The 70426-nt window shown below is 39.6% G+C and overlaps 7 protein-coding genes and 1 long non-coding RNA gene across 9 annotated transcripts; 6 read left to right on the top strand and 2 right to left on the bottom strand.

The window, feature by feature from the left end:
* Window positions 1-1068: 1068 nt before the first annotated feature.
* On the top strand, window positions 1069-2166 carry LOC130724985 (uncharacterized). Its single transcript, XM_057576248.1, has one exon. The coding sequence runs from the start codon at window positions 1069-1071 to the stop codon at window positions 2164-2166; it is 1098 nt and encodes a 365-aa protein (XP_057432231.1).
* Window positions 2167-18764: 16598 nt separating this feature from the next.
* LOC130726600 (protein DETOXIFICATION 42-like) lies at window positions 18765-21354 on the top strand. The gene is made up of 10 exons (XM_057577903.1): window positions 18765-18906; window positions 18986-19107; window positions 19251-19460; window positions 19585-19769; window positions 19854-19989; window positions 20180-20276; window positions 20446-20546; window positions 20723-20886; window positions 21053-21124; window positions 21205-21354. Exons 1-10 carry the CDS (start codon window positions 18830-18832, stop codon window positions 21343-21345), a joined length of 1305 nt encoding a protein of 434 aa, XP_057433886.1. The 5' UTR covers window positions 18765-18829; the 3' UTR covers window positions 21346-21354.
* Window positions 21355-21570: 216 nt separating this feature from the next.
* Window positions 21571-26329, bottom strand: LOC130726601 (uncharacterized). Of its 2 annotated transcripts, none has more exons than XM_057577905.1 (6): window positions 26092-26268; window positions 25880-25993; window positions 25054-25158; window positions 24026-24127; window positions 23656-23925; window positions 21571-21710 (listed from the first exon to the last, which is right to left on the bottom strand). In XM_057577905.1, the coding sequence occupies exons 4-6, from the start codon at window positions 24089-24091 to the stop codon at window positions 21702-21704; spliced, it is 345 nt and encodes a 114-aa protein (XP_057433888.1). In that variant the 5' UTR covers window positions 24092-24127; window positions 25054-25158; window positions 25880-25993; window positions 26092-26268; the 3' UTR covers window positions 21571-21701. The 2 variants fall into 2 exon arrangements, with proteins under 2 accessions (XP_057433888.1, XP_057433887.1); XM_057577904.1 differs by lacking the exon at window positions 21571-21710 and adding an exon at window positions 22902-23113 and having other exon boundaries at window positions 26092-26329.
* Window positions 26330-28113: 1784 nt separating this feature from the next.
* Window positions 28114-28696, top strand: LOC130722750 (uncharacterized). The gene is made up of 3 exons (XR_009014092.1): window positions 28114-28235; window positions 28349-28392; window positions 28480-28696. It is a non-coding gene; the product is annotated as an uncharacterized LOC130722750 (long non-coding RNA).
* Window positions 28697-29972: 1276 nt separating this feature from the next.
* Window positions 29973-32786, top strand: LOC130726479 (uncharacterized). Its single transcript, XM_057577758.1, has 4 exons — window positions 29973-30139; window positions 30652-30954; window positions 31106-31148; window positions 32428-32786. Exons 2-4 carry the CDS (start codon window positions 30679-30681, stop codon window positions 32574-32576), a joined length of 468 nt encoding a protein of 155 aa, XP_057433741.1. The 5' UTR covers window positions 29973-30139; window positions 30652-30678; the 3' UTR covers window positions 32577-32786.
* A 1032-nt stretch (window positions 32787-33818) lies between these two features.
* LOC130725098 (uncharacterized) lies at window positions 33819-36521 on the bottom strand. Its single transcript, XM_057576352.1, has 2 exons — window positions 35664-36521; window positions 33819-34546 (listed from the first exon to the last, which is right to left on the bottom strand). Exons 1-2 carry the CDS (start codon window positions 36506-36508, stop codon window positions 33910-33912), a joined length of 1482 nt encoding a protein of 493 aa, XP_057432335.1. The 5' UTR covers window positions 36509-36521; the 3' UTR covers window positions 33819-33909.
* Window positions 36522-40333: 3812 nt separating this feature from the next.
* Window positions 40334-41404, top strand: LOC130724984 (ATP-dependent DNA helicase RRM3-like). Its single transcript, XM_057576247.1, has 2 exons — window positions 40334-40912; window positions 41084-41404. Exons 1-2 carry the CDS (start codon window positions 40334-40336, stop codon window positions 41402-41404), a joined length of 900 nt encoding a protein of 299 aa, XP_057432230.1.
* A 24697-nt stretch (window positions 41405-66101) lies between these two features.
* Window positions 66102-67613, top strand: LOC130724983 (expansin-like B1). Its single transcript, XM_057576246.1, has 4 exons — window positions 66102-66237; window positions 66576-66685; window positions 66988-67305; window positions 67425-67613. Exons 1-4 carry the CDS (start codon window positions 66102-66104, stop codon window positions 67611-67613), a joined length of 753 nt encoding a protein of 250 aa, XP_057432229.1.
* The last annotated feature ends 2813 nt before the right edge of the window (window positions 67614-70426 follow it).

Here is a 70426-nt window from a genome sequence, read left to right as displayed (position 1 = left end):
AGGTCCGGGTTCTAGGCGGTGGTTCTGGGTTCCTCAGTCTTTTCCTGCTCCTGTTGGCGTAGGCGTTCTGACGCTTGCACGACCTCCCCCTCGCCGTAGGCGATATCGCTGCTCTTCTCCGTAGCGAGTGTCGTCGGCAAGTCTTTGGCTTGCCTGATCTGTGATTGCCTGCTGAGGCCAGATCTGGGAGCGTGGTGGCCTTGTTTGCGGCGGCGTCCTCCTCCTTCCCCCTTGGTGACATTGCCACTGTTGTGTTCAAATCAGAGGTCGTTTTGCTGCGTTCTGGTTTTGGTTCGGTTCGGAGCCTCGCCTTTGGCGCCTCCGTCGCTAGTGCGCCGTGTAATCATGTCGTCGTTGGTGAGCCTTGTTACTTGCCTTGATCTGTGCTAGCCTGTTGAGGCCAGATACGAGTCTGTGGTGGCGGTGTAGTGCGCGGCGGCGCCCCTGTTTCGCTAGGAGTTCCACCCTGTTTTTCAGTTTACTGCTCGTGACTCCTCAAATCTGTCGATTTCGGTGTCCTTTCTCAGATTTGAACCTTTCAGAGTGCTTATTTATGTTCTATCCTTCACCGTTTTGCAACTTTTGATGCCGGCGGCAGTTGAGGAGCTTCTTCTGTCCTGCTTTTGAGGTGTTGCGCGGTTGAGTTTTTCTGAAGTCTCGATGCATACTAGGTTGGTGGTCATGATGCAGCTTGAGCCATCGGTGGTGTTTTGATCTCTTGGGCTTAGTTATGAGGTGCTTATGGTCGATAGTTCGTGCGTTGTTGCTTTTCTAGTGCCGAGATGCGGCTCCGTTTTTGTTGGGTTGTGTGACTTTTGTCACAATTTGGGTCCCCGACGGATGTCCGTCTCGTAGGTTTTTGATCTGAGTTTGTTCTCATGATCATTTGGTTGCAGTTTTAATTTTTGCTCTGTTATCTGTAGCACTAGATGACTATTTGTACTATCGACATTATATATATATATATATATATCTTTTGTTTTCAAAAAAAAAAAACTACTAAATCAGAGTTCAGACAAAAGTCTCACAGAAAAATAAATTTAGAATCAGAAGACTAGAAAAAAAAACATGGAGTGTGAGTCACCGGCTTTATCTCCTGTGGGAGGAGGCAGCTCGAAGCCGCCGGATGGAAGCACCCAACAACCACACACAACCTTCAAAGATAAGCTCATGGGAGGGTCGCCTGGCCCTCAGCCCCAGCAGTTCGAGGACTTGATTGAGAAGGGAAAGATGAAAGTGGTCTATGCTAACGATAATCCTTTACTGCCAAAGATAGTGGTGGATCGTGAGGTAATAGAGAACATGGTTTCCCCATGGAAGAATGCCCTGGTCATCTCCCTGTTGGGAAAAAAACTAGGGTACAGATTGATGAAAAACAAGCTTATGAGCTTATGGAGGCTCTCGGGAGAATGTGATCTCATTGATGTAGACAATGGCTTCTACATAGTCAAGTTTGATAGGGAGGTGGACAGAGATAAGGTCATTGGAGGCGGCCCATGGATGATCTTCGATCATTACTTGGCAGTATCTACTTGGAGCCCGGAGTTTATTTCGCCGGCAGCCCGAGTCAAGAAGACTTTGGCTTGGATTCGCATTCCAGGCCTAAATGTGGCATTTTTTAATGAGAGCTATCTGCTGTCAGCTGCTCGTGTTATTGGTAAACCAGTTAAGCTGGACAGAAGTACCCTCCGAGCAGAAAGAGGAAGATTCGCTAGAATCTGTGTGGAATTGGATCTGAATAAACCAGTTATTGGGAAGATTTGCTTGGAAGAATTTTGGTACAATATAGAATATGAAGGCCTCCATGTGATATGTACCAAGTGTGGGTGTTATGGTCACAGAACCAGAGAATGCAGTGGCATGGTGATACCCGTAGAGAAACCAACTCCAGCAGCCTCCGCTAGCGTGCAGACGGCGGTAGGAAATGTCGACGGCGGGGCCATGGAGATTCAGCATGAGAGCGACCCGTTACCCCAGGAAGCGGTTTCAGATTCAGGAGTTAAGGGTGGGGTCAGCATTGATGACGTGATTGAAGTGGAGAGGCAATCACTAAATGCTAATGATGAATCAGGCGTTGAGGCCCTTGGGGAATGGATGACAGTTGTGAAAAGAAAAAAAAAAGAAAAAGTCAACAAGCCAGAAATCCAAGGAGACAGTGGAGAATAATCCCGGAAAGAAAGGGAATAACGGTAAAGTTAGTACTAATGATGGGGCAACGAAAGTTAAGGCTCCCCAGGAGAATCTTTGTGGATATAAAGGTCGTGATCATGAGCAGGTGAAAACCAATCATGAGGGGCAGAGAACAAAGGAGGGAATTAAGGGAGCAGCCGTTGCAACTTTTAATGCAGGAGTTTTCAAATTTTCAGCGCCAAGGGGGCCCACCACTTCAATGCCCATGTAGACTAAAAAAAGGCGACTTCGAGGGGAAGAAATTGATCCTGGGTCCCAGGGAATAATTGCTGACAACGGACAGACTTCAAGGGAAGTTAATGAGGACAATAACACACCCATAGAAGCAGGCATGATGTGTGATGCACCCATCATGAACCAGGAGGTAATAGAGACAGGTGGGTCCGGAGGATCTCAGGCGGAAGCTTCTAACCTGGTCAATGTCTAGAGCCGTTCTGGAGTGTCACGGGGAATTCCCCTCATACTCAATCATAGTTTTAATGATTGGCTTTTCTGATTTTAAAATTCTGTCTTGGAATATTAGAGGTGCTCTTCATGAGCATGGGAAGTTAGCCATCAAGGACTTTGTTCGACACAAGAAACCTGATGTGGTTATTCTTCTGGAAACCAAATGTCCATTCTCTAGAGCTAGTAGATTTTGGGCATCACTTGACTTTTCTCCCCTCTTCATTGAAGAAGCTAGAGGATTCAGTGGTGGGATATGGGTTCTAACTCACAAAGGATCCAATGTGAACTTCCGAGTTCTTGACACTCATCAACAAGTGGTAACCTTTGAGATGTGGAAATCAAACTTTTCTTGGGTGTGCAGCGCTGTCTATGCTTCTCCAATCCCAGTCCAACGTGAGCGGTTGTGGGAACAACTTCTTCATTTAAGGAACAGAGTCCACCTGCCTTGGCTCCTCCTGGGGGACTTCAACGAGATCCTATTGCCCTCTGAAGTTAGAGGAGGAGATTTTCACCCAAACCGCGCAGGGCGTTTCTCCTCTATCCTGGATCGCTGTAACCTGGTAGATCTAGGAACAGTTGACCGCACTTTCACTTGGTTCAGGAAGGTGAACAACAGATTAGTGATGTCCAAAAGACTGGACAGAGCAGTTGGTGATGTGGATTGGAGGGTGGAATTTCCAGATGCTTTTGTGGAGGCTCTTAACAGAGTACACTCAGATCATTGTCCCCTTCTTCTCCACTGTGGAATCACGCATGAAGTCCGTCAAGATCTTCCCTTCAGATTCCTTGCAGCTTGGGCGGAGCATGAGCAGTTTGAGGCTCTTGTGGTGAATTCGTGGAGGGCTAGGGAGGAGAGCATCCAAAGAAAATTGGAAAGAGTGAGAGATGCGTCGCTGGTGTTCAACAAAGAGGTCTTTGGGAATATCTTCAGGAGAAAGAGACACTTGGAAGGCCGCCTGCGTGGTATTCAGAGGGAGCTGGACGTTAGGGTCACATCTGACATGGTGATGCTTGAAGCGGATCTCCAACGTGAATATCGTCTTGTTTTAAAACAAGAGGAACTGCTTTGGTATCAGAAGGCTAGAGAGAATAGAGTGCGGTTGGGAGATCGGAATACAACATATTTCCATACCCAATCGATTATCCGTCGCAAGCGTAATTTTATCCATCATCTGAAATTGGAGAATGGAGAATGGTGTTGTAACACCCCGATTTCGGTGGCGTCACTTTAGTAACCAAAAGAAAATACTTTAAGCGGAAAAACGTGAATTATTTTTTTTTTTGATAATGTAAGTAAAGACAGAAAGAGATGAAACTCTAAAACGAAGATAACAGAACTAATATACAATATGATTACAGCCCCCACTGTAAGTTGTAAACCACGTCACGAGTAAACCTCCAGTGACGGAAAGTAAAAGAGAGTAACGCCCGTAGGCAAAAGTACAAACCAAGGTAAAAATACTGTGTCCGCAACACTAAACCTCAAAATCTGAGAACAAGTTGGCCCAGCGGGGTCGACCACCCCTGAACCGTAGTCCTCCTGATCAAGCTTCTTCAACCTAGTTTCCCCTGAAGGGTGAACCATCGTGAACCGGTCCGCCATACTCAACTGACAATGGCGTAGTCCGCCCAAACACACACAGAAGACGCGAGGGTCAACTCCAAAGAATTATATAAATAATAAAACCAGATATATAGGGTAATAATTATTTAGCCTCTCAGGCTTATACGTTTAGGGATAACATCCTAGGGTTGCATATATCACAATGAATATAAAGATCATAATAACAATTAGCATGCCTCAAGTAGGATAAACAGGTACCAATCACACTCAGCAACTAAGTCAGCATGTATGTTGCATGAAATGCAATGCTGGGTAACAAAATGCATTCCGGAAGAAGGATGGACACCATCGAGTCAGCCCTAACACCGGCCAAAGTGGGACCATTCCGCTCGGGCGCCTCTTACACCACACAAAAGTAGTCAGATCAGCAGTGAACCCGTAGGTCTGCCATTCCGTCTGCTACTAAGGACCACCGTAGTGTCCTAAATATGGAAATCCGGGTCTTATGACCATTTTGGAATCCACCGAGGTCCGGTAATCCGCCGTGTATTAACCTCAAAATGAGTGCATGAATGCAAGTGATTAGCCAAACAACGTCTCCGACCTCACTCGACACGTCGTCACGTGTTCTAGCTAACTTATTGTCTCTAAAAAGCCTACCCTAAGGCAAACGTCGATTCTGCGACAAAATGAATTAATCAAAAGAAGAAGAATGTACTTTGGAACTCATGGTTCCCGGCTAAACTTTAGATAGTCAATCAATAAACTGCTCATCGAGCGAAAAGGTACCGAGTACTTGGAAACTTATAGTTCCCGGCTAAACTTTAGATAGCCAAACATTAAACTGCTCATCGAGCGAAAAAGTATAAGCATACTCGGAAACTTGTAAGTTTCCTCAAGACTTGGACTCGACGACACTTCTCATATTTCCCAACTAATATTCAGGCTCTAAGCTCTTATCTAAGGGTATCATTATTGTTCAAAGAATTTAGAAATTGATTAATGTCTTATGAGTTTTCCGTGATAAAATAGTTTTCATTTTAATCTTATAATACTTCCTAAGAGTTTTTAGAGATCCCATAATCTCAAATAATTCCCTGAGAAGGTCTCGATCCATTAAAACATAACAAGGTCCGAACTTCGTTCGTCCTTTAAAACTCTCTCAAAATCTCATAAAAATTTGGCATGACCTGCCCGTAATCCTCACTCCTCAGAATCTCAGGTACAAGTGGAATAGCATAAATAAAACAGCTCAGTCAAAAGCATAAACAGCATATTCCAACACATCCTAAGTTAACCATGTAGCACATAGCATGTGAATCATTTAGCACACAATATCATGGCATCAATTACTCAACAAGGTCGGCCGAAGCCTCAGAGAACAAATCAGACATTTAGCAATTAAGTGCATAACACATAAATCAAGTCGAACTTGTCGACACCTAAAGCATTATCTAGTAATTCAGAGAGTAGCCCTCACCTGTTGGTTTATCCCGAAAAACTACTTTTTGCAGTGATCGTCGGATGAGAAAACTTCCTTCTGAAGAAAGATTAGGAATGATGAGAGAAGTAGGAGAACGCGGGTGGAATCTTCATTTGAGTTTCCGGATAGAAAAAGTCTTCATCGTCTGTCGATCTTAGGTTTTTCGAACTATCAGGGATTCCGTTTCGGCAAACTTCCGAGAATTGGAATTTGACGTTCGTACTTTCCAGGATTTCGCATCGAAATGGTTGTTTAAGGACGGAAAAGAGAAGTTCTAACATTTCTCTGAGGATTTTTTGGAATTAGTTTCCATCGAGTCCTAAAGCGTAAATTAACTATTCACTAATACCTTCGACCTAGGATTAAGCGTATGTTAGTCGTGCTATAACTCTTTCGGTTTTTCGATAAATTCTTGGACTTTTCCTGAACCTTTTTCCTTCCCAAATTTATCTTAATCAAATAACTCTTTTATTTTATTCACTTATCCAAAGCGTTAAAACTTGGGCCTTACATTACTACCCCCCAAAAAGAAAGTTTCGACCTCGAAACTTAAGGGTCAGTAAAAAGTTCTGGATACTGTTCCTTGATCTTTTCCTTCAGCTCCCACGTTGCATCACCGGTGTCCTTGTTCCAAATAACCTTCACTAACTCGATCTCTTTTCCCCTCAACTGCTTTATCCTTGTGTCACCAATGCTGATTGGCGGTGTCTCGAAAGACAAGTTATCCTTCAACTCAATGTCATCCAACTCGATGACGTGCGTCGGATCAGCAATATACTTCCGCAGTTGTGTCGCATGGAATACATCGTGAATGTTTGATAGAAAAGGCGGTAGTGCGATCTGATAAACTACCGGTCCTACACGACGAGTAATCTGATAAGGTCCAATGAACTTTGGCGTAAGCTTTCTTGATTTGATTGCTCGACCAACTCCTGTAGTCTGAGTAACTCGCAGAAACACATGATCTCCCTCTTCAAATTCCAGGGTTCTGCGCCTTTGATCTGCATAGCTCTTCTGTCTACCCTGAGAAGCCTTCATCTTCTCTCTGATCTGTTTAATCTTCTCAGTCATCTGTTGCAGAAGTTCCGGTCCTACTAACAAATTCTCTCCATCTTGATACCAACATAAAGGTGTTCTACACTTGCGGCCATACAAAGCCTCATACGGTGCCATACCTATGGTCGTATGAAAACTGTTGTTATATGTGAATTCAATCAGTGGCAATAGGGTGTCCCAACTGCCCTTATTGTCTAACACGCAAGCTCGTAGCAAATCCTCCAATGATTGGATAGTTCTCTCAGTTTGCCCATTAGTCTGTGGATGATAAGCAGAACTTAATCTCAGCCTCGTTCCCAAAGCCTCATGAAGAGCTCCCCACAGATGTGAAGTAAACTTCGGGTCTCTATCGGAAACGATACTTGTTGGCACTCCATGAAGTCGCACAATCTCAGCTATATAAATCTCTGATAGCTTATCCACGTTGTACGTAGTTCTCACAGGTATGAAATGAGCCGACTTAGTCAATCGATCCACGACTACCCAAATCGAATCATATCCCTTTTGAGTTCTTGGCAACGCTACGACAAAATCGATCGATATGCTATCCCATTTCCATTGAGGTACATCCAAGCTCTGTAGCATACCTGAAGATTTCTGATGTTCCACCTTCGCCTTCTGACAGATTAAACATGCAGCTACATATCCTGCCACTTGTCTCTTCATCCCTGGCCACCAAAAATTCACCTTCAAGTCCTGATACATCTTTTTCCTTCCAGGGTGAATGCTCAACTTGCTTTTGTGACCTTCGTCCATAATCAACCTCCTTAAGTCAGGGTTGTTAGGTACGCACACTCTATCCTTGCATCGCAGGATATTGTCACTCCCTACCTTGAATTCCGGGTCCTTACCCTGAATTACTAAATTCTTATTTTCCGAGTAAAAATTCATCTTGTAACTGTTGGTCTCGGATTTATTCCATCAATCCATTGGTGATCTTGATCGTCCCAAACTTCAGTTCTCCCTCAGATGCTCTCACATCTAAGCTCAAATCTCAAAATTGTTCCAGCAGTTGCAGCTCCTTAACCATCATTGATGAGATATGCATCTTCCTGCTCAATGCATCAGTAACGACATTAGCCTTTCCAGGATGGTATTGTAAGGTAAAATCGTAATCCTTGAGAAATTCCATCCAGCGTCGTTGTCTCATGTTCAACTCCTTCTGGTCAAACAAGTACTTTAAGCTCTATGTCGTCCTGCTCGACCACTCGTGTCGGTTCTATGTTGGAAATAACATTGGTTGACGCTACGTGCAATTGCACAACCTTAACCACTTGATCCTTTACTTTTGTTCGTCCAAAAATTCTGCTTAAACTCAGTACACCTCTGGCATTCCAGAGTGAATGTTCAACCTGTCCTCGTGATCTCCACTCATGATTCAAAACTTAACTCGATCGCTCTATAGCTCATAGACGAACTATTCCCTTGGAATCTACTAGTCCATTAACGTCGATTCCAACTTCGTAACTATCCTCATTCGCACCATGAAATCAATCTTCTACTTAGTCACCACTCAAAGTAAAACTCGACGTGAGTCTTAATACCTTGTGCATCGCTAGACCCAGTCCCCTTTTAACCTCCATTCATCAGCACTTATAAGCTAATCATCATCTTAATATCTTACAATCCATCGTTGTCATCTCCCCTTTTTCGAGACTTCCCTTACTCGAACCATAAAACCAACCTTCACTTATTCACAACCCACTTTACAATCACCTAAAATCCTTAACACTTCCCCCAAATCCGAACTTATTCCCTAGAAGATCAAACCATAGCTGTACCTCAGGAAACTTAACTAGTCATTTTATCATCCGATCCCTCAACATTCGGAGGTTTAACTACAATCATTAATGCCAACACCACTAAATCTCTGATTCGAACATGATTTTCACCTCCCAAGGTCAATCTTAACCCTTAAATCCTCACTTAACTTAGTGAAATTCACTTGCTAACCCCAGCATGCAATATCGGAATCCATAACAAAGTTCCATTCACTCTTAGACTCTAAGAAATTTGTCCACCTATAACAACCTCAAGTATTTATCTTAATACTAACTCTTTATTTCCGTAACTAGATCGTCCTCCCATCAATCCGATACTTAGTCTCTCGATCAAAACCCAACAAACCTTGAGTCCTACGCACTTAAGACAAGAATTCATAGACTTAAAACCTAAACTTTCACCACGTTTGGACCTCAAATGTCCTTTAATTCTTCAATACTTCTTAAATGAATATCCATTTCTTAAACTATAACTCCTCCCCAAAGGAGATCAACTACTTAACAAGAACTTTACTTCCCAACTCAACTAATCCTCGATCCAATCAAATTAATCTTACCAATCCATCTATCAAAGTCCATTGCCAGTTCTGATTCCGAATATCACCCCCTCAATATTAAGTTGATCAGGCCTAATACATCGAAGGTGAAGATTTAGAAAAACCCACTGGAACAGTCGATGAGTTCCTAACATCCAGTAGTCACAGAGATCTTGATATTAAATCCTCAATGATGCCGCTACGGAACTACACACTCTCGACACCATACATATACTATCCATACGGAATCTCTCTGAGATTCATCCTTCAGCTTCTAGCTTCTTGTTAAACGCATCGGTGCAAGACTACTTTCTAGGCTTAACGTGTTATTCTGAACCTCGTGTAACTTCTATAGTTTAAACACGAGCAACGGTCAAATAAAGTATTATTAGGCATAATAACTATAAAGTCAAAGCTCGACACTAAGGGCAAGTTAGGTGTGTTGCACGTTCTACGAGAGTAATGAAGCGTATTATACTAGAATGAGAAAGAATAGTTAGAAGGTTACCATCGTTTGTGCGCTCTCCTCTGACTAGTCCGTCAGCTCCCTCGCCGCACGAGACATAGACTCCTCCCCGTGCAGCAGGATGTCTTCCTCTTACCGTAGGCACAGATGGCTCAACCCTGGTTACATTGCAATCCTTGGCTTGATGCCCCGGGCGATTGCAGTTGAAACATAGAGGTCTCCCGTCTGGACACTTGTTAGAGTGGTGCCCCACCTTCTTGCACCTGTAACACGTTACTTGCTTCCTCGCCCCTTTAGATATGGCAGGAAGTTTACCCTTCATCTTGTTGTCAGACGGTCCCGCTTGGAACGTCCTACAGTTCACGGCCAAATGTCCACGTTGTTTGCACTTGAAGCATTGTGGTCCAGTCACTGAGCACTGAAAGGCGTAGTGTCCAAGCTTTCCACAACGGAAACATGACACAGCCTCCTGGCCAATAGTTGTGGTCGTCGACTTGCGTGATCCTGGAATAGGGTCTCTTCCCTCAGGATGCTGGTATGGCTTCCACCGTCGGTACTCCTGTGGATCTGACCTCACTGGTCCTCCAGCTCCAGCTCGATCCAATCCACTATGCTGGTACTTGGACGCCTCGATTAGCGGTTGAGGTCGTTCACGTGCAGCCTCCTCAGCGCGTCTGTAAGCGTCCTCAGCAGCCTGATTCATCATTGCCTCAATCATGGTAGCTATTGCCTTTGCCATCCTGTCAGGGCTTACCATCCTATGCTTAGTCAAACAAACAGTTAGTACTCATCATCGGATAGCATCTAACATACTATACAATATGATCAAGCAATAACTTCAATCAATTCTAAGCGAGAAATCGCTTGGCAGACAATCAATTTTTACTCTTTGCAGAGTCACACAACCTAGCACAGAAGACCTATTCCCCAAAGACTCCCGAAAGACTCGACTAAGCTCTGATACCACAATGTAACACCCCGATTTCGGTGGCGTCACTTTAGTAACCAAAAGAAAATACTTTAAGCGGAAAAACGTGAATTATTTTTTTTTTTGATAATGTAAGTAAAGACAGAAAGAGATGAAACTCTAAAACGAAGATAACAGAACTAATATACAATATGATTACAGCCCCCACTGTAAGTTGTAAACCACGTCACGAGTAAACCTCCAGTGACGGAAAGTAAAAGAGAGTAACGCCCGTAGGCAAAAGTACAAACCAAGGTAAAAATACTGTGTCCGCAACACTAAACCTCAAAATCTGAGAACAAGTTGGCCCAGCGGGGTCGACCACCCCTGAACCGTAGTCCTCCTGATCAAGCTTCTTCAACCTAGTTTCCCCTGAAGGGTGAACCATCGTGAACCGGTCCGCCATACTCAACTGACAATGGCGTAGTCCGCCCAAACACACACAGAAGACGCGAGGGTCAACTCCAAAGAATTATATAAATAATAAAACCAGATATATAGGGTAATAATTATTTAGCCTCTCAGGCTTATACGTTTAGGGATAACATCCTAGGGTTGCATATATCACAATGAATATAAAGATCATAATAACAATTAGCATGCCTCAAGTAGGATAAACAGGTACCAATCACACTCAGCAACTAAGTCAGCATGTATGTTGCATGAAATGCAATGCTGGGTAACAAAATGCATTCCGGAAGAAGGATGGACACCATCGAGTCAGCCCTAACACCGGCCAAAGTGGGACCATTCCGCTCGGGCGCCTCTTACACCACACAAAAGTAGTCAGATCAGCAGTGAACCCGTAGGTCTGCCATTCCGTCTGCTACTAAGGACCACCGTAGTGTCCTAAATATGGAAATCCGGGTCTTATGACCATTTTGGAATCCACCGAGGTCCGGTAATCCGCCGTGTATTAACCTCAAAATGAGTGCATGAATGCAAGTGATTAGCCAAACAACGTCTCCGACCTCACTCGACACGTCGTCACGTGTTCTAGCTAACTTATTGTCTCTAAAAAGCCTACCCTAAGGCAAACGTCGATTCTGCGACAAAATGAATTAATCAAAAGAAGAAGAATGTACTTTGGAACTCATGGTTCCCGGCTAAACTTTAGATAGCCAATCAATAAACTGCTCATCGAGCGAAAAGGTACCGAGTACTTGGAAACTTATAGTTCCCGGCTAAACTTTAGATAGCCAAACATTAAACTGCTCATCGAGCGAAAAAGTATAAGCATACTCGGAAACTTGTAAGTTTCCTCAAGACTTGGACTCGACGACACTTCTCATATTTCCCAACTAATATTCAGGCTCTAAGCTCTTATCTAAGGGTATCATTATTGTTCAAAGAATTTAGAAATTGATTAATGTCTTATGAGTTTTCCGTGATAAAATAGTTTTCATTTTAATCTTATAATACTTCCTAAGAGTTTTTAGAGATCCCATAATCTCAAATAATTCCCTGAGAAGGTCTCGATCCATTAAAACATAACAAGGTCCGAACTTCGTTCGTCCTTTAAAACTCTCTCAAAATCTCATAAAAATTTGGCATGACCTGCCCGTAATCCTCACTCCTCAGAATCTCAGGTACAAGTGGAATAGCATAAATAAAACAGCTCAGTCAAAAGCATAAACAGCATATTCCAACACATCCTAAGTTAACCATGTAGCACATAGCATGTGAATCATTTAGCACACAATATCATGGCATCAATTACTCAACAAGGTCGGCCGAAGCCTCAGAGAACAAATCAGACATTTAGCAATTAAGTGCATAACACATAAATCAAGTCGAACTTGTCGACACCTAAAGCATTATCTAGTAATTCAGAGAGTAGCCCTCACCTGTTGGTTTATCCCGAAAAACTACTTTTTGCAGTGATCGTCGGATGAGAAAACTTCCTTCTGAAGAAAGATTAGGAATGATGAGAGAAGTAGGAGAACGCGGGTGGAATCTTCATTTGAGTTTCCGGATAGAAAAAGTCTTCATCGTCTGTCGATCTTAGGTTTTTCGAACTATCAGGGATTCCGTTTCGGCAAACTTCCGAGAATTGGAATTTGACGTTCGTACTTTCCAGGATTTCGCATCGAAATGGTTGTTTAAGGACGGAAAAGAGAAGTTCTAACATTTCTCTGAGGATTTTTTGGAATTAGTTTCCATCGAGTCCTAAAGCGTAAATTAACTATTCACTAATACCTTCGACCTAGGATTAAGCGTATGTTAGTCGTGCTATAACTCTTTCGGTTTTTCGATAAATTCTTGGACTTTTCCTGAACCTTTTTCCTTCCCAAATTTATCTTAATCAAATAACTCTTTTATTTTATTCACTTATCCAAAGCGTTAAAACTTGGGCCTTACAGGTGTGCCGACGTGGAGATCTTAAAAGAAGAGGTGCAGCGGTTCTTCACTACCTTATTCACAGCTAATGTGTCTCACGGGATGGCGAACCTCACTCATAGCCGCTTCCCTTGCCATTCCGAGGCGGCAAAAACAACTTTAGTTCAACCAGTTTTGAAGGAGGAGGTCAGGGCAGCGTTAATGGGCATGAAGTCTTACACGTCTCCAGGCCCAGATGGCTTTCAACCTCTCTTTTACAAGAAGTATTGGAACCTGGTGGGAGATTCTTTGTGGAAGCTTGTTAGTGATGCGTTCCAAGAAGGTGTGGTCCCGGAGGAAATCATGAGATTCTGGTGGTACTCATCCCTAAAGTGGACCACCCTTCCTCAGTGAAAGAGCTGCGCCCAATCAGCTTGTGTAACGTCACCTACAAAATGATCACGAAAGTGCTTGTTAACAGGCTGAGGCCTTTCCTTCATAAATTAATAGGCCCAATGCAGAATAGTTTCATTCCAGGGAGGGGCACCATGGATAATGCATTCCTAGCTCAGGAGATTATTCATCACATGGCGAAATCAACAGCAAAGAGGGGGTCAGTGGCTTTCAAAATTGACCTTGAAAAGGCTTATGATAGTGTATCCTGGACATTCTTGGAAGAAACCCTAGTGTTCTATGGGTTCCCAACTACAATTATTACTCTCATCATGTGTTGTGTAACGTCTTCGCATATTTCCATTCTTTGGAATGGATCCCGTCTTCCAAAGTTTAAACCAGGAAGAGGCTTGAGACAAGGAGATCCTCTCTCTCCATATCTCTTCGTTCTATGCATGGAGAGATTATCTGTTGCTATTCAGAGTTCAGTGGATGCTGGAGTTTGGAAACCAATTAGATTATCTAGAGCTGGTCCTCCTATCTCTCACCTTTTCTTTGCAGACGACGTTCTACTCTTCTGCCAAGCATCAGCAAACCAGGTTACGGTGCTTGCTTCAATCATGAAAACCTTTTGTGATAGCTCAGGCCTCAAGATTAATTTGGCCAAGTCCAAAGCTATTACTTCAAAAGGGGTGACAGCAGATATCAAAGAGGATATGGCCCATATTGCCCCCATTCCATTCGTGGATGACTTGGGTCGATATCTGGGTTTCCCCCTCAGAGGTGGGAGAATTCAGAGGCAAAGCTTTGATTTTCTCATCGACAACATTCAAAGGAAACTTGGTACGTGGAGAAGGAGCATGCTGAACCTGGCTGGTAGAGTGTGCCTTGCCAAGTCAGTTATTTCTTCCATCCCTATCTACTCCATGCAGGTCTTGAACCTCCCAGATAGCGTCACCAACAACATCAATAAATCTATTCGATCCTTCATTTGGAACAGCAACGAGGAGAAGAGAGGGTGGCATCTCGTAGGGTGGGATAAAATTATCAGGCCAAAAGATCAGGGAGGCCTAGCTGTTCGTGATATGAAGTGGGCTAATACAGCCATGTTGGGTAAAGCTATTTGGAGTATACTCCATAGCCCTAACAAGCTGTGGGTACAGGTTTTGAAGCACAAATATTTAGCTACAAACTCTATTTTGCAGGTTCAGGCAAAACCAACAGATTCACCAGTTTGGAGAGGTTTGATTAAGGCTCGTGACAAATTGAAGGAAGGCTTCCAGTTCCGGCTGGGGAATGGAGCAACATCTGTTTGGTATGCAGATTGGAGTGGTAGAGGGCGATTGGCGGAAAGCATCCCTTACGTTGATGTCCATGACGTGAACAAGAACCTGGAAGACATAATTGTAGCAGGAACTTGGGATTTAGGGAATTTGTACACAGAGATTCCCCAAGCATGGGCCCAACAGTTACAAAACATTGAACCCAATCTTAACCAAGCCCGATCAGATGCTTGGATATGGGCCAATAGTGATACGGGTTGTTATACTGTAAAGAGTGCTTATGAGTGGCTCCAAAAGGAGAATCAGATGGCCATAACTGCTGGGAACTGGAGGTGGATTTGGCGACTTAAAATCCCTGAACGGGTTAGGATCTTTGTTTGGCTCGTTATGAAGAAATCGATCAAAGTGAACCAATACCGTTTCCGCTGCAACATTGCGCAATCGCCGACTTGTGAGCGATGTTCTGGGGCAGAGGAAGACATCTTGCACTGCTTAAGAGACTGTCCCCATTCGCGTGAATTATGGATGCGGGCAGGGGCTCTGCGATGGCCAGGCTTTGGGTCAAATGATAGCAGCTTGTGGGTGCAACACCAAGCTCAGGGGGACAATGGCCTGAAGTTCATAGCGTGCTTGTGGGGAATTTGGAAATGGAGAAATAATATGTTGTTTGAGAACCCCCACTGGACGGTGCAAGAAGCGTGGCGGAGGTTGTATCATGAGCATGATGAGTTCGTTCGATTCGGGGAGAAAGGTAGGGACTTAGACGACGTCATATGGATGAGCAACCGTTGGGAGAAACCGCAATCTGGTTCAATTAATCTGTGTGTTGATGGGAGCTTTATTCCTGAGTCGGGTGCTATGGGTGCTGGAGGTGTAGTTCGTGATGATCAAGGCCATTGGATTTTTGGGTTCCATGCTTTCTGGGAAGATGGAAACGCTCTCCAGTCTGAGGCACATGCCCTGCAACTGGGATTAAAGCTGGTTTGGGACCGTGGATTCCGTCATGTAGTGTGCAATGTTGATTGTAGAAACCTACTGCAAGCTCTAGAGGATGAGGAAAGTAGGCGGTTTCTACCTATTCTAGAGGATATTCGCTCTCTCATTAATAGAGATTGGAGTATCACACTTCAAGCTATAAACAGGGAGTGTAACAAGCCAGCTGATTGGTTAGCTAAGAAGGGGGCTGCAACACCAGGCTCTCAACCTCTCATAGTGGAAAATCCGCCTCTGGAATTAGAGATCCTCGTCATGCGGGATCGTTTGGCAGTGCCTTAGCTGTTTTATTTTGTTGTTTATTTTCCGATGTAACAAAAAAAAACAAAAGTCTCACAAGTGGTGCAGCTAATTAATAGCCCAGGCCCCATAGTTAGTATAAGTTTTCTATATTTATTTAATTTAATTTTAGAAACATTACAGTCCAGTCCTCTCCGCACTATTCTCAGCACCAATCAGTTCAATGAAAGCAACTGACCCATCAAAGAAAGAAAGCTAACACAAAAAAAAATGTCATTGCATGGGAACAAAAACTCGAAAGTTCCAAAGTGTACCTATTTCTGAATAAGGTTCATTCATAAAACAACAATTCATGAATCAAAGTCACCAGATTCTACCCAGAACGGGTCAGATGAATAGCTTCACACTGGACATTGATCCATTTCGAATCCCATTATTTCTCCCTTCATCACCACATATCCTGATAGAATTGAAAATTCATAGTCAAGTGTTTGGTCCAACAACAGCCATTATAGCCGCGAGGTCGTGGTCGAGGATCGATAAGACAGGTTGAAGGTAGATCACCATGCATTATCCACCATAATTTTGATTCGTCTTGGATTTTTACTAAGTGTCCAAACAACATGCTATCTATTATTTTCTTCAAATTTGATTTAGGTAACCAAAAATATAATTAATTATAGACAAAATTTCAGACATGCACTTCATGGAATTTTTTATTACCTTACTTTTTTTTACTGGTCTTCAAATTTAGTGATTAGACAAATATGATCTTATTGTTAACTTTAATCTCCTCCTTTAAACCAAAAACCATATATAATGTAAAGTTTAAATAAGGATCAAAATTATGAAATCACTAAATTAAAGGAACAAAGTTGCAAGAAATTAAATAGAGGACCAAAATCACTAAATCAATAAAATGAAAGGAAAAATTGAAGAAAATGAAATGAAGGAACACTAATTACAAAATCACTAAGCTATAGAGATAAACAAATACCAATAAGGTGTTGGTTAAAGACAACACAAATTCAAACCACAAGAATGTAATTTGTTTATTAAATGTTAAGAGCTTATTATGCACATTAGTAGGTCCATTTTGCAGTATCAGGTCCTATGATTACCTAATCTTCTGGTAGCCTTTATATTTGAATCAAATCAAACGGGTTAGATCAATGATTAGGAAATTAGACCGGTCATTAAATCAGTCGAGACACTAGTTCAAGTTTCAAAGGTGGAACGGAACCCCTAAATTTACATGGAAAAGTTCGGGAAAATTCTTTAACTTTCCCTTGAATTTTCCTCCCTCCATGGCGGAATGTGCTAGACACGTGGCGGTTGCTGGCAAGCACGCAGTGCCACTTCGAAACTCTTGAGACCTATCATTGCAGAACTGGACCGGTCAAGGCACTGGTTCAAAGTTTAGTGGTTGGACCGTGGTCGGACCGGGGTCCAACCGGTGATAATTAAATGATATTTCCAAAAATTGTACACAATCTTCTTTTAACTTTTAATATGCAAGAAAGTTTAATTTAATTTTCAATATATAAATTTTATCATTTAATTTTAGGATCATGTTAATAAAGCAATACTAACTATAATATTAACACACTAAGCATATTTCAAAAATATGAACATTAAAAATATAACAAGCACGGTATATTTTTTAAATTATGGATTTTTTTGAATATTACTTTATTTAGGACAATAATTTATAGATGAAATGTAATAACTTTGTACAAATTTTTAAAAGTTAAAAAAGGGCCTCCTTGTGTACATGTCCAGTCCGTTAGTGGAATTTCAAAATAAAGTACCCAAACCCTACAACCCTAACTTTCTTTCCCTTTTCTCTCTGACTATGAGCGCCGCATACCCCCATGGCTGTCCCAAATCATGCTCTTTCTCCCTCTTCTTGCATTTGTCATGAGTGGTGCTATTTCTCCCTCAACTTCCAGTATGCTCATCTCTAATTTCTCCTCTTTTGACCGGTTCCGCCGGTTTTCAACCGGTTATTCTATGCTCCGGTTACAAGCACAAACCGAACCGTAAAGGACACCGGTTCCCGGTTTAACCGGTCTGACCGTCCGGTCCGGTCCGGTTCTGCAAACAATGCTTGAGACGTTGATGGTGATGTTGCTGGCCACATGTTGCAACAACAAACATGCATATGTATGTATGTACCATTGAAGAAGAAGAAGAAGAAGAAGCGCAATAACAGTACCTTGTCTGTTTTTGAGTGGAAGATGGGTCCCACACACATTCTGCTTGTGGACTGCTTTTTCGTCACTACTACTATTATTGTTTCTGTAATTGTAGTTTTCTTCTTCTTCCCCTACAGTACCATTCTTGCACGCAAGTTTCGTGGCACGAGTTAGGGAAGGGACCTGACTCACTTTTCCCCGAGTTAGGTAGCTTGATTTTAAAGGTACAATTGAAGCCTCATCACGGTGTTTCTTCAAGTAGCAATTTTTTTTGTCTTATTAGTACTAATACTCATTCAATCTATATTCTATTCAAAGCTAAAATGCCCCCTCTTTCGTTCGTGTTTGTATTTCTGTTGAACTCGAGTTTTCGTGACATTCTCTGATTGATTCACGTGGCAAAATCTAGCTTCTCTGAAATCACGTTTGCTTGCTCGCAAATAGAGAACCAAACAGAAACAGAGTTTCCAAGGTTGGGAAAAGTCTCATGTCTCCTGTTAAATGTTGTTTTCCGAGAATTTAAGTCACATTTATGTTTTTTTTAGTGATCAATGTAGGAACGTCAGTTTATATTCTATGCAATAAGTGGCCGTGGGGAAATATGTAAACGCGTCTCATTCATTATTCAGCTTGTTCATCACTGTTTAGTTGATAAATATTCCTTGATTATATATTCGATTATGATCAGAATTGATTCACTACTTGATATTTTGCTCAAATAATGTTATGGAGAATATATGGCTTTAAATTATGATATCTTAGATTAATATTCAAGCAAGCTAGGTATTGGAGCTTGTTCTGCATCTCTTCATTTTGGTATTACTAGCTAGCCTAGTAACTCATTTACAGCATCTCTGTAGTCATTTGGTTCAGTTGGTTTCTCAATTAACAAAGTTAGTTTGCCTTCCCAGATATGGCAGAGAAAGAGAGTCTGTTTTCATCAGGTGATTGGAGGAGAGTATCAACTTGCACTTTCTTTAAGGATGCCAGGTATGATATAATTCATCAATTTATTTATGCTGTTGTTCTGATTTACCCATTGTGACTCTTGATTTTCTTGTCACTGCAGGCTAGTTTTTAAATCAGATAGTCTTGGTCGCGAAATATTGTCCATTGCATTGCCTGCAGCAATGGCTTTGACAGCTGACCCTATTGCTTCACTAGTTGACACCGCTTTCATTGGCCAAATAGGTATCTTATGTTATTACTTATTAGTTTATTATCTTTGAGCTAGAACCATAGGGAAATGAAATGTTGATCCAACTTGAAAATTCGAGAGGGGAAAATAAATTTCTTATTATGCATCTAGTGTTGAATATTGTTGGTCCATACAGGTCTAGTGGAGCTTGCTGCTGTAGGAGTTTCCATAGCTCTCTTTAATCAAGTATCAAGGATTGCGATATTCCCACTCGTCAGTGTGACAACCTCTTTTGTGGCTGAGGAAGATGCCCTCGGTGGAGCACGCTTCCAGGAGGAGGAGAGTAGAGAATTGGAAGCGGGTCTGAAAATGGATAATGATGCCATAAAGTTATTACAAAAAAAGGGTATCATTTCTCCCACTTCTCTTGTTGGTTTGGATTCACTTAAGTTTTCTTGGTAGGGTCTTATTTCCCCATAGGAAAGCCAATAAAAACTTATCTAGACTCTTGTTTTCTCGGTCCATTTCAGATGAAAGTTTTCACAATTCAGATTCGGCCGGCGAAAACTTCAATATTGTTAAGGAGGAACGTACGAAGCGGCATATCCCTTCAGCTTCATCAGCATTATTTTTTGGTGGTATCCTAGGCATCATCGAAGCAGTATTACTTATATCTGCAGCAAAACCATTATTGAACTTCATGGGAGTAACTTCTGTAAGTACTTTTGTTGGCTGGTAGCACTTCGGCCTTTATTTAGAACCTTATGCTATTGTCAAATAACATAGATTGTTTATACAGGACTCTCCTATGCTACACCCTGCACAGCGGTATCTAACATTGCGGTCCCTTGGCGCTCCTGCAGTTCTTCTCTCGTTGGCAATGCAGGGAGTCTTTAGAGGATTTAAAGACACTACAACTCCTTTATATGCAACAGGTGGCCTTGACAAACTTAAATTGCTATTGATCTAGTGTCACAATGGTCCTGTTTGGATGTGTGGTCTTTGGAGCTTATCTACTAAAAAGCACTGAATAAGCTCAAATAAGTACTCTTTGATCTGCATCCAAACATGCTCTATATCTTGTTATCATCTGATTCTAATTACTATTTGTTTGATGTAATCTAGTTGCAGGAGATGTGACCAACATAGCACTGGATCCTCTATTCATGTTTGTGTTCCGAATGGGTGTCAGTGGCGCAGCCGTTGCCCATGTCATATCTCAGTATGTTTATTATTTCATTGTGAATTAAATGTTCTGATTATACTCTTGTTTAAGTACTGATCAGTCTGCCAATTACTGTATCTAGAATTATCTTGTCCTTTGTCTCTTCTTTCCCTGTTGCATCTTTTGACCTAATCTTCTTTTATTTTCAAATTGGTTGTAAATGTAGGTACCTAATTTCAGTTATACTCTTGTGGAAGTTGATGGAACAAGTTGATCTTATACCTCCAAGCATCAAACATTTGCAATTTGACCGATTTGTTAAAAATGGTACCGGTCTACTGTTCCTATAAAAATTTATTTATGCTTCTCTTTTCTCCTATTTCTTTCGAATTGATGCTTTTATAGTTTTATTGATTGTTTCCCTTGGATATAGGTTAACTAATATTTTAGCATTGACACTTGACACTATTATTGTTCTTTCCTGTTTAATTCTTGTCATTCAGGTTTTCTATTATTAATGAGAGTCATTGCTGTTACATTCTGCGTGACACTGGCCGCATCCCTAGCTGCACGCCAGGGAGCAACATCGATGGCTGCATTTCAAGTTTGTCTGCAGATTTGGTTGACAGTGTCTCTTCTTGCCGATGGTCTGGCTGTTGCTGGGCAGGTAAGATATGATTACACACTTACACTGTTGTCCATTAAACACCTTGTTGTGTTGATTCATGATGGTTTCATATCAAAACACTGGATAATTGTCAATTGTCTCTCTAAAGCACAATCTGGTTCTATGAGTTCATATGACTTGCAAAATAACACAATCTTGGTTTCAGGCTATTCTTGCTGGAGCATTTGCTAATAATGACTATGAAAAGGCCACGGCAACTGCATCCCGAGTATTACAGGTGCTTTAGAATGTTAAAAGAAATCGTGTGTCCTCTTTCAAGACATTAAATTGTGAATGTGACAGATAATGATAATGCAGATGGGTGTGGTTCTAGGATTAGCACTTGCTTTCATTCTTGGAACAGGATTGCACTTTGGAGCTAAACTATTTACAAAAGATGTTGATGTCCTCCACCTCATTAGAGTTGGGGTCCCGGTAATTTATTCATGTTCAAATTGAAAGTGATATTGGTAATCTATTCAGATGAGCCCAGAGAAATCGGACAAAGTTACAGGAATGATTGTTACAAAGTTGGCAACAAAGGCCATAACAGATCCATGGCCATTACAATAAAACAACAATTATAAGGCCTAAATTCTCGACTTGAAGGCTTCAAGCTGAACCCCAGCAGCAGCAATCCTAGAATCCAAGCTTTAGAGAGAGAGAGAGAGATCAAGAGGAGTATTAAGGCTAGAAGAGGAAGCACCAAGAAGCGTAGGTTCAAAGATTTGGAATCAATCACATCTCCATCTCCAGAGAATCCACGCGGCCATGCAATCGATGATGAGGGTCCTTCTGTGCGGCGGACTCGAATGTCACAGAAGCTGCATTCAGTAATCAACATATCTTCAAGGTTGGTATTAGTTTTGTTTTAAAATAGTTTACTTGTTAGGTTAGGCAAAATCCCTAAATTTTTCTAATTTTTCACACTTGCACTTGTTGGGAACAACTCTGAAGCATTCATGACAGCAAACAAAAAAGGGATGTTCATGCTGACCATGAGCTTCAAATCAATACTGGAAAAGAAACCCCAAATGATAAGGTATGATTTAACTCACATATTTAATTTTATACTATTTCAAAACCCCAAAAATTTCTAATTTCATGCAAGTCGTTCATTTTTTTGATTACATGGTGGGTGGGTTTTATGATGATATAATACATGGTGGGCGGGATTTATCCTGCATCTCGTGACATGGTAGTGTTAAATTTGGTGTTGTAATATCATTTGTTTAGTATATGCTTAGTAGTTGATTTTTTTGCCTCATGATAATTGAAGTCTGAAGACTAAGACAGTAAATTATATTTTGGGCTTGTAATAGAAGGGTATGTGTTTGTGTATGAATTGCCTCTACAATTAATTATTCAAAGTAATTCCATTTTACTGTCTTGATACATGGACTGAAATGGGAACCGTGATTTTTCCTACACTGTGTGATAGCTGTTCCATAAGATGCTATAATATTGATGTTGGTGCGTTGAATTTTGACTCATGATAATTTTAGTGTTATATATACATGCTTGTCAAGTATTTTTTCTTTCCTATTGGCTCTTACTTATGGGCTACTTGAATGAGTTTGAAGTACATTTTGATTCTGATTTCATAAAAGTGTTAATGGTTCACTAAAAAAAAAAGGCTTTTTGCGGCGCTTTTGGAATCATTTTGCGGCGGTTAAAACCGCCGCAGAATGTATAATGAGGCGTTTCCTTAAGCGCCGCAGTTACGAGCGTCGCTTAACCGCCGCAGAATATAGCGGCGGTTAAAAGCGCCGCAGAATCTGTAATTTCTTCCACCTCTATTTTGCGGCGGTTTCTAACCGCCGCAAAATTCTACAGTGATTTTTAAAATATTTTTTTTTATTACATTAAATTGCGGAAATAGTTTTTCAATTTTTTTAAAAAGTCAAATTATATATTCAATCAATATATAATCTTTATAATATGATCTCATTAAATAAAATGAAGCTTATAATCTTTATAAAATGACCTCTTTAAATAAAATGAAGCTTATAATCTTTATAAAATGATCTCTTTAAATAAAACAGCATGCACACTTGCTAACATCATATTTAGCTTACAAACACCTTGGAAATATGTCAAATGTACTAGCACTTTCATCCACCCAAATGTATTCAAATGATTCATAAAAAGAAACTTACAGAATAGAAGTAAGGATTGCATCATCCAAGAAAACCATAGGTTGAGGGACTACTTTGGGATGTGCAAACTGAAAATGTATGGAGTCAAGCAATATCTGGTTCAAACCTATTATAGAAAAATCTTTTGCTCAACATCCATGAGATAAGATCTTAATTATTATCCATCATCATATATATTCTTTATTGCTCAAATCGGTGCAATTTAAACCTATCTCTTTTCTAAAGCTTCCCCAAGTCAGGTGACAGCTCAGCTATTATGGTTTTGTTCTAGCAGAATTAGTTATCTATTAGAAGGTAGTTAGGGGGCAGTTGAAGATAACTGAATTGAGGCCAGACTATATGTGCATAAAACCAGCTCACAGTTAATCAAAGTCAAGAATCCATATTCAGAGACTTTCAGAGAACATATTTTAGTCTCTTTCTCTGCACTCCTCTACTTTCCGACATTTTCTTTCAGTTTCTTTCATTTGCTAAGAAGCTTCAAATCATCACATGTTGATACAAAAGTGCAGGGATACAAAGATAAGAGTGAAAGATAAGTAGAAAACAGAGAAGAGCAGAGGAAACATTGAAACAAGATGAACACACTTGAAATCTAAAGCTTCAATACCTGGTTAGGTGGCCCTTGACCTCCAAACTGTTGAATGAAAGAATTCATTCGTTCCTCTAAAGCTTGAAATTTTGATTGCATGGCATTCCATTCAGCCAATGTGATGCCAGCAAATTGCGAGCTACTAGAGCTGCTACCAGATTCCAACACTTGAGATGGACAAACACCAAAGCCCATGCCTCTCACGTATCCTGGGCGATCTTTCCCAAAAACTTTAACATAGGCAGCCTCTTCAGAACAATTCTTTTCAAGTTCCTTCTCCAATAAATCCTACACAAAAAATTAAACATGTTCATGCCATCAAACACACAAAGCATATTCGATCGTTATAAAATTTTCAAAGGAAATAGAAACTTGTAACTATACTCACACTCTTTTGTTTTGCTTCTTCATTTACAAAAGAGCCATCACTTTTCTTGTGTGAAATGGAGTACATTTCCGCTCTACTATAGGATCGGCCAGTTTCGATTTCCTAACAAAGAAAAACATTACATAGTATCCACTAAATTATAAAATTATTAGAGGTCATTTTTGCTGTAAAATAAGTGATTTCATTGAGCAAAGGCAAAATAACCACACAATGAAATATTTGGTCATAGCATGTGTCTTCATCCAATTACTCAAAAGTCTCAAATGGAGGTTGAATTTCTACTTCATAGGTTACATATCTGAATTACAATGAGAAACTTGTATGAATATCTCAATTCCTTTGATAAATAGTGTCTGAGCTATAAAATATGCCACATACAAATTATACAATTTTCAGCTAAGAAGTTTAGATGAATAATGAGCTTCTATTAGCTTTCAAACCAAACTAATTTTGAAGTCAAGCATACATAATTTCTAATTTAGATTTATTTTGATGCGTGTTCCATGATAAGAACAACCCAAACATGGCACTAGTACATGTCTTGCAAGTTAAACTAGGTACCAATGTTGTGTGTGCTTTTACTTGTGGCTTATACAGTACTATGTATAACAATACCAACGTTTCTTCTATGTACATGACAGTAAAATCTGCAGTTGCAAAACAGGCTTATAGACAATTGAAAAGTCTAATCACAAATTCCATCAAAACATTCTATACCATGAATCTAGAAATAGAGAATATACTACTCCAGTAATATAAGCTCCAATTTCCCAACATTTAGGCACCAAAGGCACAACCACCCTTATACTTCTTAATTTCAGTAATCACAAGCAATTACCCGACAGAGAATATACTACTCCAGTACACTCCCACATACAGTGATTGGGCTCATAAATCATAACAGGCAGGATATGTAATACAGAAATTACATTCAGTAATATCAGCAAGGATAAAAAAAAAATTCAAACCTCATGTGAAATAATTAAATATCATTATATCAAAGATAAACAAGCAATGTGAAGTCAAACCTTGGAAATGGTTAGTGCTGGACTCCACTGTTCTTTAAGAATGTCAAGGCATATACTGCCATTACTGTTGATCTTTGGGTGAAATACCTTGGTCCTAAATGCCACCTGCAGTTGTTAAGCAGATTAATTTTGTTAGTTCTAAACTCAGTCTCAAAAGAAGTTCAATATAGTACCAACAAGTAATTTGACAGGATAAAGCTAAAAAATCCTATTGAAATTTGGATGCATTGCATATCAAATGACAACTTGGAATAAGACTGGATTAGGAAAAATTGCCAATCAAAGGATCAAACAGTTTCAAAAAGTCTCAAGCTATAAAATGAAAATCAGTAAGACAACACACCAGCTTTGTCAATTTTAGCAGCAAGAGCTCCTCCAATTATTCAAAGAATCAACAACAGGGTTACATCACACATTTCATAAAACGAAAACTTTTGAAAGGCACTGTGACCAATTTTTCCTGCATTGAACTATACCAAAATCTCAGGTGCAAAACTAATTGGGTGTGATAAACAAATTTTTCTAGCATTGACCTATTTGAGCAATTAGATCAGTACATGAACTAATCATTCCACAACCAGAAACACATAATTTGAACCATTTATCACAAGTCAACTGATATCACTACATAGGTATAGCATTGGCTGAAAAAGAAAGTGGAACTATATGTGCCAATGAGTCAGTTCAGGTAGAAGGATACAGAAGCTTCAGAGCTGCGATGTAATCAAACCTAGAAACGTGCATATTTCAAAATCAAAATCAAACTTAAACCACTAATCATCTTCAATTTGAACGAATGGAAGAAATCGAAGCAGAGAGGGCTCACCTTGTTTGGATCCGAAGCAGAGCGTGCGCAGTGGAAGAAATCAAACCCAGGAAACCACTCGATTTTGCCAAAACAAGAGAAATTTGAGCCCTAATTCCTAAGCAAACCACAAACCTGAAATCGATGATTTAATCGTGAGAAATCGAAGAAACCAAACCATCAAATCGCAGTGGAAGAAATCGAAGAAACCAAACCCAGAACGAAGTGCTTACCTTCAATCCATGAGGTGAGGTGGGAGTCGCGATCTGAAAGGTTCAAGCCATGGAGTTCGCCATCGCTGAGAGGTTCAATCAGAGTTCGCCATGGAGTGGGAATCGTGAAGTGAAGGAATGCGATCTGAGAGAGGCTGAGAACAGTGAAGGAATCGTGAAGTGAGGTGAGATGAAAATCGCGATTTGGAATCGTGAAGTGAGGTGGGGTTTATTTTAGGTTTTCTGGTTTAATCATTCTGCGGCGTCTGGTTGAACCGCCTCAGGTTTAACCGCCGCAAATCGCACAAAAACTGCGGCGGCTGGCTTAACCGCCTGAACAAGCGCCTCAATTACTCATTTTGCGGCGGTTTTTGCGTAACCGCCGCAGAATGCCCGCCGCTAAGTGTCTGTTTTGTTGTAGTGGTTGCCTATTTGTTTAATATTCTGTCATCTATTTTATGCGTAGGATGTCCTCAACACAGTGACGGAATTGAAAAACGATGTTCAATCATTGATGCAAGCGGTGAGTTTTTTAGCTCAGGCTTGGTACACCATCACATCTAAAGATCCTGAAATCTCCGATGAGGAGTTGTTTACAAAAAATTTAAAGTACTCTTTAAGGGCTACTGCAACTGAAGAAATATTGCTGAAGTTTGTGAAATCTACACCCAATGACAAAGGAAAGCAGAAAAGTGTTGGTGGATTGGTCAAGAAACTATTTTCTCCATCTGAGTTTCAAACGCTAAACAGTGGATTTAAATCAGCAACTCCTCCTTCGAATCAAAAGGATAAGGCATCGAGTCCAGTTACTACAGTAGATCCTATTTACATTCCCATTGTAAGTTTATGGTTTATCATATCTATGAACACATTACTTCATGTACTTGACTAATTGTTTATGCTCATAACAGTGGTTGAAAGACATATTTGGACCAACTGTCACTAAAAGCCTTGATTATACTGATATTGCAGTGGCTTCTTACATATTTAAGAAGTGCAACGATGGAAGTGTACATGGGTAAAAAATTTCAAGTTTTTTTAAATTATTCTTTTATATGTAATATAGTTTATTTGTGTGAATCACTTTGTACCCTTTGTTACATGTTTCTTATTTCTTTAAGTCAGCAAGGAATCACTTATCATACATTTTTTAAACCATGTCAATGGAACCCGTGGAGTATTGCAATCTCTGATGCCAAAGTGCGAAGTTGATCAAGAGGTTAGAGAGAACGCACCAACTACATCAATTTGTTATGATTAAATTTTAGGCTTAAATGCACTTTTGTACCTCAAGTTTATATTTTTTGCGATTGTTGACCCTGATCTTATTTTTCTACGAATGAAGACCCTAATCTTTCAAAATGTTGCACCGTTTACCCTTCCGTCCAAATCCGTCAAAAACTTGACGGAACCCACTTACCTGGTCTTCCGACGGAAGGGTAAACGATGCAACGTTTTGAAAGATTAGAGTCTCCATTCAAACTAAAAATAAGATTAAGGTCAACAATCGCAAAAAATGTAAACTTGAGGGTCCAAAAGTGCATTTAAGCCATTTTTTTTAAATCCCCCTTTTATCCACGTGGAAGGCCATATCAGCGTGTTCCGTCAAGTTTTTGACGGATTTGGACGGAAGGGTAAACAGTGCAGCGTTTTGAAAGAATATGGTTCTCATTCGTAGAAAAAAAAGATAAGGGTTGACAATCGCAAAAAGTTAAAATATGAGAGTCCAAAAGTGCATTTAAGCTTAAATTTTATTTTTTCCTCATTCCTCACCAATTGTTTTATATTTCTTGTATGCAAATGTTAATGTTATTCATCAGGTGTTAGTGCCCATGAATGAATACGGTAAGCATTTGTACTTACTTGTGTTTGTCTTTGAAAAGGAAGAAATTGTATACTTGGACTCCTTCCCAGAAGAAGACAGGTTGGAATATAGGATCTTCAACACCAAGTTGGTGGTAAGGAAAAAGTAAATTTCTATTCATTTTTTAATTAGTTGATCATTATACTCCTAATCCATTTATAATTATATTGCTCAAGGCATTATACATGGAGAAAATGTTCAGAGATCCATCATTCTATGACATCGATGACAAAGTGAGGTCTCGTGTTTCTCAGTTTAAGGTTGTCGTGCCCCATGGATTGTCAGTGCATAAATCTGATTTGTGAGTATATATTATATTTATTTTTGTGACTGGAATTACATTATATACCAAACAAATACATCTCAATTTTGTGGTTTATTTTTTCTGTCGCAACGATTGTGGGGTCTGGGTAGCATGCTGGATGAATGAATTGGGAAAAGATGGGTACAACATTAAGGTATGACAAGTTATAAATTCGGGCGTTATGATTTGTATAGTTTTTACGATAATCAACCATTGTAAATGTTTCTTTTGGGTTTTGCAGGTTGACAATAGCACGCGCTTGCAGTTTGCATTAAAGTTGGCTTTACACAAATACAACGAAAACCAGGTGGACTAGGTGAGCCTCGAGAGGGCCTCGCCCAGGGCTGCCCGCCTCGTAGCGGTCACGCAAGCTCAGAGTTGGGCCTCCCCCGCGAGGCCCAATCGACCCAAGTAGTTAAACTCACAAGGCCCAACCCCTAGCCTATAAATAGGGAGCGGTTACCACATGTAAAGGACTATTAGCTCATTTGCTTAATAACAAACTCTCAATTCAATTATTTTCTCTCTCTGAGCGGTTACATTATCTCTCTAGGCAGTCACACACTAGTCTCTCTAGATTATCTCTTTCTCATGCAATCCCTTCATTCTAGGTACTATACTCCATCATCATTGTCAAAACATTTGATAACCAAGTAGTCAAAGTTTAACTAGTCTTAAAAATGATAAAAAAAAGGGTTATATAATAAAGTTTAAAATGTATTAGTATAGAGTATAGTTTTAAAACTCGGCTCAGACCGACCGGTCCGCTCGAGACTCAGACCTAATGTTCCGGGAACCCTGATAATAATTCGCTTGGAAGTGTTGCCCTTAAGCTCGTGCTCCACTAAGTTAGTGGACCTGAGCCAGGGACTACTGTTCTAGGAAACCCTAACCAGGGACGACCTAGTGGACGAGACGGTCACCGTTGCGGAAGGACGGGGCGGTCACCGTCGCGGAAGGACGGTTGCCTAACGGGACGATTGAGGGTCAGGAAGACCTGACCCCACGTCCCTAGGGAAGTCGACAGCCGGACCCACCTTCTAGTACAGGACAACAATCGGCCCCACCTCGTAGGGGTTGACCTAGGCCAACCACCCTAGGGATCTTGTGGTTGGGCGCGCGTCCCGAGAGACCCAGGGCCGTTAGATCATTGTTTGCGGTAGGGATAACAGAGGATCTAACGGCTGGGGAAAGACCAAGTACAAGCCATGCATGACGTTGCATGGCTCCAACCCTAGCTCCTCCACGAGTATATAAGCAGGGCTTCTCCTCCTTGTTAAGGTAACGTATTCTTCAACCCTTCATCATAAGCTCATCACCTTCCATTACTGACTTAGGCATCGGAGTCCCTTGCAGGAGCCCCTCCCGGGAACATCCAGCTTGAAGGCTCACCACCTCCCCTCTCCACTCTCCTACCCCTGTCACCGGGTAGTTTGGTCGCTCCTCGATCACCTAAGGTTTGTCCGGTTGAAGGTTCAAATCGGTTGTGTCATCAAACCGGTCTAACTCGAAACGAACAAATCAAACTTTGGGGGGGAAGGGTGAATTGGCTTGGCAAACCGTTGGATGCGAACACAGGCCAAGGGGGGAGCATAAAAAAAGTGTCTTCCACTGGCCACCTGCTATTTAATGACAGCATGTGCACATTGTTTCTTTTATACATTTTTTTAATATACACCGACTCAAGGAGAAAACACAATGGAAATAATGATTTTTTTTGGGTTCAGCCTGATCCATCCCTTCAACCCAAAACAAAAAAAAAACTTGGCCCATCCCCCTCTTCTCACTCACCTCCTCCCTCCTCTCTCTCACGATGCCATTGAGCAGCCCCGCACCCGCACCGCCGTTACAACCGCAGCCTCCTTCCTCGCCGCCGTCACTCGTTGATTTCGCAGTCGCAGGTAAAAGCTTTGATTCCATATTTCCATTGATTCCAAACACCTCTGTTCGTTTGCTGTTTATTGTTTTACTCTTGTTGGGTATTTAATTCCCAATTTCCCAGATTATCTATATATCCTATGTTTTACTCTCTAGCTGGTTCACAATAACATTATGGTCTTATAATTTTGTTGAAGGATTTGGGTAACAACTGGTTTTTGCTATTAATTTATGCTTTGGTTGCTGTTATTTTTGCTGGGTATACCATTGTGGTTTTATGTTTGAGATGTATATATGGATTAAAAGTAACTAATGAGAATATTAACTTTAGATCATTAAATTTCAAAGATGACGAGGTTTTTGGTTCATAGAGAAAGTATTGAGAATGTGAATGTTATGTAAAAACCTTTAAGATATGGAAGAGGTGATCAGACTATTTGGGGCTTCTCCTTTGTGTTATTTATTGAGTGAAACTATATTTAAACTGTCCAATATTTATAGTAGTGATCTTTTGTTCTCTTTACTCTTTGGGCAGAGATAGAGAGGATTCTAACCGAAAACAATGGCAAGGGCTTTGGGTAGCACAGTTGATGGACTTCGAAACTCTTCCTTACTCAGATTTTCACTTAGCTTTATCAGAACTCTTTCTACATCTTCTCCATCATCTACTGCTGCTGCTGCTGCTGCTGATACTAACAAACCTAAGAAATCAAAGCGAAAAAAGAAGAACTTGTTTGAGGTGGCTCAATTCTTACCTACCTGGGGAATAGGCTATCACATGGCCAAGACTCATTGGAAAGAAATTACTTATGAAATCACAAAAATAAATCTCTACAAGGTCTGTTTTATTATAATTTTGTTCTTTACATTCGTTTGTTTTCATCAGAATTCAACTATTTTCCATCCTTATTTCACTACTATGCCCGGTATTTCCTCCTCGTTTCTCATGAACTACAGACTCTCATTTCTATTTGTCATGTTTTTTCCAGGATGGGAAACATGGCAAGGCATGGGGCATTGCTCATAAAAATGGTTAGTTAGTCTTGTAACTTACATCAGCATTATTTTTCACTTTTTATTGTTCTGTTTTTCATTTTATATTTAAGTTTCTTATGCTGTGCAAAGCATATATGCTAACAGGTGATTCAATAAGAAATCATTACCTCTTTTTATTATATTCATGGGTGGATTTGCGGCACATTCTGTTGGTTGAAGGCAGTCATGAAGTTGGTGCGATGCTATTATTCAATGGGACATTAAGCTAGGCTAAGAATGCCTCTATGAATTCTCATATATCAGTTTGCCTCAATGGGCATTTAGGACAATCGACGTGCTACCAAACTGACTATAACACTCTATTTTCCATACTCTTTTTTTTGTTGGTTGAAGTCTATGTGGGTCCCACAAAATTGGTAGTGGACACAATGTAATTTAGTGGATCCCACATTAAGTTTAATTAATAAAGGAGAGAGCGTTGAATCGTTGATAGCATTTCTCTTTAGGACAATCAATCTATGATACACTTTACGGTAGCAGAGATTTCCATAATCAGTAAAACACTAGACCAGTGAATAATGTAGGGAGTCTCTCAGTGAGGACTAATGAAGTGATTTGAGTTTCATCTGATTGTACAATCATCATTCATCACTACTTTTTTTTAGTTGCAAATCAAAACATGTGTGCATCTATAGCATCAGTTGTGTTTTTACAATATTTTCTGCTCTTGTCCCTGTTTCTGAGCAATATTGTTTGTCAATATTTCTGATGATACTATGTGGTGCTATGGATTCTCAAATTTACTTGAGTTTTTGTTGTTTACGGGTTCACATAAGGAGACTTTCTGTTATTTATTAGATTACGGTTGCAAAACAAGATGTCAAGAATGAAGTCGAGTAGTTCTTCAAGAATGCTGTTATGTATATCCATTCCACCATGCAAGTGGTTGTTACAGTTCTAAAATAAATTCTGTCACTTTTGATTGAGAAATCAAGTAGGAGCTTGAACATGTTTATGATTTTGAATACTTTCTTCGGTTGTATGTTGTCCACTTTCTCTATTTCGTTCATGTTCCATGTCAAATTGTTTATATCTAGTGTAAATCTCAAATTTTTTGCTTACATGACAATTGTGTATGTGTTGCTTATGTGTGTAATTGTATATGGCATTTGATAAATTCTTGCAATGAAATTTGTCGCAATAAGCACTATGTTCCCAAAGCAAATTGGATTTTGTATGAAGGACTGCATGAGTAATGAGGCATTTTTCAGTGCTTGTTCTCTAGCTTGCTTTGATATCACAGAAATTGTTGCAGGCTTGCCAATTGCAGATCCAAAGAAGATCAGTGGAGTTCACAAGCGTTGTTGGAAGTACCTCCCAGGTGTTGCAAAAGCATCAGAAAGCTCACCAAACTTAACAAGTCCTACAGACAGTGGCGAAAAAGTTGAAGTCCAAGCAAGTTGATGCTTTCTAGTGACTTTAGGTTCTAGGTTCAACTTGATTTTCATTTGGCATAGTTGTTTTTGACTGTGGTAGAATTTTAGTCAACCATAAAATATACCTTCACAACCATGTAAGGTTCTCGTGCTTCTTTCTTTTAGATTTTTGATTGAAATGTGGTTTGAGAGATTTAAATTTTAGTAAATCTTTATATTCAACGAGTTGTTTGTGTTAGGTGTAGATTTGGACGTTTGAGTACGAATTTGATTCTGCAACTAAAACCTTGTTCATTGTATGGTATCCGTAAGTGATGCTCATTAAATTCATACGTATAGCATTATCAAGCACACAGTTAATAGAATTGGATTGTGGATTAGGGATTTAGGAAATTTGGAGAGTTATGAGTTTAAACTAGTACTATACTGATGCGGTGAATTTATATTGAGAAGAGTGTACTTATTTTTAAATCACTTCTTATATTTCATAGTAACTCATAAGCTTTACATAGTTATTATATGATAACATGAGTGACTATTATATATCAGTTCAAAGAAAACTTAGTAGAACATTGTGCAATTATGTATAAGACCAAAATCGTGTTAATTTTTTTTTTTTTTTACAAAGGAAAAGAATAATCGTGTTGATTTGGTTCAGCTTATTAGATTGGCTTAAATATGGTGTAGGTCCCTGGAAATTTTTTCTTTCAAATGTCATCCTTCAAAAATATTTTTGCATCAAATTAGGTCCAGAGTCTGTTTAAGCCTTATGTAGCACGAATTTCGCCCATTCATCATTTTCACGTGACATTCTTATTTATTTTAATTCTTACTTGTACTTAGAAGTGCAAATTATATCAATACATTAAAATTAATCCTTGTCTTAATCTCTACATTTCTAAATTGAACCCTAAAACCTTCAAAGCTTGAAAGGGAGAGAAGAAGAGTGACATGGGTAGAGAGAAGAATAGTGAGAGCGGCAGTGCTCCTTCCCACAGCCACAGGGCTTCGATGTTAGTGGAGTGCAAGACGAGGAGGAACGAGCGGTGAACCTAGACTTCATGCTCGATTCGTGATTCTGAGAGTTCATCATCTTCAAATCGCACTTCTTCTTCTTCCTCTCGCAATTCTTAGAGTTCAGCCTCGTGATTCTTCTTCTTTCTCTCGCGATTCTTTAGGTTGTGTTTTGGGTCGTCTCCTTCCTTCTCCTCACACGTGCTAAATAATTACAATATAATACTCTTGTTTCCTTCATTGACCAGAAAAAAAAGAACATAGGTTGTTGTATAGGTTCATTTTTATCATACAACAAGGAATCACATGTTTAAATATACTTCACACATATATTCTAGGCTATAAGGTTAAGCAACATCAAGATGAACCAACTCTCGAAACTCCAATCTCCTAGTTTCATTATACAATGTCATTCGTTTGTTAGGCCAATAGGTCAACCAAATCCACCCCCTAATCTCCCACTCCATCGTTTTCCCAATAGCTTCTTTGTCCACTTTCCATGACACCCTCTCTCCATATTCATCACCTGCAAAAATAACCCCTCCTTGCCTAGTGAAAGGCCTGCAAGCACTTGAGTACCGGTTCTTGAACCACGACTTCGGGTTGATCAAGGCGAACTTTGAAGGCTTGGATGAGAAAACTTCTTTGCCATCCATGACATCATGAAGAAACCAATTCAGATTCGCGCTGTATCCGTACACGGATTCCTCAAATTTCCATGGTTTTAAGCTCACGGTTGTGGATTCTCCAGCTGAAACCTTGACTCCCAAGGTACTTGCTGGCTCAAATGAGGCTTCTATGCCTTTGTCCACGCCGATTTCAGTTTCTGGATTCTCTGAGGATTTGTCAACTGATAGGCTGAGCACTTGGTCTTGGAGAGTTGGGGTTAGTTGCAATGATATTCTTGAAAGAAAATGTTTTTCAGTTGCGCCTGCACCTCGTTCGTTCATGAGGGAGTCATTCACCAATTTGGTAACATCGCACCTTTCCAATTGGAATGAAGTATGAAATTAAATTAGACATTATAACAAATAAGGAAAAGGTGATACTTTTACACTTCAATTACAGACACGTCCAAAACTGCAATATGTCATAAAAAAAGAGAGTTTATAAGAAAAAAATGAGTACGAAAACATAAAAAATGAGTGTTAACGTATCCAAATTATATAAGAAATAGATTGAATAAAGAACGAGTTGTCTAAATCACCCGTGATAAAGTTTGAGTTAAATAACCCATTATTCAATCACATTAAAGATAAATGAGTTGGAAATAAATTAATAAATAAAATATAAAAATTCCAACTCATTTATCTCCAATGCGATTAGATGATGAGTTATTTAACCCAAACTTTATCATGAGTCATTTAGACAACCCCATAAACAACATATCATATATAACTCCTAATACTAAAATATTGTGATTGACATAAAAAATAATTTACAAAATGTTTGGGTGAGTTCGGTGCCGCTCACCATCACAAGTCAAAACACGTCTCTCAGTTATAACTTGTTTATAAAGGTACTAATAGATCACTTGCTAGCTCTCACATCGGTAGTGGAAGTCGAATATACAATTGTCCGGAAGTTACTTATCCTTACCAAGTGAACTTATAACATGTGTTAATTCATTTTTTTATGAAAGGAGTTGCTGTTATTTTAATTATTTTTAATCTAAAATTCAGGCGAAGTTCGCATATATATGAATCTGAAATTGAATTTAAGTTCAACAAAAATCTGGAAAAGGGAAAACAAATCAGAAAAAAAGAAGACTATAATCACCACCCGATATCAAATTCAAGGTAAGAAACAAAGATTGTGAATTGATAGGACTTTTTACCCCTAAATTTCTGAAAACAATTTGAACACATCATGACTAGCTAATTCTATCTTTGTTTTTACAATATGCTTATTTATTGGCCTTTATACTAAACGGTTAGATCAGGGCAAGAATATTCAGGATGAAAGTTACATTGACTCTTTTAAGCAATAGATCGAATCTAACCATTAATGATATTATCTAAAAGTCATGATAATCAATTAATCATATATCATCGTAGACTTTTTGGTTCAGAAATTGTCTCTAAAATTTATTTTACATTACCTTATGTTGTCAACGTTGACCATGATTTCAACCCACTTCTCTTTGATTGTGACTTTGTAATTGAATTGGAGAACACTTTCAACTTGGTGATATTTGAGAGAGAATTGAAGCCTGTCATTGGCTGAAACGCTTTCTGATTTCTCAACATCCATGGCTATGACAGGACAATACAACTGCACTTTCCACAACCCCAACGTTGAAAACGCATGAGAAAACAGAGGACATGGTGTTTTGAAGTTGTTCTGTGGCGGTTTTTGCTCCCCAATCCAACTTGTGACAGCAAGGTTCACAGAACGCATCCACAGCTCTTCCAAGTTAGAACCCAACAGTTTCATGAGCAAAATGGATGCTTGTCTTGACTGAAAACTTGTCAAGTGGTCTTTCAAAACAGCAACACACCCAGAACGAAGATCAGAAGGAGCTTCATATATGCAAACAAGGAACAACAGAGTGAAGAAAGAAACATTGAAAATATCTTCAATGTTGGGAACAGAGTCAAGTCTTGGGATTCTGATGAAGGGGCTGTTCTTGTTGTTGCCGTAATGAAGGATGGACTGAATGAATACGACGAAGAAATCGGAAACGGTTTCTTCATCTATTACCTTGGAGGTTTTGATGCTAGGCCTGAATGGTTTTGAGTTCCAAAGATGGACTTGAACATTGAATTCAGCAACAATGGAAAGAGAGAGTTTTGAGGATTGGAGAATTTTGGCTATGGTGAGATTAAGAAATGGTTGGGAAGAGATTGAAGAACATATGTTGAGGGACATGGAACTTGTTTCCCATTCTGAGATTGGTGGAAGATTCTGAATCCAGTGAAATACATCAGGAAAACTGAAAGCCATGGAGCCAAGCCAACTTAAGTCTCAGTATTTCTGGCTATAGTCAGTTGGGGCTTTGCATATTTGTAGACTTTAATGGTATGAGAAATTAAAAGGTGTGCATAGGATTATTACAGTGCAACTATTAGCTAGCATAGTAAGGATAAAGATGAGTACGTAGGATAGGAGAAAAGAAAGAGGGGAAGGGAAGAGAGACGTAAAAAGTAAAAAGATATAAGAGAGACGTAAAAAGATATATATGATATATAGTTTAAAAATGATATAGGAATAGAGAAAAATAGCTTGAACATGCACTAAGATTTAACACACTAAAAATAAACAGATTTTCAATAGCACAATTCAAACCCCATGCACTTTCTTATGCTAATTTTCTACATCTCAAAGTATTTATGAAAAAAAAATTAAAAAGACTTATAGCTATAAATCATAACTTATTTACATAAGTTTAAAAAACTTATTTGCATAAAGCTCAGAAAAAAGGTTCCAAGAGCTTAGTGGAAAGGTCTGGGCGAAGACCTAAGCCTAAGCCTTCAACTCCGCAAATATCGATAGCCGAATTGAGGGGAATGAGGGAGCAAGATTCGGAGAGAGAAGAGTTAGCTCAATCATAGATATAGAAACAAGACCTCCGTCCTGTTTTGTTTTCGAAGAAGATTAAGGTGTTTCACTGGGACCCTAGGTCGCGACCTCCGTCCTGTTTTGTTTTTGAAGAAGATTAAGGTGTTTCATTGGGACCCTAGATTGCGACTGTTGTATTTTTGTTAAGTTGGTCGGGGGAAGCTACCGCTTATACGACAGCTCTGCTTCCTCGTCTTGCTTCTGGCAAAGCTTCTACTTTGCTTGCTTCTCTCGCGCTTGCTTGCGCGAAGGCTTATAATAGAAAGTCATTTTCGCTAGTCCAAAAACTTCCGTCAAACTGAAAGATGTGATCCATAATTGTTTATATTATATGATAAAATTAAATAAATTCTTTGAAACGGCAGTTCTAAGTGCAAACCGAAAGAACTAATGTCTAGCAACATTAGGTAATGTATATCGAACTAGCTAGGTGTGAGCACTGAGCAGGTTTAGATGTTGACATGTTCATCATGTTAAATTTTCGTGTCTCTTACAATCTAGTAATTAAGTAACCTCATGTTGTAATGATTTGAACTTCTGTTTTACTGTCTAATACGCATGTGACCAGGCAGGCACTCCGTAAACCCACGACGTAACATATGTTTGCTACTTTAAATGTATGAGGCCTTTTTATGGGAAATTGAAAGGTATATATGATGATCGTTTACTCAAAGAATTGATTATATACATGGAAAGATGGATACCGATGAAAATTACGTTAATTAGCGAGATTGTGGGTCATAGACTACAAGATAGTAAATGGAGATTGCATTGGAGGATCGTTTGCTTGCACGTAAAAGAAATGGAGAAAGATTGTTGAGGTGGGATAATCTATATCTATATACTTTAGAAAAGAGGAAGGTTGTGAGCCCCACCTCCATGACTTGGCACTTCAAGATTTACTCTCCAACACCCCCCTCTTTACATGACAAGTGTCACCTTCTGATTGTTTTGGACCAAATTAATAGAGGTCCAATTTAATTTCAATTTTTAAATGGAGGCCCAATAATCAAATCTTAATGATTTTGTTTTTATGGTTTATGACTCACAATTTATTTGCTTCACACGATAAACTTAACGAGGCGGGGTTTACATCATCAAAAATTTATTATTTCCATTAATCAGCAAATAATTCCAGCTTTGTGTAAGCATGGAAAATTCATGTGTAAATGCATTGAACAAACCATTATTACAATAAAATTAAGTAGTTTACGCATAACATTGAATTAAAAAATTGAAGGCATATTGTGTAAAGAGAATAATTTAATTGACCAAAACGCCGAGATGCTAATCATATTTAAATCATTCCTTATTTAAAATGGTGGAATTAATGATAATTACATGGTAAATTTGAATTCTGTAAAATATACACCACAATAAAATTAAGTGGTGTACGCATAACCTTGAGTAAAAAAATGAAGGCATATTGTGTAAAGACTTTAATTTCATTGACCAAAATGCCGAGATGCTATTCATATATAAATCATTTCTTATTTAAAATGGTGGAATTAATGATAATTATATGGAAAATTTGAATTCTGTCAAATATACACCAAATGGTATGCGTTTAATTGTGACAAGCAAAAGTCAAGAATGAATATGAACCTTCCATTCCGCATATAATTATTTTTTTGTTACAAACTAATCTCTTCGTTACTTTTTTTTTTCTTCCTTTTTTAAGATGATTATACCAGTAACCCTAATTCTCAAATTTCTATATAAATCACCTCATGGTATTCTTCAATTTCATAATTTTTTCCCACCAACTATTAGTTTTGAGATATACTTTGTTCGAATGGTAATCGACGATCTCGCCACCATCGATGTGGCTTAGTCCGAGCTTATATGGATCCAAGCTTCCATTTTCCATGGACATGATTCTTATGGATGACAAGGTAAATCACTTTTCACATAAACATCATGTTTTACGTCCTTTTTTGCTTAATCTATAAATCTCTTATGTTCTCATTTTAATGAATTTCAGGGTTGTAAGATTTATGCGACCGTTAGGAAGACTCTGATATACCGATTCCAATCTTTACGAAGAAATCTTCAATCTGGAAAGTCAACATGACAATTGAAAATAAAAAAGTTGGGTACCTACAACTTAAAGATGAAATCATTGAGTGTTTACTCCTATGGTTTAAAAATTAATTTGAAGTAAATTTCCCATAAGTCATGGCCACAGTTATAGGTCAGAATTCACTCCATTTATGTAACGGTTTTTTACTTTTTAATTAGGGAATCAATTAGAAATTTGATATAAAAAAATATATAAAATCCACGGTGGTAGGCAGCATTGTGCATTCACCTACACCATGGAACAAAACGTTCAGAAGGTAGGTTCTGTTGAGGCCAGGGCAAAGAGAAAAGCAATATTATCAAATAGAAGAGATTGTGGTACCTCATCAAGTTCATCCAACCCCAATTCTTCTACCTTAGATATCAATACTCAAGCTCTAGATACACCTCCTTCAATTTCAAGAAATTTTTTCTCAAGTACTGCAAAGATCTCTTCAAAACACCACTCCCAACAAGTCAATAGCAGTGCAAAAAAATCAAGGGCTAAAGCATGTCAACCCCTTTCAAAAGATGAAAATTCTAAATGGGGGTAAGAAAAATTTTGTTGAGGTAGTAAGATATTTAGTTGAGGAAGTTGGCATTAATGAAAAAAATTTGGGTAAAGTCATTCTATTGAATCCCCATATTCTGGTCCAGCGCATTGACATTTCATGGAATACTCGATATATGTTTCTTAGCAAAGAGTTGGGTGCACCCAGAGATAGTGTTGTGAAAATGGTCAAAAAAACACCCTCAGCTTCTACATTACAGCATAGATGATGGATTACTCCTTAGAATAAATTTCCTAAGGAGCATATGAATGAAAAATCCAGATATCTTGAAAGTCTTGACTAGCCTTACACTGTATTATTCATGTAATTGGAGTCCTAACAAAAAAAAATCAATATTTCTCATTTAATTTTATTTTCTAATTTAATTTATTTGCCTTATTTCATTTAAGTTCCTTCATATCTTCGTATAGAGGATGAAGAATTACAGAACTTATGTCTGATTGAGATTGAAAAAATATTGCAAGGCAATGGAAGGTCACTCAAGGAATTTCCATTTTTACCATACCCTAAATTTTCAGAAATTCATAATTTTGAAAATAGATTCGTTGCAGATGAGTTGAATTATAATAGGGATGAAATGGTAAAGATTCATGATGAATTGGTCAGTTCTCTTACTTCAGAGCAAAAGATTGTTTATAAGAATGTTTTGGATGTTGTTTTGTCTGATAACGACGGATTCTTTTTTCTATATGGTTTTGGAGGAACGGGAAAAATATTTGTTTGGAATACATTATCTGCTGCTTTGCGTTCAAGGGGCCTTACCGTCTTAAATGTCGCATCGAGCGGAATTGCATCGCTATTGTTACCTGGAGGTAGAACTGCTCATTCAACGTTTTCTATTCTTATTTCAATAAATGAGATATCAACCTGTAATCTTCGTCACGGTTCCCAAAAAGCTGAGTTATTGAAAAAAGCAAGCCTTATTATTTGGGATGAGGCACCTATGTTAAACAAACATTGCTTTGAAGCTTTAGACAGATCTCTTAATGACATTATGAAGACTCAGTTTACCCATGGTTATGACATTCCATTCGGAGGTAAAGTTGTGGTACTAGGAGGCGACTTTAGACAAATACTTCCAGTTATTTCCAAAGGAAGTCGTTCAGAAATTGTCGGTTCAGCTATCAATTCTTCATATTTGTGGAAGCATTGCAAGGTAATGAAGCTGACTATTAATATGAGATTGCAAAATGCTACATCGACTTCTTCAGCAGCAGAAATAAAAGAGTTTGCAGATTGGTTGCTTCAAGTGGGAGATGGTACAGTTAAAACGATTGATGAGGAAGAAACACTTATTGAGATTCCTCCAGATCTTCTTATTGAACAGTGTAAGGAACCGTTGCTTGAATTAGTTAATTTTGCATATCCAAAACTTGCAAATAATTTGCAAAAAAATTCATTCTTTCAAGAAAGAGCGATCATTGCACCAACACTTGAATGTGTAGAGGAAATCAACAACTTTATGTTAGCAATGATTCCTGGTGATGAAACAGAATATTTGAGTTGTGATACTCCGTGCAAGTCAGACGAAGATTCGGGTGTCAATGCAGAATGGTTTACATCTGAATTCCTAAATGATTTCAAATGCTATGGAATTCCAAACCATGCAATTAAACTGAAAGCCGGTGTCCCTATCATGCTCATTTGAAACATAGACCAAGCTGCAGGGTTGTGTAATGACACTCGAATGATAGTCAATGCTTTGACTAAATATATAATTGTTGCTACTGTTTTGAATGGAAACAATATGGGTGAAACAACATTTATTCCAAGGATGAGCTTAACTCCATCTAATTCTGACATCCCATTCAAATTCCAGCGCAGACAATTCCCTGTTGCTCTATGTTTTGCAATGACTATAAATAAAAGTCAGGAGCAATCTTTATCTCATGTTGGACTGTATTTGTCAAGACCTGTCTTTACTCACGGGCAGTTATATGTTGCACTTTCTAGAGTTAAATCTAGAAAATGGTTGAAGATGCTCATCATAGATGACGAAGGAGGTGTAACTAACACTACACGCAACGTAGTGTATCAAGAAGTCTTCGATAATATTTGACATGTAAGTGTTTATTTATCTTACATTTAATTTCAATTTCAATGGTAGAAATAGAAAAACTGATATGGTTAATCTCTTTATTGTTTTACAACATAAAAAGATATCAAGCAAGTTATTGATCATCTAATTTGAAGGTGTATAGACGTTTCTATAAGGTTAGCTTACACTTTCAAGTTATACACAGTTTATATTTGTATTAGTTACTGATTATTACACTAATAATTTTCCCTTCCTTTCCAGGTTCTATAACACAAATATGCTTGATTGACAATAAGCTCGGTTATGAAGTCTTTATCATTAACCATGGACTACAATTTCGAATAAGGGTTCATGTTGCTGTCATTGTTATTTTTATCTTATTTCAATTTCCATGTAATGCATTACTTAAAAACGTGTTTTTTATTTCTATTCAAGTGTAGTCCATGTGAGGTATCTACAACCTCATTGAATAAATATATTTACTATGGTCAATTCATCTACATGTTTGTAACATATGTTCTGTTCCATATCTTTTATATATACTTACTGAAAAGAGACTAAACTAAGTTAAAAACACATTACTACTGATTTATCTTTACAATAAAATTAATCGCCGTGCAACGCACGGGAAAAGAACACTAGTATATAGAGAAAAAGGATGATGCACTGATTGTGTAAATTTTTTTTACACCGTCAATTAATCAAATTATAAAAGTGTGTCACGTCAATTAAATAAAAAGATAGATTTTCTCACATCCTTGAAATCTGATTGATTTGCGTGGTCTTTAGTTTGTGGGAAAATGACTTGTCAGGGTATTCATGGTTTGGAATTTTTTTTTAACAAAACTGGGCTAAAAGCCCAAGAAGGGCTAACCCGACCCTAAGAATAGAGGTTAATTATTACAAAAATTAAACATAAAAATACAATACTAAAAGGAGGAAGTTGCTAGAAAATCCTATACGAGCTCATCATATTGAAGTCATTCTTTGCAAACGCATCGTCGCTGAGTTGACTTCTCTATGAATGTCACGCCAATGGAAATTACAACCATGCCCGATCAAAGAGAAGAATTCTCTAACCAAGGAACGACAAGAATGCAAAACCTGTCGTCCCTTATTCAACAAACCAATTACAACCTCAGAATGACTTGTAAGATCAAGATTTGGTCATGTGGTACAACTCTATGTTTTGATGATAACAAGTATTTATTTGTGGATGAACAATTATGATACTCTAATGTTTGTCTTGAGTGTTTTGACAAACAGGTTCTGATTCTGACACCAGAAGATATATTCATCAGAGGATCTGAGGATCAGAGGATCTGAAGATTAGAGGATCTGAAGATCAGAAGATCAGAGGATCTGAGGATCAGAAGATCTGAAGATCAGAGGATCTAAAGATCAGAGGATCTGAGGATCAGACGATCTGAAGATCAGAAGATCTGAGGATCAGAAGATCTGAAGATCAGAAGCTCTGAGGGACCAGAGGCTCTGAAGGTCCAGAAGCTCTGAAGGTCCAGAAGCAGAAGTTACGAAGGTCAGAGGATCCAAGCATCCCTCTGACTCTGATCACCAAGCTTCACAAGTTCCAACACGAAGCATAACTCTGATCAGAAGTCATTGGTTAAAGGCAAATGTCTCTATCAAGAAGTACAAGAGCAGTGTACTATTCTGACAAGCCTACCTACCAAGGTTCAGCCACAGCAGGTTCTGGAAGTTCCAGAAATGCCCTCCAACGGTCATATTCTCTCAACAGAAATATCCTTTGCACCTTGGACTATAAAAGACTGAAGAAAAGAAGAAAGACTAAGAGAGAGAAACCAAGAGCTGCAATACAAGAAAAGATTCAAGCCTCTACTTTCTTCATCTGTTCTTATTTAGTTTACACTCAGCTTATTTAGAAGTAAACCTTTGTAAACACCAACCTCAAACAGTTGTTTGATTTTCCCTAAGGGACCGGGTAGGTCAGTATCCTTAAGAAGACTAAGAGAGTGAATCTTAGTGGTGATTCCTTTAGGAGATCAAGGTTGATCGGATCCTAGAGAAGACTAAGAGAGTGAATCTTAGTGTGAGCTAAGTCAGTGTATTGTTAGTCACTTGTAGGTTTCAAGTGCAGTTGTAACAATTATCTGATTAGTGGATTGCCTTCATTCTAAGAAGGAAGAAATCACCTTAACGGGTGGACTGGATTAGCTTGAGGGATTTATCAAGTGAACCAGGATAAAATACTTGTGTGCTTCTCTCTTCTCTCTATCTTTATCCGCTGCACCATCTATCTCAGAGAAACCGAAAAGATTTACTTTAAATCTTAAGGGGAAAGTTTTTATATTCAAAACTCTATTCAACCCCCCCTTCTAGTCGTTTTTCACACCTTCATGACTCTCAATTACAACCCCATTAAAAACCTCGAGCTTTATCAATTATAACTCCATGGATTATGCTCCACAACTTAGCTTGCAAAATCTAAAGTCTCCAAATGCAGAGTAACCAGCCAAGAATCTCCCATGAAAATCTCTAAACACCCCCTCACCCCACATGTTGCTTTTCGAAAGATACCATATGAACTAAGCTTAATCCAATTCTTTGAATAAGGCACTACACCAAACAAAAAAGCCTTTTACAACAATTATTTTTATCCTATTGCAACAGTTTAGAACCATGCGAATGTCATCGCTATAAAAGCCTTCACAGCGGTCGACAATTTTTACATGATTACCATATGTCGGAAAATCATTAATTGTACCGTGTAACATAGCCCTTAATACGAAGCTTGCTTCCCAATACCCATCATACACCTCCACACCTACTTCCCACAAATGCTTCAAATCTTCAATTAGAGGAACCAAGTAAATGTCTATGTCATTTCCTAGTTTTTTGGGCCGCAAACCTAGGGTTGACAACATCATATATTTGCGCTTCATGCATGACCATGCATGTAGGTTATAGATCACTCAAATCACCGACCATGTATTGTGACTGCTACTTTGAAGGCTATGCAGGTTAAACCGATCAATACACGATGCAAGTCTTAGGTCACTTGTCTCTCGGGAAAACACCTTATAACCAAGATCATTTTTTCCACTGAGGAGAATATGTGCGGTATCGGAGCAAGCCATTATATTTCCTTGTAGCATGCCATGTAAAGAGTTTCACATCTGCGCTCTGGTACATGCACCTAAATCTCGGGATTATGAGAAAATACCACAACACCTTTGTCAAAGCTGACCTTTATTTTTTGTATCACGAGGAATCACATTTAGGACATGTCCTCAGTGATGCATATTCATTTCAAAATTAAATCCAATCAGGAGGACACGCATGTATCCTCTCATAGCCTATGTCAATAGAGCATATCATTTGTTTAGCCTCATATTTTGGATTTGGAAGCACATCGTTCTCTAGAAGCATGCCTTTCAAAAGAATAAGTAATTCGGGTAAATGGTCACATTAGTCTTCAAAAGTGTCAACCGACTTCACATTCGTCCTTGAATGAATTTTATTCACCTCGCGGTCCCTCAAAGTGTCAAACGCCCGTCACTTTAGTCCTTGACGTTAAAAAACACAAACGGACGTTAACAGAAGGTTGAGTTGGAACGTTAGAAAAGTTTGAAATGCTTCAAATTAGTCCTTGATCTGGATTTTATCCCAAATTTAATTAATAAAAAAAATAAAAACTAGAAACCCAGCAACAATGGTGAATCTTCATCTCCTTTATCATGAAATAATGAAATCTCAGAAAATCCCAAAACCTCTCACACTTCAAATAAATAAAAAACATCTTCAACACCTTAAAAAAAAGAAAACAAATACTCACATATAGAAACACTTTAAAACATCTTCAACACCTTCAAAGATGTGAAAGGAAAAAATAACAATGTGCTCCAATTCTTCATCCAAAAAATCCGAACCATACCCTCTTATCCCTTGAAGCTTTGCCCATGGTTTATCAATTACTTGCCCTTCCTCAAATTCTGAAAAACAAAATCCTTGTCGCCAATAACAGACACAAGAAGAACATGACAAGAAGCTCATGTAAAACAAAACACAAAAACCGTTCAAATGCAAACAAATTCACAAGAATAATCACCCAATTTTGAAAATCAAACAATGAACGAACCTCTCGTCCTGAATTGAACGACCCAACAACGGCGACGATACCGGCGGTATCAATTTGAATTTGAATCTGATAGCAAAACAAGCTCAGCAACAATTCATCATAAACTCTAATCCCCAATTTTTAAACCCATTGCTGAATCTTCTATCAAACACCAAAGATGCATTCTTTTGCCTTGCCCAATTCATCATAAACACTTTTTCTAAGGTGTTGAAGAAGTTTTTGGTTTATTTTAAGTGTGAGAGGTTCTGGGATTTTATGAGGTTTCATTATTTCATGATAAAGGAGATGAAGATTCATCATTGTTGCTGGGTTTCCGGTTTTTATTATTTTTATTAATTAAATTTGGGGTAAAATTTAGATCAAGGACTAAATTGAAGCATTTCAAACTTTCCTAACGTTCCAACTCAACCTTCTGTTAACGTCTGTTTGTGTTTTTTAACGTTAAGGACTAAAGTGACGGACGTTTGACACTTTGGGGGACCGCGAGGTGAATAAAATTCATTCAGGGACGAATGTGAAGTCGGTTGATACTTTTGAGGACCAAAGTGACCATTTACCCTAAGTAATTCAGTGAAACTTTGTATGTCCATCCATTACTTGCTTTCAAGTTAAACAACTTTAAGGCAGCTGACAATCTTGTGAATTTAGTACATCCATTGTACAACAATTTCTCCGCATCCCTTTTCAACATTTCAAACATTTAAGGGCAATCCTAAAAATTATCTTCAACCATATTTGCAAGCTCTTGAACACGATCACCTTCATATGTATCAGTCTCCATGTGATCATCACATGATGAATATCTCACAAGTCACACTAGACTTAGCTCTCGTCTCACCATGATTTGTTCAACATGTATAATCAGTTTCATTAATTATAAGATCATCTTTTAGCTCAAATTGATTGACTTGTCATATATGGTAACAACTTAAACAGGGGCATAAGAGCAACTCCAACGGGAGTTGCTTAGCATGGTTGCTTAAATTAAGGAACGTTTCTTATTTTTCTGCTCCATTGGAGCTTGCTGAGGTGGTGTTGCTTATAGCTCAAAGCTAAGCAACCTTGCTTATTTAAGCAACGCTCCTTAGCTTGCTGCAGGTAGTAAAAAATAGTTTTTTCTCTTTCCATTCAGCAACAGAAAATCGTTAAAAGGGGAGGGAAGAACCGATCAATGGAAGCAGAAGCAACAAACAGAGATAAAATACACAGATCAAGCAGAGAGATTTTTTTTAATTAGCAGAGATGAACAAACAGAATAGGCAAATAAAAAACGTAAACAAATTCTAGAAACAGGAACGAAATCAACTAATTTACAGACTTGAATCAGAAACAAATTCCAGACTTGAATCAATTTTTTTATTATGAGATGAAATCAACCATGGAGAAACAAAAACGAAATCAACCATGGAGAAAGTAAGAAACGAATGTTTTTGTTACACTTGAAAAATAAAAAAATAAAACCCAAAAAAATTTATGAAATTACACATGTGGAACCTCCGATCAATCTTCTGAACTTCTGATATGGGTGGAGGAAGCACTGACTCGCATGCACAGAGGTGTTTTGGCATCTTGCATGTCACCGATTTGGTCATGAACCTCTGGTTTTGCTACCTCTGGGTTGGAAACCTCCGATATCTGTGTTCCGAACCACTGATCTGGGTGAAACGAAGGTGAAGAACGCGGTCTGAGAAGAAGGTGAAGAACGCGTTCTGATCTGTGTTCAGAACCACCGATCTGGGACATGAGTCTGAGAGAGTGAGAGAGAGAGGCAGAACCTTTTCGATTGAGAGTGAGAAAGAAAGGGAAGGGACATGCCATTTTAGAGGAAGGAAAGGGAACCATCGATTGAGAGTGAGAAAGAAAGAAAGGAAGGGGTGCTGATGAGAGGGAGAAACGGCTGAGAAGTGAGAATGGGGTGTTGATGAGAGAGAAACGGCTGAGAGTAAATAAAATGGTGAGGATGAGGTTATGTCATTTTAGGGTTAATTTGGGTCCTTTTGGTCACTTTGTGACCGTTTGGCCCAATTAAAAAAAAAATTAGACAAAAAGTAGGGTTAAATTTGTGAGGATTGATTTTTTTTAACGTACCATGTTGGTTTTTTTTTTTGGTACAAACCATGTTGATTTTTAATTACATTATTTAAATTCAAATAATGCTTAAATGGAAATAAAAAATATATATATATATATATATATAAAAGGTATAGTGGGGTCCAATTAAAAGTAAAATAAGCAACCGTGCACTGGAGGGAATTCTACATGGGTTGCTTATGAGTTGCTTAAATCCTATGTGGGAGTCTGGACCCACCAGAATAGTAGTTAAGCAACCCAACTAGCCACCATGCATTGGAGATGCTCTAAGATATTATCTATGTCCTCGGCATGTTGAACCGCATAACTAACAAACTTGTCGACTCCATCCTCATTCGCATCCGACAAATGGTTCGCAAACATCCATTTTCAATTCAACACCTCCAGCTCCCTGGCGAAATAGTACTTGCATAGTTCCTTCCACACCACCCAAGACGTTGCAAGAAGCGCCACGAGACCAAAGTCATGGAATATGTCCAACCAGGCGTTAAAGTCCTTATGCGAGAAAACCCAAGTTGGCAAGTCAAAACCTTTCTCAGCAAACACACAATCACAAACGCCAAGTATAACCGTTTCCGGCACAAAGTTACAGTGCTTGTAGATACTAGTAACATCCAAATGATGGTGGAAAAGCAAGGAAAAAGTAGGTACCGCATGGTGCGCCACTTGCCAAACAAGAATCAAATATTCTCGGGCACAGATAGCTGCCAAATTTTGGACCAAGGCTGAAAGATATGAACATTATTCTCCCTCAGACCCAATAACCATTGATAGCTCAACTTAGCATAGAGTCACTTGCATTCAAAGTCTGTTTCCAAACAAAGCAATTTGAGGTGTTGTTATAAAAAATCACCTACCGAGAAAGAGACGAATCTTTGTGGGAAAAGCATTACAAAGAGATGACACATATCCTTCAAGCTAATCTACATATCATGAATGTCGACAAAAGGCACTTTCTCACACAATGACGCCAAGAGGGACTTCGAAAACCAGAAGGAGGCACTTGCTTATAGTTGTTCAGTTATTTGAATTGCAGCGTGAATACCAATCATAAACGTTCAACTAGAAAGAGGGAAAATAATTAAAATTTTCCGAACAGCAGCTTTGCCTTTTCAGAAAGTAGCTTAATTATGTATATATTTTGAAAGGGTCGATTAACCTATTGTTGGCCCAATATTTTGGCCCAAGAAAGAAAAACGCATTCAGCCCAAAACTCTCGAGGAAGTCGAATTCTGACTAAAGAAAGGAAAAGGAAGTTGCACCAAGTTAATGGGGCGGCAAAACTCGACAACAACAATTACTGCTAAACACAGGCACATGTAACACGTGCCACACTGACCAAGTCAAATTCCCCCCACGATGGTCGAAAACATGGCCAGGAAACGGTTGGAGCAGTTGAAGCACACGATCTCCACCACCATGCGCAGAACTTCCGGAGCAAGCATCAGATCGTGGGAGAAATCAGACCCACTAACACGCAGAACACGAAACTCTATAAATAGGAGAATCCAATTCAGAAAGAGGGTTCCCAACTAAAAAACTCTGAAAATTCACTAAAAGCTCTAAACGTCCGCATCAATGAGACTTCGAGAGCAGAACGTGATGATGGAGGAGTATGTTGCAGAACCAACGCTTTAATTTCCTTGCATTGCAGTTTGTTAATTCCCAGTTCTTATGTGTAGCTTGTTTTGTCGAAATTTGCTTTCATGTTATCTTGGTTTGCTTAACTATTTTGTAATCGACTCATATTCAATAAAATCCAGTTTCGTTTGAAGTTGTTTATTGTTGTCGAAAACACATCCGTCCACACACTACACTTTGGCAAAACGTTTTCTCAAAAGGACCCTGAAACCTAAACTTCCTTTAGTCAAACTAAGAGGATATTTGTTTACCAAAAATCCGTGTAAACAAATTGGCACACCCAGTGGGACCGTTTTTGTGAAAACTAAGTTTTACAGAAGCGTTTTGTGTGTTTCGTTTGCTGCATGCTATTTGGTATTTGCTACTTGCCTTGATTGTGATTTATATGCGCCTGAGAAGTGGTAAGACTATAAGTATGGCAAGCAATCGAGGGAGGACTTCCCCCCAAGGGTCTAACGTGGGCAATCAGAGTAGTCCCGGGGGAAGTAGTGGTAATAATAATGAAGAAGTGTCTACTGGAATGGGGCATGGCACCACTATGTCAACCCAGAATGTAGCAATTTCTGCAGTTGCATAAATGCCTGTATCTACATCAGTACAGGCACAAATTGTTCCAACAGTTACGAGGGAAAACATGCCTTATGGTATGCCTATGTCTATGATGCAAGGCATACAAGGCACGTATTCGACGTTCCCTGAAAATGTTCCTCCATTCGGTATACCCCCTTTTGGGGCAAATGGAACAATGCTAAATTTGGGGAGTCGAGTTAGCCCTTCTATTCCTGGATCTAGTTCACAAATTTATTTATCTACAGGTATGAACACTGGTTCACTTCAAGCCATTAGGCAGCAAGTAGATGATAGTAACCATGAAATGGTTAACATGCTATCTCGACAGATAGGTGAGCTAATCAACCCTGTGCTCCAAAATAATAATGCCAATAATCAGCATTTGGCACGACAGATGGATCGTTTGGCGACAGCCCTGGGGGCACCAGTCGAAGTCCAACCGGCACCAGGGATTAACCAAATCCCGTTGCCTAACCATGTCCCTGCCCCAGTGCGCTATCAAGCGCCGCAACACCAAGAGATGAGGGCAAACCCTTTGTACGAGGCAGTGCAGCCACCATTGCAAAATGTGTATATGGTAAACAGGGAAGAACACGCTGATGGTGTGCTAGAAAGAATTCGACACCAGAACGCTGGGGGGCAACAAAATGTTGCTGCCGTGGTGGAGCAATTGTTGAACCAACATGGTTTCAACGTGGGTTTCGCGAATAGACCCCATTTTGTGTCGGCCTTTACAGAGGAGGTTCTCGAATCAGAACTTCCTCGAGGCTGGAAGGTCCCCAAATTCACTAAGTTCTCAGGGGATTCAGGAGAGTCCACGGTAGAACACATAGCCAGGTACCAAATCGAAGCAGGAGACTTAGCCATCAATGAAAATTTAAAAATGAAGTACTTCCCAAGTTCTTTAACCAAAAATGCCTTTACCTGGTTCACCACCCTCGCTCCTAGGTCAGTCCATACATGGGCCCAGTTGGAAAGAATTTTCCATGAACAGTTCTTTAGGGGAGAGTGCAAAGTAAGTTTGAAGGACCTGGCTAGTGTCAAAAGAAAGCCAGCAGAGTCTATTGATGATTACCTAAACAGGTTTAGGATGCTTAAATCTCGATGCTTCACCCATGTTCCTGAACACGAGCTAGTTGTCTTAGCCGCTGGTGGTCTAGAGTATTCTATTAGAAAGAAGATCGACACTCAGTATATTCGAGATATGTCTTTGCTCGCAGATAGAGTGAGGCACATCGAATTGTTAAAGGCCGAAAAGTCAGAGGAAAGGGCCAAGACTACTAAGTGGCCAAAGAAGGAGAAGGTAGCGTACATAGATGCGGATTCAGTAGGTCAGAGTCCATGTGTCTATCGAGAAGTCCCTGCGGACGTCGATTTGAATGACGTCAATCTGGCTGAACTTCAGCCAGGGGATCCTTATGTGTGTAAAGCATTGAAACCACGTGAAAACAAACTTGGGGAGGAAAACCCCAAGAACACGATTCCTGCTGTAAAAACTTATACTTTTGATGTGGCCAAATGTGATGCAATCTATGATATACTTGTGTCTGATGGTTTGCTTGTGGTCCCCAAAGACCAAAAACTTCCCTCTCCTGAACAAAGGAAAGGGAAGAAATATTGCAAATATCATAACTTTTTTGGCCATTGGACCTCACAATGTGTTCGTTTCAGGGACCTCGTGCAGGGGGCATTGGACTCAGGAAGGCTCAAGTATGACGAAAAAGCCAAAAGTCAAATGAAGATTGACTCCGACCCACTGCAGGTAGCTAAAGCCAACTACGTGGAACCTTTCTACATTGGCATGGTTGACATTTCCGAGAAGCTGAATCTGGGCCTGACACTCGAGGAGGCAAAGGAGGAAAACACGGCTGTCGAAGAACCAGACGTCGTGAAAGAAGTGAACTTGGAAGAGGTTTACCCCAAGGCTGGAGAAACCCTTGTCGAGTTTCTATCCCGCAGCAAAGACGGTGAGAGAGAGGTTATGCTGTGCCCTCGATGCAGCGCTGTTTTCGACAAATCCGCAGCCAAGGCCTATCAAGATTCAGAAATGAAAAGGCATTATCAGAGGAAGGCTCCTGTATCCAGGAGACTGAAGTACCCTCACGAGGAGTGGGTCGAAAGAGACCAGGAACTCGATGGCCATAAAGGCCAAAAAACAAGCAGTAAAGACAAAACTTATCTCCCCAATGCTGGATTGCCAAGAAACCAATGGTTCAGGCCAACGCCTCCAAGGCCAAAACCATACCCTAAGTGGCAGAAAATCGACTTAGGCCAGGGATCCTCTTACATCAACAATTCCCGTGTGTCACGAAGCTACTCCTATGGCTCTAAGAACTACTATGCCCCTGAACAGATGACTAGGACTCAGTTCAGGCGTTTTTTGAGGAAAAGGAAAGCTGAGAGGGAAAGAGGTGGCAAGTTCCGTTCACTATGGGACATAAAGCCAGAAGATAACTCTCGCAATGAACCTAGTGTGGCGTCGATTATCAACCAGCTGGATCACGCCATCAAACAGGGAACAACCATACCACCAAATCCAGCTAAGGAAAAAGGGAAGAATGTCGTCGAGGATGAGGATGAAGACATGCTCGAAGATTTCGACGACAGTGAGGGAGAAGAGCTCAACATCATCTGCATCGTGTCCATCCTACCTGCAGAATTCGATAGAATCTCAGAGGTCACTGAAAGTGAGGAAGACTACTATGTCGACGACGAACCAGATGACAATCCTTTGTGTTATTATGTGATGCAGAGAGGATCCGTCGAAGATGAAAGAGCTATCTTCCAAAGGCCAACCGAGCAAATGAAGAGCCATTTGAAACCGCTATTTGTTTGGGCCAGAGTCGAGGAGAAGGGTGTTAACAAAGTCCTTGTCGACGGGGGAGCTGCAATTAACCTCATGCCCGGATTTATGCTCAAGAAGTTAGGTAAAACTGAAGCGGATCTAATCTCACATGACATGGTGCTTTCCGATTATGAAGGAAAGACAGGTTCTTCCCTAGGGGCAATCATGTTGAACATAACCGTAGGAACAGTAGCCCGTTCCACATTGTTCATTGTGGTCCCTTCAAAGGCCAATTACAATTTGCTGCTGGGAAGAGAATGGATTCATGGCGTGGGGGCAGTGCCTTCGACCTTACACCAACGTATATCCATTTGGAAAGCTGATGGAGTTGTCGAAAATGTACAAGCAGATCAAAGCTACTATTTAGCAGAAACAAGCTACGTTGGTAAGAAGAATTTTGAGAAGAGTTTAGCCACAATTGCTCCTTTAGACACAGTGGCTAGCCAATACTTCAACCCCTACTCAGAGTATTCAGTAACGTTGGATCCCATCCGGGGCCTAAACCTCAATGAAGCATGTAAACCTGATGCCATGAGCGGATGGCACAGTGATGAAGAGAAAGATGCCATTGATGGGTGGCAAGCCAATGATAAAGATGATTAATTCGAGCATGGCTCGAATTTCGGCTTACGCAGCCGAAAACAAAATAAGAACGGCCCTGGAGGCCGAGAGGATGGCCAAAGAAATGGCTATAGACGAAGCTAATGTCTCAATCCTGCCTGTCGAATTGACACCTCAGGAGGAGGCAACAATAAATAAGGATGACACGTGCATAGAAATAAACGAGCAGAGTGCTGAGGAATGCGGATTCGAGGACCTTTGCAATCTGAGGCTAGATTGCATCTATGATGACGGCCCATTAGGCTTCGAGAAGCCAGTGGTCGAATTTTCCAAGAAAATGGAAGCGCAAGACCCTTTAGAAGAAGTAGACCTGGGTGATGGCTTAGAAAAGAGGCCAACGTATATTAGTGCTCTCATTGACCCGGAGCTAAAAGACAGGATGGTGAAATTACTCAAGGAATTCAAAGACTGTTTCGCTTGGGATTACGATGAAATGCCTGGCCTCAGTCGAGAAGTGGTGGAATTGAAGTTACCCATCAAAGAAAACAAGAAACCAGTCAAGCAACTTCCCAGGAGGTTCCATCCAGATGTGTTGGTGAAAATCAAGGAAGAAATCGAAAGACTCCTCAGGTGTAAATTTATCAGAACAGCTCGATATGTGGACTGGTTAGCCAACGTGGTTCCAGTAATCAAGAAGAATGGAAAGATGAGAGTTTGCATAGATTTCCGAGATCTTAACGCTGCCACTCCAAAAGACGAGTATCATATGCCTATTGCTGAGATGATGGTGGATTCAGCTGCTGGTCATGAATACTTAAGCTTGTTGGATGGTTACTCAGGCTACAACCAAATCTTCATAGCAGAAGAGGACGTGTCGAAAACAGCTTTTCGATGTCCCGGTGCCTTGGGGACGTACGAGTGGGTGGTCATGCCATTTGGGTTGAAAAACGCTGGCGCGACCTACCAAAGGGTAATGAATACCATTTTTCATGATTTTATAGAAACCTTCATGCAGGTTTATATTGATGACATTGTGGTGAAATCCCCATCAAGGGATGACCATTTGTTGCATCTAAGGAAATCCTTTGAGAGAATGAGAAAATATGGTTTGAAGATGAATCCCCTTAAATGTGCCTTTGGTGTTATTGCAGGTGATTTTTTGGGTTTTGTGGTGCACAAAAAGGGCATCGAAATCAACAAAAATAAAGCTAAAGCCATTCTCGACACAAGTCCACCAACCAGCAAGAAGCAACTACAATCGTTATTGGGGAAGATTAACTTCCTAAGGAGATTCATTACCAACCTCAGTGAAAAGACCAAGTCATTTTCTCCGCTTCTTCGACTAAAAAAGGAAGATGTGTTCCGCTGGGAGGCAGAGCACCAAAAGGCATTCGATGAACTCAAGAAGTACTTGTCCAATCCACCTGTAATGGTACCACCCATCAAGGGGAGGCCAATGAAGCTGTATATTTCTGCCACAGATGAAACCATCGGGAGCATGCTGGCTCAAGAAGATGAAGATGGCAACGAAAGAGCCATATTTTATTTAAGTAGGGTGTTAAATAGCGCAGAAACTCGATACACTATGATCGAGAAATTGTGTCTATGCCTGTACTTCTCTTGTGTAAAGTTGAAATATTATATAAAGCCAATCGATGTAATGGTTTTTTCTCATTATGATATAATAAAGCACATGTTATCCAAACCAATCTTGCATAGTCGAATTGGTAAATGGGCTTTGGCCCTAACCGAATATTCATTAACTTACACCCCATTAAAAGCGATTAAAGGGCAGGCGGTTGCTGATTTCTTGGCAGATCACACCATGCCTAGAGAGATCATAACCTATGTGGGTATACAGCCTTGGAAGTTATATTTCGACGGTTCCAGCCATAAGAATGGAACTGGAATCGGGATGTTTATCATGTCCCCGCAGGGCATCCCCACTAAATTCAAATTTAGGATCAAGAGTAATTGCTCGAACAATGAGGTCGAGTATGAGGCACTGATATCAGGCCTCGAGATCTTGCTAGCTCTCGGGGCAAAGAATGTTGTCGTGAAAGGGGATTCTGAGTTGGTAGTAAAGCAGCTTACCAAAGAATACAAGTGCGTTAGTGAGCATCTAGCCAAATATTATGTGAAAGCAAGCAATTTGTTGGCTAAATTCGACGAAGCTGGAATAGGACATGTTCCTAGAATAGAGAACCAAGAAGCCAATGAATTGGCGCAGATTGCTTCTGGGTATATGATAGATAGACTAAAGTTAACAGAGTTAATCAAGATCAAAGAAAAACTGAGTCCTTCAGATCTCGACATTATGGTCATTGATAATCTAACTCCTGACGATTGGAGAAAGCCAATTGTCGAATACCTGCAGAACCCAGTGGGGTCAACTGATAGAAAAGTCAAGTATAGAGCTCTAAGTTACACCATTTTAGGCAACGAGTTGTTTAAAAAGAACGTCGACGACACACTGTTGAAATGCTTAAGCGAAGACGACGCATTTATAGCAGTATCAGCTGCTCACGATGGCCTGTGTGGTGCTCACCAAGCAGGGGCCAAAATGAAATGGATTCTATTTAGACAAGGTTTGTATTGGCCAACTATCATGAAAAATTGCATCGAGTACGCAAAAGGTTGTCAAGATTGCCAAAAACACTCAGGAATCCAGCATGTGCCAGCTAGTGAATTGCACTCTATTATCAAGCCATGGCCTTTTAGGGGATGGGCAATAGACTTAATTGGCGAAATTCACCCAGCTTCATCAAAGCAGCACAAGTATATCATTGTGGCAGTCGACTATTTCACTAAATGGGTCGAAGCCATCCCACTACAAAACGTAACACAGGAAACGGTGATCGAGTTCATACAAAACCACATTGTATATCGATTTGGATTGCCAGAGTCCATTACAACGGACCAAGGCACGGTGTTTGTGGGACGCAAAGTGGCAGCCTTCGCAGAATCTTGGGGCATCAAGCTTTTGATCTCGACCCCTTACTACGCTCAGGCTAATGGCCAAGTAGAAGCGGCCAACAAAGTCCTAATAAGCTTGATCAAGAAGCATGTGGGTCGAAAACCAAAAAGCTGGCATGAATCTTTAAGCCAAGTCCTATGGGCTTACCGGAATTCACCAAGGGAAGCGACAGGAACGACGCCTTTTCGACTGGCCTATGGCCAAGAAGCCGTATTGCCCGCAGAGGTATACTTGCAATCATGTCGAATTCAAAGGCAAGAAGAAATCCCAAGCGACGTTTACTGGAATATGATGCTAGATGAAATGGTCAACCTCGACGAAGAAAGGCTCTTGGCACTAGACGTCTTAACAAGGCAAAAGGATCGCATAGCTAAAGCATACAACAAAAAGGTTAGAGATCGATCTTTTATTACAGGGGATTATGTGTGGAAAGTTATTCTCCCAATGGATAAAAAGGATAGAGTTTATGGAAAATGGACCCCCAGTTGGGAAGGGCCATTTACAGTCGAGAAAACGTTACCCAATAACGCTTACGTGATCAAGGAATTGGGCAATCAGAGTCAATGTGTTACGATAAATGGCAAGTATTTAAAAGCATATAAGCCAATGTTGCACGAATGTAAAATCGAATGAAACATGAACGATAAAATTGCCAAATTATATTCATTAATCGAAAAACATTACAAGTATGGCAAAATACAAGTAAAACTAGAAACCTAAAAAGGAAAAATGGCTCTGTATCCGTCATATTTAGCTTGCATAGGTGCTAATCGACCCACCAGCGCCACCATCTGGCCCTCAAGTCGAGCCTTCTTTTGACGAGCAACCAGGTCTTCAAGGGAGGCTGCAAGAATCGCCACAACTGACTGAACAAGACCTTCAGGATCTTGCTGATCCAAAGAGGCCTGGAGAAAATCGAATTTATCCCTCCACTCATCTATTTGGTGTTCTTGAAAGAACACCATTACTGAAAGTTCCCGGAACTCTTCAAACAGAGGCTTGGCCTCCAAGAGAAGCCCCTGGAACTCCTGAAGAGGAATTCTAACGCGCGCAACGATTGGCCTACGAAGTAGTTGATCAATGAGCCCTAAAAGCTCATCAAGGCCAGCAGAGGAGTCATACAGGTTCTGGAAAAGGTTCTCTTGGAAAGCCAAGTCCTTGATACGACGAAGAATTAGTCTGCTATCCATGGTGAAGAATGAAAGGTTCTTGGATCGCAGAAAGAAGGGAAGAATGGAAAGAAAAGAGGTGCTGTTGAGAGACGAGTAGAAAACTGCTTCATTTATAGTAGAGAGGTAACAAACAGACGTATTAATGCAAGCATGCAGTTACCAAAGCGTCAGCCAAACACGGCAAGCCACGTCAACCACTACCACAAGTGAAGGAAGTTCTTGAGTCGTTGAACAGAAACATGATAAAAGCGTTATAAATTATCGTGGTTTTCCAAGAAACTTGGAAGCTGAAAGGTTAGATTAAGCACCAAGTCAAATGGTGAGGCTTAGCAATTCAATGCAAGGAGTAATGTAGCGAAGGCTGATTCAACGATAAAATGCAAATCGAGAAATAAAGCATGTCGAGCATTGCCAATACAAAGTCATTCATTAGTTAGAAATCGAATAGAGTTACAGGACAGGAATGATAAAGTTGGCAACAAAGGCCATAATAGATCCATGGCCATTACAATAAAGCAACAATTATGAAGCCTAAATTCTCGACTTGAAGGCTTCAAGCTGAACCCCAGCAGCAGCAATCCTACAATCCAAGCTTTGCTTCATACGCTGTTCTGCTGCTACTTCTTTAGAAAGTTGAGATGTCGAGAGCATCACGCCCGTGCACTCAGCAGCCAGCGCATTCAGTCGAGAATTCACAGCTGGGCCTTCATCAATCAACATAGCCTTTTGCTTCTCGAGTCTGGCTACCTCCCTGTGAAGCTCATCCAGTCGAGCATCAACACTCGACAACTCAGCTGCAATGAGAGTCCTCTTAGCAGTCAGCTTGAGAGCCTCTTCTTTTGCGGGCAATAGGCCATTGGTATTGGAAACCACTTGTGCCTTTTTAGTTTCAATAGATTGCTCCACTGCAATGGCTTTGTCAAGCGTGGCCACAATATCGACCACGAGAGTTTGCAATTCGACGAGAGCATCTGCCTGAATTTGATCAAGTTGTTGGCTTAAGAGGAAGGCAAGCAGTTCTTTCACTTCTTGGCCTAATTGAGGATTGACTCGGACACTGCCAATGAAGCCAGTATCGAAAACCAGCCCTTTTAACTTAACAAGAGCGCTTCAATCCGGCTATCATCGGGCACTCCACCAGACTGAGCAGTCTCAGCAATTTCAGCTTGGCGCGGCGGAGACTCGAGATCCAAAGTACCATCAAAGAAGCTCTGGAAGATGGAAAGAGGATCCTCGACCAAAAGAGCACTGAGCCTTTCACTAGAAGTATGGGAAGAAGCAGCCGTCTTAGAAGAAGCTGAACCCCCCTTAGCATGAGGTGAGATCAAAGCGGCTCTAGCATCTTGTTGAAATCGCTGAGGAGAAAGTCGAGGCTGTTGAGGGGAAGTTTGAAGCTGTCGAGGAGAAGGTTCGGAATGAACAGAGGCCAGAACATCAGCCTTGGGTGGGGGCATTACGCCAATCACTTGGTCAGGCTGAATGATTGGACCCTCACCACCCTGCACTTCATCATGTGGCATGCTTTCTTCACGAGCAGGGGAAGGCAGGTTCTGCATATCCTGTGGAGGAAAATTAGAAAGGTTATCTCGACATTCTTTAGTATAATAGGGTTCACAACCAGGATGTTGCCAAGCAATTGGTTTCGAGTTAAAATAGAATGTCAGTTTGTCCCACACAGGGTCTGACTCAGTAGAGTCTAAACTCGAGCTAGAGGACTCTAAATCGCTCGAAGAACTAGATAGGGCAATTGGTGGAGGTTTAGAAGAAAACCACGTGGCCCGAGGTACAGCCATTTTAGACATGCCAACCCTCTGAAGAATCAAAGTAAAAATGATTGAGAAAGAGGAAAAGGAAGCAAATTGAAACAAGATGTGAGCTAATGATTCACCTTAGGGCCAGATGCTCTGAGGGGACTGGAACTGGTTGAACTCTTAGAATGGTGGGAAGAGGAGCTGCCAGATTTGCGACTAGACCTTTTCCCGGAGGTCTTCTTGGCTTGAGCCATCTCGACAGGAATTGGTGTAGTGCCTCGAAGCAGAGGATTAGAAGCCTGCTCATCAACACCTTGTTCAACACCTTGCTGCACTTCCTCACGGTGACTGGCTGATTTAGCCGGGGAGGGATTTCCCACAGAAGATTCACCAGCGCCTTTAGCCCTCTTTTGGCTCGCAGAAGTAGTTGGGGTGGCTCCCCGTTTTCGACTCTGAAACAAAAGCAAATGATCACAAAGATATACACGTCGAGTAAAAGTCAGAGTTTCACAAGGTTCAGTATTACCTTAGGAATCTTGAGCTTATCAGCCAAGGCAACATCATCATCATCATCATCCTCCACTTCGACAATCGCAGAGGCCACCCGAGGAGAAGCCTGAGGGGTCGGTCGAGGAATTGGTTCAGCTACAAAAAGAAAACAAAGGAGGATTAAGCCATAAATATCGCAAAGATGCCAGGTCGAAATGATTACCTTGACCAATAAGCGATTTTATCGATATGTGGTTGAAGATTTCAACCGGCACATGGAGAGGATAATTCCATAGGTAACGCTTGGTCCAGGTCACCCGCTTCCGAGGGGGCAGTGCACTGTGGTAAAAGTTTTTGATACTTACATGATCAACCCACTTAGGAAGCACTACCGGAAAAGCCAAAGCATACTTACAAGTAGGCAGTGGTGGGAACCTAAAGCTAGTTTTTCGAATAATAAAAGAAAGACCGTCCTCATCAGAAGGAAGGTTCAATCGGGTTTTCTTGGCTTTAGCTTCCCACATTTGCCTGAGAACTTGAGCTGCTTTGGCAACCGTTTCCTGAAGTCGAGGACCCGGAAAGTACACTACACCGAAGAATTGTTGAAAAGCGTTGATCTCAGATGTATGCATACCTTTGGTTTTCTTTGGGGCCTGCCTCTGCAAAAGAAAAACGTTTGTTATGCGCTGGAACAATCCTCAATTGGCGTCGAAATATCATGCCAATAAGCAGACCACCACGCCTTAAACGCCTGGGTGACGTAAAAGGATGGAGTGAAACTGAAAGGACTAAGACCAAGTAGCTCCTCATCGTTATAGTAACCAATGGTAGTGTCGAAAACACTACGTTTGGTGATGGTACCAGGATAGAGGATGAGGGATTTGTCGAACAAGGTATTGGGCAAATCTTGACTCAGCCCAAACTGTCGAGACACAAGCTGAGGATTGTAACCGCAAAGAGTAAAATCATTACTGGCGAAGTTGATGGTTAACACCCTGGGAGACAATATAGTCCGCCAAAGCTCGACTTGGTGTTGAGAAAGGTTCTCCGAACCGGGAAGATTAGGATATGAATTCCTTAGCCACCGAGGGCCATAAGAGGGTTTGTGATACGGTGCAAAGCTCGAGCGGAAACGTTTCAGCTCGAAAAACATGGTGAAATACTTCTTAAAGTCAAACTCGAACGTGGAGGCATCATAAGGAGGGGTGAGAGTTTCAAGCCTGAAAGCGTCGATCCTTGTGTTAGACACCACAGGAGGAGAGTTCTTGGCTGGAAGAGATGGTTCGAAAACCGCATTCATCCAAAGCTGAAGAAGCCAGAAAGGACCAGCTGCATTCAAAGACGCCACTTTAGGATCTCGAATATCGGCGATTGCTTCATTGATCATTTGGTAGAGATTACCGAGCACGAGCCTAGCCATGGCGATAATTCGACCCTCGTGCAACAGATTGGCTAAAGGAAGAAGTTTAGCCGGAATTCTCAAAGATTTGGTGCAGAACACATAGGCAGAAAGCCAATACAGTAGAAACGCGACATGCTCAGCATCGGAGACTTCACCATTCTCGACATAATGATCTTTAATAAACTTACTGAAAGCAATGTTGTCTGTCGGAATGGCGATAGGATCAGCGGGAGCAGCAGAAGAATGATAATCGTCACCCACCACCCAAAGGCAAGTGATGGCAGCAACATCGAGAAGAGTAGGAGAAAGCATCCCAAAGGGGACATGAAAGCTATTGGTGGACCGCTCCCAAAAGAAAAGAGAACTCAGAAGCATGGCAGGGTTGTAAGTAATCGGCGACCTCGACAACTGAATGAGGTCGAAAATGCCAGTCACTTTCCAATGCCCAGACTTACTGCCTCCACCCTGTTGAGCCATCTCAGATAGGCTCCTTCACCAGCAGATGGGTTAGGAGGCGCAGACCTGAAAGCCCTTTTGGGATCTTTCAGAAAAGGGAAGCGGTAAGAAGGTTGGAATGCAAGAATGAGCTCATCCCCACGAATGCTGGGGTGAAAATGCTCGTAGTCCTCAGGGAGACTGTTAGGCCTGCCCTTCTTCGCCTTCTTCAAAGGGCCCAAAATGGCACGTAAATTGCCATTCACAGAAATAGGAATAAATACCTGGGATTTCCAGATAGCCCGTTTCTCCACGTCATACGGCGGATCTGGAATGGGAGCGCGCTTGGCTTCATTCACCTCACAAGCAGCAGCCAAAGGGATACATGGTCAGAACCAGAACCAGAAGCCATGGAAATGTTCAGAGAATACACCGGGAAAACAAAAACCAAACGATGGAAGGCGGTCACAAGCAAAATCAGGCAAAAGTTTGAGTGTTCGAAAGCTTGAGGATTTGAAAGCGTGAGTGACTGAAAGAACGGTAAAGCTTGAAGAAGGCCAACAATGGCGTATTTATAGGCAAGCGAATAGTCGGACGTGAAGCTGCATTACAGGGTGATGCATAAAATTTTTGAAATCCAACGGTTATTTTATTATATAACCGCAAACCCTAATGAAAAGGCTAGGAAAAGGCCATGATTACTCTAAAAGTAGAGACGGCACACGGCAGACGAGGTCAGACGCTAAAGCCTCTGATTGGAGCAAAAGTCAAACGATTGGATCTCTGATGGGACTTGAAATCAGAAAAGGAAAAGTCGCGAACAGCCGTCAAGTTCCGTCGAAATGCACGAGCGAAAAATGCTTGATCTCTCCAAGGACTGGTAGTCGAGAATCAACATTTTTGGGGGGCATCTGTTGGCCCAATATTTTGGCCCAAGAAAGAAAAACGCATTCAGCCCAAAACTCTCGAGGAAGTCGAATTCTGACTAAAGAAAGGAAAAGGAAGTTGCACCAAGTTAATGGGGCGGCAAAACTCGACAACAACAATTACTGCTAAACACAGGCACATGTAACACGTGCCACACTGACCAAGTCAAATTCCCCCCACGATGGTCGAAAACATGGCCAGGAAACGGTTGGAGCAGTTGAAGCACACGATCTCCACCACCATGCGCAGAACTTCCGGAGCAAGCATCAGATCGTGGGAGAAACCAGACCCACTAACACGCAGAACACGAAACTCTATAAATAGGAGAATCCAATTCAGAAAGAGGGTTCCCAACTAAAAAACTCTGAAAATTCACTAAAAGCTCTAAACGTCCGCATCAATGAGACTTCGAGAGCAGAACGTGATGATGGAGGAGTATGTTGCAGAACCAACGCTTTAATTTCCTTGCATTGCAGTTTGTTAATTCCCAGTTCTTATGTGTAGCTTGTTTTGTCGAAATTTGCTTTCATGTTATCTTGGTTTGCTTAACTATTTTGTAATCGACTCATATTCAATAAAATCCAGTTTCGTTTGAAGTTGTTTATTGTTGTCGAAAACACATCCGTCCACACACTACACTTTGCCAAAACGTTTTCTCAAAAGGACCCTGAAACCTAAACTTCCTTTAGTCGAACTAAGAGGATATTTGTTTACCAAAAATCCGTGTAAACACCTATTCAAATATGGTTTTCCTAACCAAGTAATGAACTGATGGATTGTTTTATAATAAAATGTAAGGTCTGTTCTAAGAAAAGTTCTGAGGGGCGTTTCTCCTAACTTCTTCCTTAGAGGGGGGAATGTTGTTGTCCACTTATGGCACTATACAAGTAAACATGTTCTGTCCAAAAAGAGAATCTATGTAAATCTGTCCGGGAATTGAAAAGTTTGTATTACTGATAAGTATATTTCTTGCAAATATTGACAAAGTCCTTGAAGACAAAGAAAAGGTTTTAATTTTTAATGTGAATAGGCATCAATCAGTGCATGATTTGAACACCTGGTAAGCCTTGTCCATGTTCAGGTTCGAGATGCAAAGAAAGATTGGTTGAGTTTCTTTGCAGTGGTTGAGATTTGCATAATTATAAATGGGTTTAATTTGCACAGAACAAAAACATATGTCAAGAATGGGATGTGAACCCATGCCCTTTCGGACCAGTACCTGAAATTGGCGCCTTAGACCAACTCGGCCATCTTGACACTATCATATTTGATGCTTAACATTTAAAATTTATAGACTTTTAATTAACGGTGTGATGTGAGTTTTTTTTTTTAATCGGAGTGGTGGATTGTTAATTACAAGTTACAACAGTGTTTTCTTTTTTAATTTTGAAGTCAAAACAGTATTTTTCAAAAATTTATATTAGAAAATGAAAACTTAGTATTGCGATTATAATAATATAGTTTTTTATTTCCCAATCCTAATTATCTAACAAATTCTTATTGTCAATTTTGCTACTTCTCAAAGTTGCTAATTATTTTCTTTCCGATGTACCAAAAAAAGTTGCTAATTATTTTGGTCATGCGGCCTATTTCTCATGCAATAATTCACAATTAATAAAACAAGAAATATGGAGAATCTGATTAAAGAAGTAATGTAATTGAAATATAGAAAATAATCATGTAGGGTTTTATAGTTAATTATCTCTCAATTCCGTTAATTAACCGAGTCACAAAGTCACGCTCTATTAATCAACTAATAAAATTTTGGGAGTTGTTATTGGTATTACTTCACATATAATTATATCACTTCTAAAGTGGCAAAAATACTAAAATACAGTTTAGTGAAAAAAATACTCACCTTAATTCCCCACTACCCACTCTCATCACTTGCCATCCTCCCTCCTCCTTCCTTATTCTACCCCACTCACACCTATATTCTATTAGGAATATAATATAAAACAATTCAAGTAGCTCTTACCACTTTTAAAATAATTAATTGTTTGACATAGTATCAGAGTCTCTACGACTAAGTGGTCTAATGTTTGATCCTTGCTTCCCTCATTTTCTAATTAAAAAGTGAAATTTAAGCACATGATAGGTGAATCTGTGCATTTATCTAAAAAAAAATTCTCTCTTCTATATCTATCTATCTTGGGATGTGAGTATATTTAGTGTCAAATATTGCTGCTGAGAAGCCTATGAAAAAATTGTTACAAATCATCACCATTATTTTTTTAATAAACAATTTCAGATGGTTCCATTTGACATGAAAAAGTCCCAAGTAATTACAATTTGTTGAATTTACTCTAATAAATGAATCTGTGAGTGCATTACAATAAAACCTGGGCTTTTAGTGTTTCTCTCGTAGCCTTTGGTTTTGACCCAATTAACAAACACACATTGAAAACCGTGTAAGTATTTATAATGTCAGTGAACAAACCACGGGAACGCAGAAACAACTATGTTTTAGTTGAATACTAGTTTAAAGGTTATTGGATAGATTGATATTAGCATATATAGCTACACCCAGCTGGAAAAAAAAGTGGACTATACCACTTGGGTGTGCTATAAATATGACTCTTTATATTTGTTCTCAGTGACGGATCCAGAAATTTTATGTTGTGGGGGCAATATACAATTTTTTTTATCACAGCACAAGAATTTATAACATATAAATTATAAAATATCACCACCACCAAATAGTATATAAGTTTTACCAACATAACATATTAGTTTGAGGTTTTTGGTTGAGCTTTTCTTTTTTCGAGGTTTTTGGATAGTTTGCGTTGTAGTGGTTGGGTTTTTATCAACTTTTTGTTGGCTTGGTCACTGTACTCATCGTTGAAAATTGATATTTCTCAACTTTTTGTGTATTAATATATATTTTGTTATTGAAAAAAATATATCACTATCAAAATTTACTCAAACGATCCTATTTCACTAATTATTATATATGATACTCTATCAACTATAAAATTCTAATTCAATATATTACATTAGTTGTAAAATATCATGTATATATATGTCGCGTCGTACACAGCACAAATTAATAGAAAATCAGAATTTGAGTGCGTGGGGCACTTACTGTAAGCTTAAAGTTTAAACTTATGACCGGTGCAATATGAGTGCATGGGGGCATTTGTAATTATTTACCGGGGGCAATACATCTGAATACTAATATCATTAGTGCTTTTTATGAAAATCAGGTGGGGGCATTTGCCCCACCCTTGGCCAATGTACATCCGTCCCTGTTTGTCCTTCACAACTCTGCTTCTTAATTAGCATTCTCTCTCCTCCCTTTTACTCCTTGAGAATTTGTTCCTTTAGACATGGAACTTGGTTTTAAGCACCAACTTGGTCTTATTTGTGTCATAATGCTATTTCCAGCACTGTGTAACGGCAAGGAATATTATAATAAATCCAGAGCAGCCTATTATGTCACCTCTGATGGCTATGGGAGTCCAAGTAAGTAAAGCCTCTCCCTTTCTACCTATATATAGAAAGATATAGGATGAAGATCCTCTCTCTTCTCTATTTTGTTGTTTCACCAATCAAAGTGTCATGACAATATGAGTATGCCGATTATAAACTTATACCGATGGTTTGTAAATGACATGATATAATTTGAAGATAACACTAAGTGATTTATTTGTAATAAACACATGTCATTGTGGTTGCGAAATTATGGTCAAATGCAGATTGATGCTGCCGTAAAAATCCAAAACCCTTTACGTTATGTACAGGTGACCTCTATATCACTTTCACTGCTTCACATGACAGCTATATTATCATTGATGTTTCAGGAGGTGCTTGTGGCTTTGGAGACTATGGAAGAACAGTCAATGATGGCCATGTCACAGACTTGTCAGCTAGGCTATGGAACAATGGGGGTGGCTGCGGTGCATGTTATCAGGTAATTTTGTTTTCCCTTCTTTACAAAAGAAAGCTTCATCATAATTGAATTTGGAAGAAAACTTATTTTGTTTAAACCAGTAGTCTCCTACTATACACTGAGTAAAACATGTTTTAGCCGGATAAGATTTATAGAGGCGGTAAAATTCTTCCTCTCAAGTATTTGATGCAACTGCATTTATAAGCACTTGAACCCGAGAACTATGTTTAAGTTAGAACAATACTGGTTGATGTACGCGCTTAGTGACATTTGCGAGAAAACATTGCAAGCATCTCCACTAATTTATAAATGATGATATTTAGGTCAGGTGCAAAATAGCACAATATTGTGATTACAATGGAGCATATGTAGTTGCAACTGACTATGGTGAAGGAGACAGAACAGACTTCACCTTGAGCCCACGCGCCTTCTCGAAATTGGGACGCGACAAAGTTGCATCTGAGGCGTTGAAGAAATACAGTGTGCTTGATGTTGAATACAAAAGGGTCCCCTGCACATTCAAGGGCAACACCATCGTGTTTCAGATCAATAAACAGTACAGCAGTAACCCTGGTTACTTTGCTATTGTGATTCTCTATGTAGGTGGAACATCTCATGTCACTTCTGTTGAGTTTTTGCGGGTATGCATACTCTATATCTGGTTGCACACAATTCTCATTATAAAGGTTTCAAAACTGTTGTTCTGCACCTTCTTCTTCTATTCAATTTCTTGATTTTTGAAATGATGTCAATGATGCAGAAAGAACACCACAAATGGGAGCCTCTACACAGGTCTTATGGTGCAATCTTTGACATAGCTAAACCACCAAGAGGTGAAATAAGATTGAAGTTCCAAGTGAGTGGCAGTGAAGGGCTTCATTGGGTGGAACCCAAGTTTGCAATCCCTGCAAACTGGAAGGCTGGAGCTACATATTCTACTAATTTATAGGTTAATTATTACATGAAAAGACCACCTTTAGAATCTTCGCTAAACTCTTTTGTTACATTCTGGTGTGTTTAGATGTTGTTTTTTGGGATCAATATTAAGATAATTTAATTACAAGAAGGAAAGAGTCTTTTCTTGATGCTCTCTTTGTAAACTTTAATGATCCTACTCTCTATTAATGTTGTTGCGAATAGTATTCATGTTCAATTGAAGAGGCTTTTTGGTGGGGCTTCAAATACCATAACCACTGACTGATATAACAGTTAAGTTCTATTTGATCTTCAAGAAATGCTTAGTGAAAGCATTCTGTTAGAAAAAAAAATCTAAGCCAACTTATATGTGCAGATCCAAATTATTACACCATTTTCGCCTTCTACTTCAGCTCAAATCAATAGTTCCATACTACAACCTCTATACCACCATTTTCACTTTCAAATTTGTGTTGACGCAAACAAAAAAAAAACACACATCCTAACGCATCAATAGAGAAGCATTAAAAAAATCCAAACATACACTAAGTTCCATTCTTATTGATCTACACAGATATTAGATTTATCTAGGCTTAAAAGCATTTAATGCCCCTGTTGGGTTGATTGCAATGTAAATCTCACATTCATAATGAAGGAGAAAAAAGATCAAGGTAAGTTATTGGAGAAGTCCCACATTGCTTAGATTAGTGAGGGGTGAGAGAGTTCAATGCTATATATATGGATCTCAGGCTGCTTGTTTCAACACACCAAAAACATCAAAACAATAGCACCTGAAAACACTTTAAGTTTATATTTGTGTTTTTTTTTCTCTTATGCTCTTGCTCTAGAGTATTGTGAGATGTAGTTCAAATATTTACTTTGGAGAGTGTGGGTGTACTGGGGTCATGGGGTGGTTGAGAGTGGAGTCTATGTGTTGTAATAATTTTCACATAGTGTTTATTCTCTAGTTGTCGATTTTTACAACGACCGTGGTTTTTTCTCCGGTTTTGGACATTATATTCTTGTGTTGTTGGTTGCGCTCCTGGTTTATTTTACTTCTTCAGTTGTGTTGTTCCCCAACAGTGGTATCAGAGCTTCCGGTTCGATGGATATCACTTTGTGTGGTGGTGGAGGGAGGATTTTACCTAGTGGTTGTGACGATGATGGTAGTTGCAGCGATGCGGGGTTGTGGCGGTGGATGTGGTGGTGAAGGTGGAAGTGGTCGTGTTGGAGGGTGGCGGCGTCGACGATATTGGTGGTGGTGGTGGCGCAGATGACAGTGGTGAAGGTAGTTATAGCGTGGGAGGGTGGTAGTAACAGTGGTGGCAACAACGAAACTGGTGTAGGATGCAAATGGAGGTGGTGGAGGTTGGTGGTCGCGATAGTGGTGACAATTGCGGTCAAGATGGTGGTGGTGACAGTAGAATGTGGTGGTGGTGGTGGCGGCGATGATGGTGGTGACAGTGGTGGGTGGTGGCGGTGAGTGCTTATGGTAATGAAGTTTCATATTATTGAAAATAAAAATCATAATCACAAAACTATATTTCGTGGTTTTAAGAAATAAGTTAAAATAGTTTTAAAATTTTGTAAAAACTCACTTCAGCTCTATTTTTAGCGAATATATTTTGTTTTCAAATTTACATTTAATAACCAAAAAATGAAAATTGACAACCACCCTGAACGACCCTTAAAAAACAGTATTGCCCTCCATCTAATTTGTATGACTCGCGCAATTAGATATGCTAATGAAAATTAGATTTAATATGAATAAGCCATTTGCATAAAATTTAATGATGTCAACGAATATAATTTTTAGAACTTGTATTAAATATAAGGGTATTATTACATTCTCAAATCAACATTCAATATTTTAGATGTTAACGGAAAAAGGCCTGAGTACATTGAGTATAGTTCAACTTTTTAAGTACTTATTGTAAGACATTGAAATTATTGAATAAATTATTACAAAATAAGTATATTATTATGATAATATATGAATTGGTTGACCTTTGTCTGTTGTCTGTTTTTCGTAAATGAATTTTTGTTGAATGATTTACTATTGTCATGATTCTGAGCAATGTGTATATAAACATGATAATGTGTCATAGGACAACTCCACTTTGTTGTTGTTGATGTCGGAAAACAACATAAGTTTTGTTTCTGTAGTTAGTCGTTAGTAAACGACAGAAATGCACAATATTTAGAAATAGACTTAGGTTAATTATTTAATTAATCTTATGAGTCATAAAAATAAAAATAAAATAAAAATAATAGGGATAAATTTTGTGGTTTTCGAAATTAATGATTAGGAGAGAGAAAAGTGGGTTAAATTTAAGGGTGCACATGAGTTAGGTTGGATAGATTTGTAGACTAATTAAGATCCGAACCGATCAAAATTGTTTGTGTTGGGTTGGGTTGGATTTCATGAATTTTTACCAAAATCATTTTGGAGTGGAAATTTGGTTAACTTCGGAATTTTTAATTTTTAGTAATTAAATTATCAATTAAACCTTGTTTTGACTTGAAACTTAAGCAAAATAGGAGATAATGATTTGAAATTTTTTAGGAGACTTCTAGAAGGTGAATGAAACATGGGATAATGAATGTGATCAACTTTTAGCGTTAAGGGAATTTATTTTCGGAATTTACCCTTTTATTTTAATTAATTTTATCAAATTAAGGTTTAGTAGCTTGAAGGGCAAACAAGCTAGGTTAACTTGGTTCTAGAACTTTGGAGGAGCTTCTAGAGAAGTGATATAACATTAGAAAACTGAATGGAAGTCAGTTTTAACTAGTGTTTAATTAATTAATTAATTAGGGAATATTCTAGAGATAAGTTGTTGAGTT

The sequence above is a fragment of the Lotus japonicus genome, chromosome 6 (assembly GCF_012489685.1).
Source record: "Lotus japonicus ecotype B-129 chromosome 6, LjGifu_v1.2".
Lineage (NCBI taxonomy): Eukaryota > Viridiplantae > Streptophyta > Magnoliopsida > Fabales > Fabaceae > Lotus > Lotus japonicus.
Note: the sequence above shows the minus strand (reverse complement) of the source record. Positions and strands in the feature narration are given on the sequence as shown.

Bases quoted from the DNA above. Each gene is read 5' to 3' on its own strand.
- LOC130724985 (XM_057576248.1), top strand. From the start codon at position 1,069: ATGGAGTGTGAGTCACCGGCTTTATCTCCTGTGGGAGGAGGCAGCTCG.
- LOC130726601 (XM_057577904.1), bottom strand. From the start codon at position 24,091: ATGTACTCCATTTCACACAAGAAAAGTGATGGCTCTTTTGTAAATGAA. The intron at 23,926-24,025 runs GTGAGTATAGTT...TTTTTTGTGTAG, and splicing joins AAGAAGCAAAACAAAAGAGT to GATTTATTGGAGAAGGAACT. The intron at 23,114-23,655 runs GTATTGAAGCTT...ATACATTTTCAG, and splicing joins GTCAAGGGCCACCTAACCAG to TTTGCACATCCCAAAGTAGT.
- LOC130724983 (XM_057576246.1), top strand. From the start codon at position 66,102: ATGGAACTTGGTTTTAAGCACCAACTTGGTCTTATTTGTGTCATAATG. The intron at 66,238-66,575 runs GTAAGTAAAGCC...TTGATGTTTCAG, and splicing joins TGATGGCTATGGGAGTCCAA to GAGGTGCTTGTGGCTTTGGA. The intron at 67,306-67,424 runs GTATGCATACTC...TCAATGATGCAG, and splicing joins CTTCTGTTGAGTTTTTGCGG to AAAGAACACCACAAATGGGA.
- LOC130724984 (XM_057576247.1), top strand. From the start codon at position 40,334: ATGGTAAAGATTCATGATGAATTGGTCAGTTCTCTTACTTCAGAGCAA. The intron at 40,913-41,083 runs GTAATGAAGCTG...CTTATTGAACAG, and splicing joins ATTTGTGGAAGCATTGCAAG to TGTAAGGAACCGTTGCTTGA.
- LOC130726479 (XM_057577758.1), top strand. From the start codon at position 30,679: ATGGCAAGGGCTTTGGGTAGCACAGTTGATGGACTTCGAAACTCTTCC. The intron at 30,955-31,105 runs GTCTGTTTTATT...TGTTTTTTCCAG, and splicing joins CAAAAATAAATCTCTACAAG to GATGGGAAACATGGCAAGGC. The intron at 31,149-32,427 runs GTTAGTTAGTCT...AAATTGTTGCAG, and splicing joins GGGCATTGCTCATAAAAATG to GCTTGCCAATTGCAGATCCA.
- LOC130725098 (XM_057576352.1), bottom strand. From the start codon at position 36,508: ATGGCTTTCAGTTTTCCTGATGTATTTCACTGGATTCAGAATCTTCCA. The intron at 34,547-35,663 runs GTAATGTAAAAT...CCAATTGGAAAG, and splicing joins GTCAACGTTGACAACATAAG to GTGCGATGTTACCAAATTGG.
- LOC130726600 (XM_057577903.1), top strand. From the start codon at position 18,830: ATGGCAGAGAAAGAGAGTCTGTTTTCATCAGGTGATTGGAGGAGAGTA. The intron at 19,990-20,179 runs GTGGCCTTGACA...GATGTAATCTAG, and splicing joins AACTCCTTTATATGCAACAG to TTGCAGGAGATGTGACCAAC. The intron at 20,277-20,445 runs GTATGTTTATTA...TTGTAAATGTAG, and splicing joins GTTGCCCATGTCATATCTCA to GTACCTAATTTCAGTTATAC.